The 72,089-nt window shown below is 36.4% G+C and overlaps 5 protein-coding genes and 3 pseudogenes across 5 annotated transcripts; 2 read left to right on the forward strand and 6 right to left on the reverse strand.

The window, feature by feature from the left end:
• The first annotated feature begins 3,606 nt into the window (after nt 1-3,606).
• LOC101687051 lies at nt 3,607-6,537 on the forward strand (annotated as a pseudogene).
• Nucleotides 6,538-13,266: 6,729 nt separating this feature from the next.
• LOC101686765 (olfactory receptor 5I1-like) lies at nt 13,267-14,271 on the forward strand. Its single transcript, XM_004781696.2, has one exon. It carries the CDS (start codon nt 13,267-13,269, stop codon nt 14,269-14,271), a length of 1,005 nt encoding a protein of 334 aa, XP_004781753.2.
• A 3,979-nt stretch (nt 14,272-18,250) lies between these two features.
• On the reverse strand, nt 18,251-19,189 carry LOC101686479 (olfactory receptor 5W2-like). The gene has a single exon (XM_004781695.1). It carries the CDS (start codon nt 19,187-19,189, stop codon nt 18,251-18,253), a length of 939 nt encoding a protein of 312 aa, XP_004781752.1.
• A 10,277-nt stretch (nt 19,190-29,466) lies between these two features.
• LOC101686200 lies at nt 29,467-30,001 on the reverse strand (annotated as a pseudogene).
• A 5,118-nt stretch (nt 30,002-35,119) lies between these two features.
• On the reverse strand, nt 35,120-36,052 carry LOC101679786 (annotated as a pseudogene).
• Nucleotides 36,053-43,387: 7,335 nt separating this feature from the next.
• On the reverse strand, nt 43,388-44,323 carry LOC101685905 (olfactory receptor 5W2-like). Its single transcript, XM_004781694.3, has one exon. The coding sequence runs from the start codon at nt 44,318-44,320 to the stop codon at nt 43,388-43,390; it is 933 nt and encodes a 310-aa protein (XP_004781751.1). The 5' UTR covers nt 44,321-44,323.
• A 9,844-nt stretch (nt 44,324-54,167) lies between these two features.
• On the reverse strand, nt 54,168-55,103 carry LOC101679488 (olfactory receptor-like protein OLF2). The gene has a single exon (XM_004781676.2). The coding sequence runs from the start codon at nt 55,101-55,103 to the stop codon at nt 54,168-54,170; it is 936 nt and encodes a 311-aa protein (XP_004781733.2).
• Nucleotides 55,104-67,197: 12,094 nt separating this feature from the next.
• On the reverse strand, nt 67,198-68,129 carry LOC101679191 (olfactory receptor 5W2-like). Its single transcript, XM_004781675.2, is given in 2 exon segments — nt 67,198-67,844; nt 67,847-68,129. Coding segments are annotated over 2 exon segments (930 nt in total).
• Nucleotides 68,130-72,089: the final 3,960 nt, after the last annotated feature.

The following is a 72,089-nucleotide window of genomic DNA, read 5'->3' on the forward strand; positions in this document are numbered from 1 at the left end:
GATTCTGAGAACCTACTGAGGCAGTCTCCTGGTGATGGACAGTCTTTTCAATAAATGGAAATGAGCAACTGGTTAGTCATATGCAAAAAAGATAAATTTCAACTTACCTCACAGCATGCACAGACATTAGCTCAAAACAGACCATAGACTTAAATTTGGGAATAAAAAGTGCAAGTTCTATGGCTGAGAAAGGATGTGTGCCCATAATATATAAAAAACACTTACTAATGGAACATAGAAAACCAAGTAAGGCAAATATTTAGCAAATATTTAGAAAACCAAGTAAGGCAAATATTTAACTTCTACAACTTGGTAGAAGTTGTAACCTGAAACAGAAATTGTGTAAAATGGAAAAAGGAAGAGATGCATGCCATGAGTTTCAGGTGCCCTGAATGAGGAACTAAAATATGAAAAATGGCCTTAAGAGCACCAATAATCACAGCTCTTTCTTTTGGCCCATGGATTTCCACTCATGGGGCAACACAAAAAAGATAGTTGGTGAGAATTTGTCTTCTGTTTTGTTGATTATGAGAGGTGATTTGGGAATGGAGAACCAAAGGAATGTCTCCTCCAACTTGGGTGTTATCCTTGGCACAGTGATTTTAGGACTATATTATGTGGTAGTTGAGAGTGTGCAAATTTATTTACTCGAGATTATTTGTTGACCACATATGCCTTAAAAATGTATGTGTACAGCCAGTGATACACACAAACAAATAGAATCCTGTGGCCTAGAATGATATTATAAAGTCAGAAGAAGAACACATCTAGAAGAGAGAATTGATGTAGTCCCTTCAGTGGCTTCCAGCACTGGACATGCTCTGAAAACAAAACAAAACAAAACAAAACAAAACCAAAAACGCAACCTCAGAAATTTCTCTGGTTTCTTCTTTTTTCCATACATTCCTATGACTGGAAAAACCAGAGGGCTGTAATTGCTTTTATTGGCCATTTATTTTGAGGTGATCCAAGAAGCCACTGTCTGTATCTCAATCCTCTTCTTTGTAAGATAGGCATGAAACCCAGAACTGTTTCCTGGATGGTTACTAGGACACTAACAGGAATTAATACTTGCATAATATTTAGAATAGTTTCCAACATCTAGCAAAGACTCAATAAGTGTGATCTAGAGTTTTCTGACCAGCAGCATCTTTAATTTTATGGTATTTTAAGGAATTCTGATATGATATTTGTCACTATGCCTTACAGAAAGAAACTAATGGATTCTATCATGATATTAGAAAGGAAGAAATACTCATGCGATTTCCTTATGGCCTTATAGCTGTGTTCCACACATATGACACTTCGATATAATATCACATAACACCATGAAGGCTGGGAGGGGGCATATTTGGCTTTAAACAGTCGTTTCCCAAGTTGGGATAATTTAAAAAATAGATTTCCTGATGATATGTCATAAAGATTAATTATTAGGTAGGTTACACGAAACATACTCTCACTTTAAGTTTTATATATTTTGTTATACCATAGGGATCAGTAATTGTTTGGGGGCCTAAAGAGCCCAATTCCTGGGAGCTTAAATTACAGGATAAGTCTCAGTCTGCTCTACATGTCTTAACATCTTCTGCACCAGGGAGAAAATGTCTATTACTCGGGTCTGTAAGCTAGAGCTAGATTCTGGTTACTTGAAAATAAACGTGAATTTATGTTCCCTGTCAACAATTATTTTAAACATGTATCGAACTCATCTATCTTTTAATTAGATAATAATAAGATTCCTGTGCAATTACTATTTGAAAGGCTTTTTGTGTTTTAGTATTTAGAAACACTTAATGGTGAATTTAGAACAATTTTCTTTGTAACATCAAAATGTGTATGAAAGAATACAATGAGCAAATGGTAATCCTCTTCGTTCATTCTCTTTCTGTTTCTTGTTAACATTTTTTTTTTTTTCAGACCAGTTTCTGTGATGAAATCAAGCATTTGTGATCATGGAGAGCCTCCTTCATTGTCATGCTACTGCTGAGGGTTGCAGTCACCTACCCACCACACTGTCCACAGACAGTCAAGACCTGGGAACTCACTCTGCTCAGAAAATGAGATGAATTCTTTTGGAGTTGTTTAGAAGTTGACATGAAATAGTTTCTTATCAACAGCCTAGAACATTCAGAAATAAATTTAACAAGCTGGCTTTCCTGTTTAACTGGGAAGCCCGCAAATAACTCAGGTACTTTGTTTTGTTTTGTTTTGGTTTTGGTTTATCTCTGTTCTTGGCTGGATAATGAAAAAGACATGACTTCAGGAAAGTGATATGCTTCTACTTCTTTAAAGAGTTCACTATATGGAGAAAATACCAAGTTATTCTTCTAGTCCAGAACGTCTTCACTCAATTTTTATTACACTTGCGTGCAGAGGTCACACGTATCCTCCTCCTGCCCTTTAGAAGGGAGGGCAGAGAATAGAGTCCCTCTCTGTCTATTGGCCTTTTCTTTAAAGAAAGTTCTCAGTGTTAGATCCCACTGTATTGAGTAGACTAAGTAACCACTTTTCCCAGCCAACTGCTTAGAGAACTTGAGAGGGTTTTCAGGCACCTCTCTTTGGTGTGGGTAAAAGATGAATATTTCAGTATGACCAAATCATAGGTATTGGTAACAGACCTATCTGATGTATTCATACCTCTCTATATACATCTTTATATACATCTATATATGCACACCAAGTAGACTATTTGGTATCTCATTTCTTTAAAAAAAAAATTAACCACCAGCATGAAAATTTTCTCTCCTAGATATGACCCATTATAATTTAATAATTGCTCTATTATTGATAATTAACATTTTCCATTTTAATATTATTAACAATACTGAAATGTAGAGTTTGATTAGTTTTTCATAATTTTACTAAGGTGATGAAATATTTCTCTAACTCATTAAGAATGAAATCTCTCATAAAAATATATAGTTTTTTAGGATTAAGTTCTTTTATCAGGATTAAGACTTTATTGTTGTAGATTATTGCTGTGATAATTGATTAAAACACTCTGTTGTTTGGTGTAAAATTTTCATTTTTAGTCTATATTTTAAATCTCTTGGCTCATAATTTGAAATTTATAAGTGTTTTGTGAGCTGCAGAACTCAAAAAATTTATCATACTCCCTAAAGATGGAATTTAAAAAAAAAAACTTTGCTTCAAATATATGTTCCTGAAAGACTCAATGAAAAAAAAAAGTATATGTTTTACAGAGTCACACTAGGTGCTACTGTGCTGCCCAAGCTTCTTAAGGGTTTTCAGAGAACAGAGGAACATTTCTGTGTGGCTTTGAAAATCATTGACTCTATTTTAAACTTGATCAAATAATCAAACTTAGTTAATCATCTTGATGTATTATGGTAAATGTTGGAATCGTTTAAGTTTTTTTAATAGTTTTTTTTTTTAAATGCTTTTGTTGATGCTAGAATCAGTTTTGATCAGTGGGATCTACTGAGACATTTAACATTTTGAAGTATTTGACAACACTGTTTTTGTTGATTCTTATAAGTACAATATTTGCTATCAATGCTATATTTTTCTAATTATTATTAATCTGTTTTTACTCCCTTTTTAGAAGAAACACAAATTTAATGTTTGTTATCCTAAGGCTGAGACATGGCAGAAATTAAGGAGGAGAACTGCACCTCCATGACAGAGTTCATCCTTCTTGGATTAACAGATGCCCCTGAGCTGAACGTCTTCCTCTTCCTGCTGTTCCTTCTCATCTATGGAGTCACAGTTTTGGGGAAATCTAGGCATGATTGCAGTGATTCAGGTCAGCTCTCAACTTCACACTCCCATGTACTTTTTCCTCAGCCACTTGTCCTTTGTGGATTTTTGCTACTCCACGATCATCGTGCCAAAGATGCTGTCCAATATCTTACACAGGGACAAAGCCATCTCCTTCCTAGGATGCATGGTGCAATTCTATTTATTTTGTTCCTTTGCAATCACTGAGGTCTTCCTGCTGGCTGTGATGGCCTATGACCGCTTTGTGGCCATCTGCAACCCACTGCTGTACACTGTCACTATGTCCCAGAATCTCTGTATGGAGCTGGTTTCCTGCTGCTACCTCTGGGGGATGGTGTGTTCTCTGACCCACTTGTGTTTAGCTCTTGAGATCCCATCCTATAGATCAAATGTGATTAATCACTTCTTTTGTGATCTACCCCCTCTCTTATCACTTGCTTGCTCTGATGTCTCTGTTAATGAACTCACGGTGTTCATTGTGGCCACTGCCAATGAGATCATCACCATTGTGATCATCTTCACCTCCTACTTGCTGATTCTCCTCACCATCCTGAGGATGCGCTCTGCAGAGGGAAGGCACAAAGCCTTTTCCACCTGTGCCTCCCACCTCACAGCCATCCTTGTCTTCCATGGAACTATTCTTTTCATTTATTGCCGGCCCAGTTCTGGCAACAGTGTGGATACGGACAAGGTGGCCACGGTGTTCTACACCATAGTGATTCCCATGCTGAACCCCCTCATCTACAGCTTGAGGAACAAGGATGTGAAAGCAGCTTTCAAGAAAGTACTGGGATTTAGATTACCTTTTAAAAAATTATTTTCTTAACTAGACTCAGAGTTTGATCAGAGACTTTTAATGAGTGGCTGATTTTGAGTGGATGTGAACAAAAAGTAAAGTAGGGAAGGATTTTATGACCTGGGGGCCTAAGCATGCTGCTTGCTTTCCAGTTGCTTATCTTATTAAACCATATGTTATCTCTTATGGATAATTCAAATGCACTTGTTGCATTTTCTGCTCTTCTTCAATGTCTAATTACTTTGAATTGGTTGGTGTGGTATTGTTAGACTCGATATCTTACTTTGAGAAAACCATTACATTTCTCACAAAGTACACATCAATAGACATGTTTTTTCATCATCATTAGAGCATGTAACCTTTTTTAACTTAATTAATTTCATTTTTTTACATTGAATGAATGTACATCTGTCTGATATCCTATGTTTTTTAATAAAAAGTGAGTAATTTTATGTGTATTTTTATCCACTCTTTAGTTATTTTTACCTTTGCAACATTATAAGTTTAAGACTTTTAAAACTTCTTTCAGAGGGATTAAGAAGCACAAACTTCTAGTTATAAAATAAATAAGTCACAGGGATGAAAAGTACAGCAAAGGAAATATAGATAATAACGTTGTAATAATGTTGTATGGTGACAGATGATAACCACACTTCCCAAGGTGAACACTGTGTAATGCACAGGAATTGTCAAATAATGACATTGTACCCCTAAAATTAATATAACATTGTATGTTGAGTATACTTCAATAAAAAAATAAATAACAAAAAAAAACCTTTTGGTCTACAAGTAAACCTTTTGGTTTACTCTAATTTTCTAATGAGATTTGCATGAAAATTAAATGATGTATCTTAAATTCTTGCCACTATATATGGTATATTATAAGTGATTAATAATGTATTTGCTGATCTTACTATTACTACTCTTAGTTTTACCTTTTGTTCTCTATTCTATCTTATTTTTTTTTTTTTTTTAAGATTTTTATTTATTTATTTGACAGGGAGAGATCACAAGTAGACAGAGAGGCAGGCAGAGAGAGAGAGAGAGGGAAGCAGGCTCCCTGCTGAGCAGAGAGCCTGATGTGGGCCTCGATCCCAGGACCCTGAGATCATGACCTGAGCCGAAGGCAGCGGCTTAACCCACTGAGCCACCCAGGCGCCACTCTATCTTATTTCTTAATAAATGAGTAGATCATGTATTTGATGGTTTACTTTTCTTAAATTTATGGGGTTTTGTTAATTATTTTTGTTTTGTTTTGCCTGATACTATTTTAGTCATTTACTATATTTTTAAGCCTATTGTATTCTAAACCTATTGATTGCATTAATTTCCTATGGCTTCTAAAAAAAATACTATGCATTTGTTGGCTTACTACAATAGACTTTATGCTCTTACAGTTCTAAGGGCAGAAATTTGAAATCAGTGTCACTGGGCCAAAATGAAGGTGTCAGCTGAGCCATACTCCCACAGGAGGTTGTCAGGGACAACACTTGCCCTTATCTCTTGCAGTTTGTGGAGACCACAGGCATTCTTTGACTTGTGGCTGTATTATTTCAGTCTTCAAGACTGGCATCTTCAAACTTCTCTACTCTTCATCTTTCCTACCTTTCTTGCACATACACCCACGCGCACGTGTGTGTGTGTATGTGTGTATGTGTGTGTGTGTGGAATAGCCTCCTTTGTACTTTTTTTTTTTTTTCAGATTTTATTTACTTATTTGACAGAGAGAGAGAACAATAGGGGGAATGGCAGAAGGAGAGGAAGAAAGAGGCTCCCTACTGGGCAAGGAGCCAGACATGAGGCTCCATACCTGGACCCTGGGATCATGACCTGAGCCAAAGGCAGACACTTAATTGACTGAGTCACCAAGGTGCCCCTAGTCTCCTTCTCTTGTATAAGATCATCTGTGAAGGCATATACAGCACCCAGATAATCTAAAATAATCTCCCTATATCCAGATCCTTACCCTAATCACATGTAAACACCCTTCCTCCAAATAAGGTGGCATTTACAGGTTCCATGTATTAGAACTTGATATATATATAAAGATCCATTTTCAAACAACACACCCACCAAAGTATGGTCTTTTAAAGACCAAAGTATGATTTATTTTTCCTGTATCCTTGCAATGTTAACACTTCGTTTTCTTACTTTCTTAGGATTTCATTTTATATTTGTTATTGTTTATATTTTTATTGGGATGGGTTATTTAAAGTAACATAGGTCCTTGATGCTTTAATGAAGTATGATGGACATTGGATTTTTAAATAGCTGGGTTCCAGGCTCAGAGCTTAAAGAGTGATTTTGAGGAAGATAGTTAAACTAGCTTAACCTCGAGTCTCTTAAATATAAACTGGAGATAAGCTGCCAGCTTCAGAGTTATCACTGAACTTAAACACAATAACAAAATAACTGCAAAACCTGGCTTATGAAATTCATTCTCCCTAATGTTTCTTTAAAAAACATTTTGAGGAGCGCGTGGGTGGCTCAAGAAGTTAATTAAGCCTCTGCCTTCGGCTCAGGTCATGATCTCAGTGTCCTGGGATCAAGCCCTGAAACAGGTTCTCTGCTCAGCAGGGAGCTGCTTCCCTCCTCTCTCTGTCTGCCTCTCTGCCTGCTTGTGATCCCTGTCTGTCAAATAAATAAATAAAATCTTTCAAAAGAAAGAAAGACATGTTTGATATGGTCATTGAGGAGGGTATGTGCTATGCTGAGTGCTGTGAATTGTGTGAGACAGATGATTCACAGACATTTACCCCCTGGGAAAAAAAATTATATGTTAATTTATTAAAAGGAAAAAAAGACATCTTTGAGGGCAAGAGTTATTTAAAAATATTCCAACAAAGACAGCTACTCATTATTTATTTTAATAAATGAATAAATATTGACAAATAGAGTAGAACTACATTGTGAGTTTGATGAAAATATGGCTCTGTATTGCTTTTCAAATGTTCTAAGTGGAGTAAATTTCCCACATCACACAAGGGACTTTGAATTTTAAGATGAAGGTAAAGTAAACATCTTTCTCCTTTGGTCCTCCAACTGGAATAGAGTTTCTCCACCTTGGCACTCTTAGTGAAGGTATACCAAACACACACACACACACACACCTCTCGCTCTTATCTCTCTTCAGGAGGCAACACATTTTCTCTAAATTTCATTTTCAGGTCTGCCATTATGCCACACACTTTCCAATCTTTATGCAATTGTTTATGTTATTTCTTTTACCTTCTCTCATTCACTATTCTGTACCTGACAAACTTCTTAAATGTGTAGTGCAAATTATCCTCTTTTCTGTTTTGCCATCTGGCATACAAATTCACAGAGTATATGTACTTTTTTAAGTTTATTTATTTAAGGAATCTCTACTCCCAACATGGGGCTCAAACTCATGACCGTGAGATGAAGAGTTGCATGTTCTTCAACTGAGCCAAGTCAGTTGTACCTAATAGATGTATTTGTTAAAGAAATATTCTCTGATCTATGCTGGCCTTGGATGGCCAGAATTCCATGTGTAACAGAACCACACATAGCACATATCAAGTGATTAACTTCATTCATACTTGGTTTTCCACTGACGTTTGATTTTCAAGGTCTTCTAATTCTCAACAGCCAGATAGATATATTTTTGCTTCTTTCTAGTTATTCTATTATCCTATCACATAGAATACTACTCTGATAGTTTGATAAATTGCTCTAAGCTGGTTAAATCAAATTAGACAACAAATAATACAATTTTGTTTTGTATATAATAAGCTACCATTTCAAAACTAAAAATAGATTTTTCTTTGAGACATCCTCAAGATGTATAAAAACATATTGTATTGTTTCATTTTGTTTTAATCAGTTCCTCATAGAACTGTTTAATTGCTCATGTATCTTTTCCCACTGGGATTTTCATATCAGATTGTGAGTTCACGGGATCCTAGGTGAGCTCTGGAAGCTAACCTCAAAAGACTCTAGGCAAATATAAAAGGTCCCACATTATCTTGAGGAACCACTACCTTCCTAAGGGAGGCACAGGTTTCTTTTATGAAAACAAAAGAACTGCCCAAATGGATTATGTAAAATGTTGCGATGGGTTAATTTTTTAAATATTTAGCGTCAACACTGAGTTTTTCAAGTGAAAAATGAATTGATGCGGACAACAGTCTCTTAAGAAGGTAAATGAAAGATAGTAATCTGGTAAATGCTCTTCACATAATCCTGGGATCTCAGAGTTGGGCAAGATTTTAAGTGCTCATTCTATAGTTATTTATTTTACATGCAGGAAACTGATGTTTTGAGAATACATGTGCCCAGCAGAACACAGGTTTTAATTCTCAAGGCATATGCAACAAACACACCACCACCAACAAAAAAACACATTTAATGGATGATAGTTTTAAGACAATCTTTAGTATTATTGGACTCAGATTAGAAATCTATCTATAAACACAGGGTTCATTGCCTATTTTTTTTTTTTTTAAGTAAAGCAGACTGGGATATAAAATAAAGGCTCACCCAATTTGTGTATCATATCATTTATCCTGTGTGTTGATATGAACAGTTATCAATACAGAGGTGAGAGGACTGGGGTAGGATTAAGGGAGTGGATTTGAAGGAACAGAAAAAAAAATGGTTTACAAAGGTAGGGACTAGGGCTTACTATAGAGAAGTGACTACAGGAATAGATGATTTTTCTAAACACTTTTGGAGTTCATTCTCATTCTCACCTGCCAGTTACATAGAAGAACAGATATATTTGACTCCTCTTCGGACTCTTCTTAATTTTTTATCTTGTATTCCTTTCCTCTTCTATTGTTCCCTTGACTTTCACATTTCATGTTTCAATTCTGAAAACCTTTTTTGGTCTTAAAGCATAGGACATCTTTGAAAGATTAATACAAGTAAATATTCTCTATATAAATGGATTTTTTCAGTACCTCCACTTCTATGATTAGAGATTAAGGATTTGGGATGTCTGGTTGACTCAGTCGGTTAAGTGGCTGCCTTCCGCTCAGGTCATGATCCCAAGTCCTAGGATCGAGTCCAACATCAGGATCCTTGCCCAACAGGGAGCCTGCTTCTCCCTCTCCCTGCTCTGCCTGTTCTGCCTGCAGCTCTCTGTGCTTCTGTTTTTTCTCTCTCTCTGACAAACAAATAAATAAAATCTTTAAAAGAAAAAAAAAAAAAAAAACAAGAAAAGTAGAAACTAAAGATTTGGTAGAAAATAACTTCAACAAAAAAGTGGTTGTTCTCTATGGCTCAGAACCCAAGCTTATTTAAGGATTATCCTAAAGGGGAGCCTCTTTCTTTCATGCCTACTTTTTGATAATCATTTTTCATAATTTGCAAAAAAATGAATGGCACAACAAAGAAACATTTTCATCCACCTTTGCCTCTCTAGCCACTGACTCTCTCCTCTCTCTCTCTACACACACACACACACACACACACACACATGTGTATATATATACATATTTTTTTTTCCTTTTGCCTTGCTAGCAGTGGCCATTGTTCCACTTTTAGGTCAATCTACAATTTTGCCTCTCATATTCGTAGACAGGAACAGATGGGCTGTCACTCAATGAGAGATGATATTTTCTAAGGAGGATGCCATATATATTTCAGGAAAGGAGATTTCCAAATAGTTGACTAGTAAATCTGAGATGCTTCTTTCTCCAATTAACACTTTTTTTAAGACAAAGTATTTGGAGTAAGATGGAATATAGGAGATAAAAATGGGAATATATATGAAAACTGAGTGTATTTAAATACTGAGCTTGTAAGGAACAGGGAATAATTTAAGGGTTTAAGAAGAAGGAAATACCTTACAAAATCTGTTTTATACAGGTGACTCTTACAGTAGTTTATGGATACATTTTGGATCATGTTTGGAAATCATATGGGAATTGGAGAGAATGAGGCCAACTGAGAGGTTCGAATTGAGGAAAATGAGGGATGACATTAAATAATGGGATGTGATGACAAGAAGGAGACATTGGATATTTGCCACATTTCACAGATTGAATCAATGGCTCTTGTTTGGTTTTGAGGTAGAGGTTGTTTCTTATTTGGACTAGCAATGGAGGTGATAGAGATGAATACCAAGATAGGGATCATAGAAAAGGCATAAGTTGTAGGAAGCAATAGTAATTAAATTTTGTTTTAAGCATGCTGAAACGTACACATGCTTATTTGATAGTTCACTTTATTTGGACAGATGCTTTGGAATGGGTATATGGAAACTTATCACTGCATACCTAGTATTGTAAGAAAAGGTGCAGAAAATGTAAGGAAAGTATTTATGGTGAGGAGAGAAGCAGGTTGAGAATGAAGCCCTAGGAAAGTGCCACGATGTATGAAGGAGGCTGAGTAGGGGTATATCGACATTAGTACTGAAATCAAGAGAGGTATATAGAAGCCATAAGTGAATGGGGTTTTGAGAAGAAAGGAGAGGTCAAAGCTCTTACATGGAGTAGAGAAATAAAGTTCACGACCTAACAAAAAAATCTTTGGATTTGACAGTGAGGGTGTAGTTTGGGATTGAAACAAAAAGGGTTTTAAGTTGTTGGCATAAAAATCCTGTATCAGTAGGCTGAAGTGAGAAAGTGGAAATCAGTGTAGATGTCTGTAAGAAAATTTTGGCATAAAATAAAAGAGAATAAATAGAAATAGATACAGAGTAATATTTTTAATGGTGAGATTGACTTCAATGGTACATGCTGCAAGTTTATGAAGGAGACATTAGTAGTAATAGTATAAATGTATTAGCTGATATAGATAGTCAGAATTAGGTGCATAGTTGCAAGGATTAACCTCGTGGCACCTGGGTGGGTCAGTAGCTTAAGCCTCTGCATTTGGCTTAGGTTATGATCTCAGGGTCCTGGGATCGAGCCCCACATCGAGCTCTCTGCTCAGCGGGGAGCCTGATTTCCCCTTTCTTTCTGCCTGTCTCTCTGCCTACTTGTGCGCAATCTCACTCTCTCTCTCTCTCTCTCTCTCTGTGTCAAATAAATAAATAAAATCTTAAAAAAAAAAAAAAAGAAAGGATTAACTTCATAGAGGAGGGGATGGAAAGGAAGGGAGAGAGGAGGTCACTGATGAGCCTAAATGTCTATATGATGACTTGATGAGAAAGTTGAACACATACTTATTTGTTACCTGTTATTTTTCTCCATGAGACAGAAGTCTTCTAGCAGTGAGAAGAAGGTTGCAGAATGATACCTAGGATGAATTATGAAGGTTTATAATAGTGATTAAAGGAGAAAAATAGTTGTGTGTGATATGCAATAGTAAAGAACAATTTATTCAACCATATATACAATATATATGTCTAACTTTTAAACAAAATAAGATGAAACCATGTCAGTGATTTTACTTCATTTATTCATTAATTCATTCAACTGTTCCAACTGGTACAAAAGATAATCCAAAGAATTATAGAACAAGAATTCACAAATAAATATGCAAATAGATAGAAAATTGGCTTTTTCCACAGGAGGGAGGGGAATCAATTATCTCACTGGATTAAGTGTGCATACTTGTAGACACGTACCACTAGTGTTGCTATTGGTTGTCCAACAACTTTCTAAACTAGAGCAAAGACAACGAAAGGCAGAAAGGTAAAGTAGGTAGATGAGGCTTTTTCAACACCTTTTACAATTTTTCACTGCGGAGGGTATGGAAACATTCCTGGATATCATCTTCTCATTGCCTGGATTGAATTTAACACATTTGTGGGCATGAGGATTTCTCCAGTTTTAATCCATAGCTTGAATACCAGAAAAATAAAACAGATGTCTGGATTGACTCAGAATTGCTGTGCTGCCAGCTTTAGAACCACAAAAGGACAAGATGGTGAGGAGATTGAATCTGTAGGACATTCATTTAACACTTGCATTTTGATGGGAAAGGTACTAACACTCTCATAGATGACGGACTGAAACTCAGTGGTTCTTTGGCCTGACTGAGGTCTCACAACTTCTGAGCAACAGAGCTGGGATTCAGTGACTTTTATAACTAATGCAGAACCTTTCTCCTTTCTCTTTTGTCAGTGGATTTCGAACAACTCATAGGAGTTCTTTGGTTCCTCAGAGGTGAAACCACATCTCAAGGTGAGAAATGTATAACTTCTGCTCCTCTACCTAAATGGGAGTTCACCTGGACCAGTAATGCTGTCTCTTGTGAAAATAAAAACAACACAAGTGGGGATAGAGGCTATTTATTCAGTTTGTTATATAACCATGTGGCTAACCAACATTACTTGACATTGGTGGAAGATTAGGAAGTTGATAAAAGTGGAGTTTAACAACTCATTTGATGGTGGTGTCTCTATGGAAAACAATAGTTTAAAGCAACACAACTGATGCATTGTCAATTTAATAAAAAGTTGAAAATCTGGGGTACTTGGGTGACTCAGTCAATTGAGCATCTGCTTTTGGCTCAGGTCCTGATCCCAGTGTCCTAGAATTGAGCCCTGCCTTCGGTTCCCTGCTCAATAGGGAGTCTGCTTTCCCTCTTTCCCTCTGCTTCTTCCTGCTGCTCATGCTCTCTCTCATTATCCCTTTCTCTCTCTTTCTCTCTCTTAAATAATTAAAATCTTTTAAAAAATTTAAAATCTGAAAATCTGCAATGTATAATTCTATCCTAGCAGTAGATATGCCTAACTATTTCCAGGATGCCCAAGTGGATGCGGAATTCCTCTTGTATCTATGTTGACTGTTTTAGCTCTTATTTTTTAGTGAATGCTGAGGTGGCTGTTAATATTGCCATCATTGCTGTGCCACAACTTCAGAAGTCCAAAGGCACTGCAGAGGATGGAGATTGGGAACCACACTGTGAAGACTGTTTTTTTCCTCTTGGGATTTAGTGACCATCCAGAACTTTGGAGGATTCTTTTTGCTGTGTTTCTTTTTATCTACTCTGTTACTCTCATGGGGAATTTGGGGATGATGTTATTAATCACAACTAGTTCCCACTTGCACACTCCGATGTACTTTTTCCTCTGTGTATTGTCATTTGTAGATGCATGCTACTCTTCCGTAATTGCCCCCAAATTACTTGTGGACTTGGTTTCTGATAAAAAAACCATTTCTTATAAGGGCTGTGCTGCACAATTATATTTTTTCTGCTCTTTGGTTGACACAGAATCTTTCCTCTTGGCTGTCATGGCTTATGACCGGTACATAGCAATCTGCAACCCACTGCTTTATACAGTTATTATGTCCCAGAAGATTTGCTGCCAGCTTGCCCTTGGAGCATTTTTGGGAGGTACCATGAGCTCAATTATTCACACTACTAATACCTTTCATCTGTCTTTCTGCTCCAAAGAAATTAACCATTTCTTCTGTGATATCTCCCCACTCTTCTCTCTGTCCTGCACTGATACCTACATGCATGACATTATTCTGGTAGTCTTCGCTGGTTTGGTGGAGGCTATCTGTCTTCTAGCAGTCCTTCTCTCTTATGTCTGCATCATAGCAGCTATTCTTAAAACAGGTTCTGCTGAAGGAAGAAGAAAAGGGTTTTCCACTTGTGCCTCCCATCTGACCATAGTCACGATCTACCATGGCACTCTCATTTTTATTTATTTGCGCCCCAGCACTGGTCATTCACTGGATATTGACAAAGTGACCTCTGTGTTCTACACATTGATTATACCTATGTTGAATCCCCTAATTTACAGTCTAAGGAACAAAGATGTCAAAAAAGCCTTAAGGAAAATGATCAGCCGAAAATTGTTTTCTTAAGGAAGAATGAAACTGAGCCTGACAACTTTTCAGTAATGTCAGGAAAAGTCAGTTTAAAATGATTGTTCCCCAAATCTGTGGCTAACGAAGTCTCAACTACAGAATGACATCAGAGTCTGTCACATTACCTGTATTATGTCTATCTCTTTATTATTTTAAAGTTGACATTTTTAATATATATTCCAAGAATAGATTTACCCTTTGCCTAATGTCTATATTTCATATTTTTATTCCTTTTCTCTCCCATCCTAAATGTATTGTAAATATTCTCAATATTGACTAAGCCATTAAAATACCACAACTCTTTTTTTTTATGAAAGAAAATAAATGCAATTTACTGAAAACATTTTTCAATTAATTTTTATTTCCATATAAATATGTGTGCACTGTACCTTGGCAGTCTAATTATATTCTCTCTAAAAAATTCTTCCTCAAATTTTAATTACCATATGATTTTTTATACCAATTCAATTCAATTATAAATGGTAAGTTACATCCCAAACCTCACTAGAATCTTAAGTGTGCTACTTTTAAGACTCTTAGAATTTTCTATCTAATCTTGTAGTTGTATATGTCTGTGTTTTGTCCCTCTACTAGACCTTTCATTAATTATTGTCCCTCATTTGATGCATTGCCTCTTTATCACAGGATTTTCTCCAGTGTAGATACTGAGTAAATTTTTATGAAGTAAACATTAGTATATTTGTTATTGATTGTTTTTAATTTAGATTATATACTTATAACTATTTCTCTTGCAGTTTTTTGTTTGTTTCTTTCTTTCTCTAGAATGGTACTGTATATACATGTGACTACTGCAAAATATTGTCAGTATGACGACTTATTTAAAAACAATTTGTAAAATCACCAAAATTAAAGTCTGGCTAATAAACTAGTCCCTCAAGAATAGGTTCAGTTTGAGATCTCTTAATTGGTCAGCAAACTTTCTTGGGAGGTTATCCTCTGACAGCAAGAGATGGGATCAGAAGCCAACTGATGGTGGGATCACAGGTGGGCTGCTAGGACATGAGCCAGCAGACAAGGTGTGGCAGAAAGCCTAAAGAAAGGGCTAAACTAAAGGTAAGATTGGATAGTGGGACAGAGTAAATTAGAGAGAAAATCCATCTGTCAGTGAAAATGCAGGCTGTGTTATAAACCAAAATCATAATTCTATTCACTGCAGTGGAAATTATCTTTAAAAGTAGGTTTTTGTCCATACAGCTCAGTACTGAGTTACGGCTCTGGTCAACGGGGCTGTCAATAGGGAAGAGTAGAATGGCAGCTTGATGTCAATGAGAAGCAAGTGTTTCATCTTAAATACTGAGGAGAAAACGTTTGCCACAGTGAATGGGTTCATCACAACAGATGGATATTTGTTCCTTTGTTGTTAAGTGTAAGTTGTTTCAGAACATCACCCACACACCCACCTCACAGAGGCTGAGGAGAGATGGAAGAAAGAGGCAGACCCCTTCAGATTGGTAGGTGGCAGGTGTAATGAACTTACATATGAAGTTTATCTTGGACAGTCATTAAATGAGCAGATCTTCACTCCAGAATCCTAGAAGTTTATACAGAGGCTCAACTGGGGTTCAGTCATGTATATCATCTAGGTCCTCTCAACAGCACATTGATCTCTCAAGGCTATGCCTTTTGAACACTTCAAACTGTGGGACTGGTGGGCAGAATGTACATTCCAAGGACAGGGGATGGGTGAGGATCCTCTGATTCCTTGGCTCCAGCTTACAGGTCGACCAGTGATCACATTCTTTCCACGACCTCCTCCAACAACATTCTGTTTCAGCTGTCGTCCTTGGGATACGGACACAGAGGTAACACATAGGTATTCTGAGATTAATTATCTAAACTTATTTATTGGTAATGTGGGCTCAGAGACAGATCAGAAGTACAGTTTCAGGTATCTAGACTGGACATGGGAAGGGTGCGGGCCAGCATGGGTAGCAATGAAGAAGTCTTTGCTCAGCTCCAACCAGGAGTAAAGGAAGCATCAGGTAAAACAAGTCCCAGTGTGGCTGGGCAAAGAGCTCCAAGAGGACCCGAGGTTACAATGTACAACTGGAATCTGAATGAATGGGCTCTAAAGTGAATGACAATGGATCCTGGAGATACCATTTCATGACAGGATGCCATAAATATGCCATATTTTCTTTCAGGACCAGAGTTTAGTTCCTGAGAGGGAGTTGGTTGGCTCTGAATGATGTTAGAATGTTAGAAACTCCATTATCATTCCTCAGACAAATAGATATATACCCAATTATTTTTATATATATATTATATATATATATAATATATATATAAAATATATATATTAAAGTCATGTTAAAGAGATGAGGACTAGTAATCTATGGTCATGTAGCTAACAAGTAAATGATAGTATATAGATGTGAACCATTTCTATCTCCCTTTGAATTCCTGTTCTTATCTTAAATTTTCTCTCATCTTTACTGTTTTTTAAAAATGAAAATAAAGCACAAACAAAAACAAAACAAAACAAAATCCTGGTTTCCTGATCATGTGTAAAGGCTATTAAATTAAAATCTTTAAAAGAAACTATAAAGATGAACAAATATCTACTGTTCTTACACATATATGAAAGCTGGCCAGTGAATCCAATTTTCTATAACATGGATAGGTTTAATCTTTACAGATAGGAATATATTTAATACAATTTCAATAAAGTACAATGTGATAGGAAGGGATTTGGACAGTGATGGAGAGGTCCTAATAAATGGTATAGTCTATGAACAACAAATAAATTGTAAAGTAAAATACTCAATAGGTAATGATATACTTTGATTTGTCTTAAAATTCTGTTCAATTAGTCAGGAAGACTAATAACTTGCTGAATATTACACCATTTAAATGTGTTATTTAATTCTTAGGATATTCTGAAGTACACTCAGCCCATTTTTACACTAAAGGAGTGTATAAAAATAGGGAAGAAGATTTAAATGAAAAACCTTGTACTACCATTGCTCTCTGCCCCTGGAACCAGAAAAAAAAAAAAAAATGCCCTTCTTGACAATGACTTAAAATAAAAAGAATACTCTTGAGAATTTTTTGTTATGTTTTTCATAAATGGATTAGTTGTTAGTTAATGGCTGTGCAAACAACACATGCAATTAAGTTTATGGAAAAAAATACAAGATTACCTAACATCCAGCTACTCAGTGATGACCATTATTAAAATTGTGTTTATTTCACAGATGCTCACAGATCCAATTATTACAAATAAAATTCTACATAAATATTACTTTGTTCTTTGCTTTTTTTATTGAACATTTTATAGAGTTAATTAATTTTCCTTTCAACTTAAACTGTATAAATTAGGCAACTTTTTAAAATTTTATTCATGTATTGCTATGAACACATCAAGGGAGACTAAGTCGTCTTTCCAGTGGCCTTCATTCAAGGTGCAGGTCCCAACTTTCTCTGTGCAACATCTGTACAGTTGTCAACACCACGATATCTGTTCTCCAGAGTGAGGTCAGAAGGGAAATCCACAGGCTGGCATGCACTCTGGGATGGAGTATAAGTCTAGAGCAATTGTTAATTTGCAAAGGCTCCCTTGCATCAGTTTTGTAGGGGACACTCATACCTTTATTTAATAAACATTTTAAATGACATTTGGACCCGAGCTTTGTATATCATAAAGTAGAAATATTAGTGAACAATACTGGAAAGGGCATTGCGTTATGGAAACTTGAACAGAGAAGACAAGTATAAAAAAGATGTTTTTCTGCAAACCAGCAACCTGATATTGAACCTGGTATTACTTTTTCTTAGCTGGAACACAAGACCAAGATCAATAATGACTCTTCTCACACTCAATTTAGGTACAATGATAAATAGTTGCAAACATCTAGAAAATTGTGTTGGTGAAACTACAGGAAAATGTGTCAAAAGACTTCGGGTTTAGTTCACAAAATCTTTAAATAATTACCATTGGGTGAAAAATACATCTTCATACAGAACATAATTTGGTGCTGATTGCTTTTTTCAGGGCACCTTTCACATCCTTATTCCTTAAACTGTAGATGAGTGGGTTTAACATAGGAATGACCACCGTGTAGAAGACAGAGGACATTTTGTCTGTGTCCATTGAGTAACTGGAGCTGGGTCGGAAATACATGAACAGGAGTGTGCCATGAAATATAGCCACTGCGGTCAAGTGGGAGGCGCATGTAGAGAAGGCTTTGCGTCTCCCCTCAGCTGAGTTCATTCTAAGGATGGTAGCAATGATGTAGCTGTAGGAGAGGAGAACAGTAATGATGCTGCACCCCACCACACAACCAATGAAAGTGAACATCACTATCTCGTTGATGGATGTATCTGAAGAGGAGAGGGCTAGCAAGGGTGGGATGTCACAGAAAAAGTGGTTGATGATATTGGAATTGCAGAATGACAGTCGGAATGTGCAGCAGGTGTGGATTGCTGAATCCACTAAGCCCACAAAGTAAGCAAGGGACACGAGCTGGATGCAGATTTTCCTGGACATGGCGATTGTGTAAAGAAGTGGATTACAAATGGCGACATACCGGTCATAAGCCATGACAGCCAACATGAGACATTCCACATCTGCAAAGAACCCAAAAAAATACATCTGAATTGCACATAAATTATATGGAATCCTCTTTTGCTCAGATAAGAAGTCAACCAGCATCTTGGGAGAGACAGTGGAAGAGTAGCAGACATCACAGAAAGACAGATTGCTCAGGAAATAATACATGGGCGTATGGAGCCTGGTGTCAAGCTTGATCAGCAGGATCATCCCTAAATTGGCAATTATGGTTATCCCATAAACCAGCAGAAAGAGTACAAAGAGCCCCTGTTGCACATCCTTTCTGCTAGAGAGTCCTAGGAGTAGGAAGTCAGTAATCACGGTGCAGTTCTCAACAGCCATCTCTCAGATCTGGAAATCCCTGCTTGTGAGAGAGGGAAACGGAACCAAGATTAACATCATCTTACTATCTGGGTAGTTAAACTGCTGGTTCTCTCTGTTTTTCTACATTTAGGAAGAGAGACAAGCAATGTCAGGGCTGTTTAGGTGAACCAGACTGTCCTGGAAATACACCCAAATCAATATAACTGATTTGATAATAGTATTACCTATGTCTGTACACCATTGTACAAAATTTGTAGCACAATTTCATCCAAATTAAAGCATGTTATTTGGGGCACCTGGGTGGCTCAGTGGGTTAAAGCCTTTGCCTTCAGCTCGGGTCATGATCCCAGGGTCCTGGGATCGAGCCCCACATCGGGCTCTCTGCTCATCAGGAAGTCTGCTTCCTCCCCTCTCTCTCTGCCTGCCTCTCTGCCTACTTGTGATCTGTATCTGTCAAATAAATAAATAAAATATTTAAAAAATTTAAAGCATGCTATTTACATACCAACATATGTTGCATTTATGATAAATTTTGCTAATTATTTCTTCTGTAAGGAAATTAATGTCTTCATTGTTTAAGGCCGTAGTTCTTACAATTATTAGGCCAGGTTACCATGTGTTCAGCAAGGCTTTTTTTTTTTTTTCATATAATAGAAATATTGTTATATTCTATAATAGAGAGGCATAACTGAGAAGCACTCAGTTATGAATATATTGAATAGGCATTCAGTAATAAATATATTCTTTTGTTTTCCCTCCAAAATCCAAAATAGTGGGCCATATAATGAATTCCTTCAGACAATATGCTTCCACTTCCCCACTCACCCCATGTCCTTTCCAGTCTCAGTAAACTAGGGATAAAGCCAGTCTGAGGTTCAGGACCCACTGAAGCAGGGAGGGTGTGGTTGCGGAGAAGCAAGTTGGAGGGTGTCCAGAAGCCACACTCTAAAATGGGCAGACAGGAAATTTCCAGGTCTAACCATGCTCCCTTCGGACACCTGCTCTTGCTCGGGGGAGATTATGAAGAACATTTGGGCTCTAATCATAGAGATTCTGATAGCAGGTGACAGAGCAGCAAACAAGAGAGTGTGGTTTACTGTGTGAGTCTCTCTACCCCAATTTACTAGGATTTTGATGGTCTATTCACCAATAGCTCAGATCTACAAGAGGCATGTTAGAAGTACTCTTGTCCACAACCCTAAACTCCAGAGAGATTCAAATTTGAACTGTACCTTTTCCAAATTCCCAGACTTTTAATATTGTTTTATTTTATCCCATCTTCTTTTAAATATCTTTGAAATCTGCCTCCCTTTGCTTAACAAAAATGGTCACTTGAATTATATGTTCAACTATTTCATTTTACCCAAACCAATATATTTTATGTAATATCATACAAATCCTCCTCTGTTTGTGAGAATTTAGGAAATGTGGAGATGAAGTTATATGAAGAAGAGATTAAAAGAAATTCTGAATAATGATCTAGTGATCAATGGACCGGTCTCCAAACCCTTAGCTTAAACTCATTTAAATTAAATATCAGTCTCTGTAGAAACATATTTTTTAAAATATTTCCTTAAAAATTTAAGAAAAAAAATTTAAGAATATATGAAAATACAAGACATGAAAAATAATAAAAATAGGTGACATCTGTGCAATCCATACTTGTTTTCTTTGTTTTCCCTGCTTTCTACGTGTATATTTATTTTAAATAAGTAGATTCATAAAAGTAATTGAAAAGAAAGTTTGTATAATATCTCAGACACTTCCTTGGTTTTATATCGTGCTTTCAGTTAAAAAAGGGTTAAAAAAAATCTGGGGTATAAATGAGAGAAAGAGCAAAAAATGTTACATTTAGTTAGTTAGTACCAGAATTACTGACCTCTGTCCCACGCAGTTCTGTCTGTAAGAGGCTTCAGCATTGTCTCCTGACTGACCTGGATTATATAATCATCTCTGAGTCTGGTCCCTGGTGCTCAACATTGGTTCTCATAGGAATAAGCGAGATAGCTTATACCGTGGTGGTTTGTTTTCTGATATTTCATAGGGGTAAGGTGATTGAATAAGAAATACAGACCATTAAAAAAATATGTCCTTCTCTACCTTACCACTTAAAATTATACCTATTTTAGGAATAGCAAAATGAGCCCATTCAACAAGCATTCCTTATTTCTAATTCCCCAATCCCTATACTCTACTAGAATTGATATTTGTGATAACAAATACACACAAATACATACCCATTCATGTCCAGGTACTTACACAGATACACAAACTTGTTCCCATTAAATTGATTCACCATGTAGATTTTTGTGGAAACAGCAAAAAAACACTGACTGATATCACATTGCCTATTGATAACTGCATTTTGCTGTCTGTGTTACTGAATTTTTATTTTTTAAATAAGTGATGTCATGATATAAACATCATATATATAAATAAATATGATGAATACAGGCCATGGATTCCATTGTATTAATGCACATTACTTTATTCTATATATCCTCTGTCAAATGACCACTTGTAATTCTACATATCATAAAAACTTTGATATGAATAAAATTATGCAAATATAATTTATCATATCTATATATTCTTATTTTTTTAAGGATTTTCTTTATTTATTTAAGAGCTAGCATATGGAGGGTAGAGGGAGAAGGAGAAACTGACCCCTCATTGAGCAGAGAGCCTGATGCATGCGGGGCTAGATCCCAGGACCTTGGGTTTGTGACCTGAGCTGAAGGCAGACACTTAACCTACTGAACCACACAGACACCACCATACCCACATATATATATATATATTTTTAAAGATTTTATTTATTTGACAGAGAGATATCACAAGTAGAGAGAGAGAGAGAGAGAGGAGGAAGCAGGCTCCCTGTCTAGCAAAGAGCCTGATGTGGGACTCGATCCCAGGACCCTGAGATCATGACCTGAGCTGAAGGCAGAGGCTTAACCCACTGAGCTATCCAGGCAGCCCCCACATATATTATTTTAAAGATTTTTAAAAATTTTTTTTAATTTTTTTAAAGATTTTATTTATTTATTTGACAGACAGAGATCACAAGTAGGCAGAGAAGCAGGCAGAGAGAGAGGGGGAAGCAGAAGCAGGTTCCTTATTGAGCAGACAGCCCTATGCGGGACTTGATTCCAAGACCTCAGGATCATGACCTGAGCCAAAGGCACTGAGCCACTGAGCCACCCAGGCGCCCCATACATCCACATATTTTTAAAAATAAATTCTGTGAATGATTTTTAAGAGCACAGAGATTGACCTTAAATAAAGGCACTCTTGGCCTTTTTAACCATAGTCAGAAGTTTTATGTTGTCTAATTATAGGCACATTGCATTATGATGCATTTCATATGTACCACATGTCCTGGCTTGTCTCTAACCACATCATAACATGATACAGAAATTGAAATGAGAAGTACTAAGTCAGGCTCTAGAGTCTCACTAAATTTCATGGAATCTACAGAAAATGTTCACAAGAGATTCCTGCATATATTTCAGTGAAACAAATTTTGTCTTAAAAAGCTAGCACTCCAAAACCCCCAGCAGAATGTGATAGTGTGTTTGTGTTGAAGTGACATTCAAAAATTCACAAATTTCCCAAAGACTCCCCCGATTTTTAATAGATGAGAGACGACTCAGTCCCACTTCACCAAGGTGGGAACCCAATGACAGTGGAGGGCAGAAGTGTTACCACATGGGAGGTAATCCAATTAATTATATTAGCTGGGTACTTGAACATTATTAATGCTGGTGTGAAGAAAAAGTGATTTGAAAGCTCCCTGTGTTGCATAATTCCATGAACCAAATAGGAAAGAAATTTTATTTCCTAGCATTTATGCAACCTCAAAGTTCAGGGGGATAATCCCAGTGTTGTCTGTTTCCAGAGTCATAATTTGTCACGTGTGGGAATCATTGCTACGCACTTACAAGCACACATTGCTATGTATTCTTTAAATGCCTACTCTTCTTTTTTTTTTAAGATTTTATTTATTTGAAGACAAAGATCACAAGTAGGCATAGAGGCAGGCGGAAACAGAAGCAGGCTCCCTGCTGAACAGAGAGCCCAATGCAGAGCTTGATCCCAGGACCTCAGTATCATGACCTAAGCCGAAGGCAGAGGCTTTAACCCACTGAGCCATCCAGGAGCCCCTTAAGTGTCTACTCTTGATTCATGTTACCAAAAAAGTTAAAAATGTCACATATAGTAAATTTTGAGGCAGGTAATTTAATCGCCCCAAACCTAACTGCAAAATTTGTGTAGGCAAAACTCAAAAAAAGTAGGGTTCATGGGGCATCTACCAGCTTATGCATCCCAATGCTTCAGATATTTTCATATTTCTCCTGAAACCTCACCTGGAGTCAATAGACATAGGTTTTGCACTTTTTTTTTTTTTTTTCGCTCTTCGTCTCTGTTGTTACAGAATTTCCTGTACTTTCTATAAAACTAGATTTCCCTTCAAGCAAAAGTCAAAGAGATGACTACACTTTGAACTTTTGGAAAAGTGATTTTCGTGGCAATGGTTAATGTATTTTTCCTAAATGTATTGTTATTCTTTGTGTGATAATCAAAATGTCAAATACCAAATGTACTCCTCTAGGAAAAATTGCTAAGACTACTCTCAAAGCTCCTAAATAGTGGCCAGTAACTTGCCATCAGATGAACTCATGTGATGTGAGCTTTCCTACTGCTCTCTCTCTCTCTTATTTGGAGGAGGAGCAGTCATCCTCTATCAACTTCTGATTCCTTTCCCTACTCATTTTTTTTTCCCCCCGCAGGTGCTTCTCTGCCTGCAGGGAGGTCGAATCTCCTCAGGCTACCCTCAGTTCACAGAAGAGCCAGACTTGAACATCATAAACATGGTTGCCCTCCAGACAATCGTGGTCTCATCCTGGTCCCCATTAGATCTGGAGCGTGTGTGGTAATACACTGCACAAAATTGGATAACCTAAATTAATTCCCAAAGGGGTTTGTTTGTTAATAGAGAAAAGCTTTCTTTAATTATGAGGAGAAAGGCTAAAGGTAAAATTTAAGAAGTGAGAGACTTAACTAAGTCCTTAACTAAGGAACTCCCTTGGTGCCACTGGCATCCCTAAACATAGCACCACATAGGAACTGTCTACTTACAAATGCCTTCCCTGAGGTGCCTGGGTGGCTCAGTCAATAAGCATTTGCCTTTGGCTCAGGTCATGGTCTCGGGGTTCTGGAATCAAGTCCTGTACTGGGCTCCCTGCTCGGCCGAAGCCTGCTTCTCCCTCTCCCAGTCCCCCTGCTTGTTTTCCTTCCCTCACTGTCTCTCTCTGCCAAATAAATAAGTAAAAGCTCAAAAGAAAAAAAAAAAAAGTCTTCCTTCAGGGGCACCTGGGTCGTTCAGTCATTTGAACATTGGACCCTTGATTTTAGCTCAGGTCATGATCTTGTGGTCATGAGATCGAGCCCCACTTAGAGCTCTGTGCTGGGCATGCAGCCTACTTAAGATCTCTCTCTCTCCCTCTGCCACTCCCCTCCCGTGTGTGTCCTCTCTCTCAAAAACAAAACAAAACAAAAAACCTTCCTTCAGATAATAGTTTTCTGGCCCTGAGTCTTGGGCTGTTTTGAATAAGTTCTCTGCATGATACTGGTACCAAGTTCACTAAGTCTTTCTGTTATAGGAAACAAGAAAATCAGGAGTGGTGCATTGCTAGTATCTCTATTTTATAAGCAAGCAGACCATTTTTAGTAACATATAAGGTGATTAATGACGTATTTCTAACAGTTAGAAATGGCTTTATTAATTTTACAGAACTATCTTGAAAACATTCTATAAAATAAACGAGATTTTAAAAATTTCTGTAGCTGTCTACAGCTACAGCTGTCTTTTTTCCTGTCTGCAATTATGTAGCTGTCTATAGTCTGATAGTAAATATCTTTAATTTTATAATTAATTTTGAAGTTGTGTATGTGTGTATTATTAAAAAAAAAAAAACTAGTGATTTTCAGGAATAAAAATATCTCTGCACACATGACCTAAAACAAAACACAAACATGAGAGCATTTCAGAGACTATGAGCCCTAACACAAACTGATGATGTCCAGTATGATAGTTCAGTATGTTTCTTTAATATATTGAAGTGAAATCATTTGGTTTGTAACCTTGTACGTCTTATAGTCCTTGTTATGCATATGATTCCCTTATGTTGTTGTACCTGATGGTAACTTACTAACTTTCTTCACTGTGTGGTATCTCAATGGACAACCATATCCTTTGCTACTGTCCATTTCCAAATAATTCTACTACCATCATTTTTGTACAAGGTTTGGATGTCCATAGTCACTCATTTGTATTGGATGTAGAGGTAGGGAAGGAATTTTGGGACCACCTATCCTGCCACACAGTTTTCCAAGTTTGTGGCTCAGTTCTGATTTCTGCTATCAGTGTGTGAGAGGAAAAATTGTCCCACCTCTACACAAGTACTCGATGTTAATATCATGAATCATTTTCATTTTGGCTCTTCTTTAGGTGGGTCAAAGTACAGGCCTGAGATTTTAATTTTTATCTACCTGAATACTAATAATGTTGTACCACAATTTCCGTGAAGTGTCTGTTAGATCCTCAAAGTGGATATGAGGTCAGGAAAGAAGCTGTGTTTACAAGGACTCAGACTTCTACAGCTTCTAGCCAGTATCATACCATTAGGTCCAATCAGCTTCGAGACACAACGCCATTCTTTTGTATGAAGAGGAAGCCCTTTGTTTGGTTTGTTTGCTTACCTTTATTTTAACATTTCCAATACTGGGGATACATTTACCCAGGCATAGGGCAATGGATTATGGCAAGTGGAAAGGGTCTTAGAGATAATCTAGTGAGGGATCCTCTTTACAGAGTGGGTGTGAGTTCTAATGAGGAAGGGCAAGTTGTTAAACACCGCAGTGATTTCAAGTTGTATTCAGTGCCAGGCTCACAGCATATTTCTGGAGAGGATTGTCCAAAGAGTCTTAAAATTGCTGCCTCTGGCTTTCACACAGGTTTGGGTTATTGAGTTTTTACCTCTGTTGTATTCTAAAACATGGTGCTAGACAGACTATCATTAGTATGCATCTATCTGCTCACTAGGTGGTACAAATGCCCAAATCTACCATCAGTATTTCATTTTTATCCTTAGGGATTTCAGTGCAAGGCTGAAGGAAAGAAGTCCAGGTACAGAAACATGCCTATTATATCCATAGTCACTTATAACATAATACTGGATAATAATTCACTGTCCCTGGTGACTTTGTGAGAACCCTGTGATGTAGCCACACAGAGAATGGAAGGGAACTGGTAAGGAAGGAAGTAAATGAGCCAGAATAAACCAAAGCCTTTTAATGTTTTTTTTTTCTTTTTTTCCTATTTCTGTAGAATCCCATATGGAAGGGTTAGTTCAGGCCATCTGCCCCAAGTTCCTATTTAAGTCACGAGTCTACTAGTCAACATTCCTAGTGAGTGATTTTTTACTCTCTAATTACATAAATCAGAGAGATGAAGCCTACAGTTAATTAAATTGGTTTCTTCCATTTTTAGACATACATTCGTTGAGCCTAAGATATCTCATTTAATTGGTTTATGATTTCCTTCTCGTCAGTCCAGACTCATTAGATGTGATTCAAGAGGCCAATATGCAGATCAGATCAGTCTTTACATGATATTACTCTCATTTGTCATATGGAAGGATGATAGCATATTTATAACTCCTGAATTAGAAGCCTCTGATCCACTGGCTGGTTTACACTTCAATACATTTCAAAAAGAATGGCTTTTGCTATGTTGCTACTCATAAGAAAGAATAACAAAAGAGTATTGATAAATTGGGAAAATATGGTACAAGTGGAAACCCTTAAAACATTTTTCCCCCCAAAGACAACTTCCCATAGATTTTTTTTCATCACATTTTTCCCGTAATCTGTCATAGTTTTCCACATATGTCACCTTTAAAAGCAGAGGAGCCTTTTGAGGTTTGATTCTGAAATTCTTTCTGAAATTCTTTCAGCAAGGACAATTATAATTACTTAAGGGGTACTATCTGATAGATACTTAAGAATGTCATTGAGTCTTCCATGGTACATATCCATGTTTTCTCAAAAAGCTGCTTCTAGTGGTTGACATCAGAAAATTGAGCAAAGCCAAATGAAGATGAGCCAGAAAGTATACAGATGATTTTTTTTTTACTTCCCATGTAATTAATATAAGTATATTTTTAAGTTTATTACTTTAGTATCTACAACCCTTTTTATGCATTTTCTTTTTTTTTTTTTTTTAAAGATTTTATTTATTTATTTGACAGAAATCACAAGTAGTCGGAGAGGCAGGCAGAGAGAGAGAGAGAGGGGGAAGCAGGCTCCCCGCTGAGCAGAGAGCCCGATGCGGGACTCGATCCCAGGACCCTGAGATCATGACCTGAGCCGAAGGCAGCGGCTTAACCCACTGAGCCACCCAGGCGCCCCTATGCATTTTCTTATAAGCTTTTAAATACATATATACAAGGCACACATTATACCTTGATTTAATTACGTTTTAACAAATATCTAATGAATATTCAAAAATGTTATCAAGGGTGTAGCTTTTATTATTTATGTGTTTTTACACTTTGTGCCCCAGACATGATAAAGAAACGGGATTGATAAGAATGATACTCAACTTGCTGCAAAGAACATTCATTCATTTTATATTGGAGACAATGGTCAAATCAACTGAACCACAAGTACAGTGATGCCTTAAACCACAAAGAGGCGCATTTAACCAGGATGGAGAAGACAGAGGGAAGGAAGAGCCAAGTGGGAATGACTGAGTTGAATTTTAGCACAAAGATGTATTTTATCAGGACTTTCCACATTGCACTTTTATCCTTCTCTTGTTGGATTTTGAAGGGGGGGCAAAATACACCACCCCAAAAGATACCACTTTGGCTATTGATCTTTTTTTTAAGATTTTTCTTTTTATGTAAGAGAGAGAATGTGTGTGCATAAAGGGAGTGGTGGGTGTATGGACAGATGGAGAGGGAGAGAAGCAGACTCCCTGCTGAGCATGGAACTGGCTTGGAGCTTGATCTCATGACCCTGAGATCATGGCCTGAGTGGAAAGCAAGAGTCAGATGCTTAACAAACTGACCCAGCCAGGTGCAACAGCCACTGATTATTTTAAGTGAAAGTTTCTTAAGGAATAGCAGGTGTAAGAAGGACACTCTGAGCCTCTTTTGTCTTTCAGGAAATAAATTCTCTATGTGAGATGTACTCCCTTTGGACCAGGAGAGAGACTTCCTCATCACCAGAGAGGGAACTGATGGCTGAGAAGTCTACATAGACAAACTCTGTTACTTCTTTACTAATTTACTACATGGAAACCAAACTTCTTTGTCATATCAATTCTTCACAAATGTATTGTTTCTTTTTCTAAAAATTGTAACAGATACCTTATTTGGCCACGTCTTGTTTTTATATTTTTATTTTTATGAGATCCTGCACACACAAAGTTGATTTTTTTTCTCCTGTTAATCTATCTTATATCAATTTAATTATTAAATCAGCCAAGAACCAGGAAGGAAGAAAGGGAAAATTTTGTTTCCTTACAATTACATCACCTCTAGGAAGACATTGTCCTATCCACCTCAGGATCTGTAATTCCAGCCTCTTTATCTGGATTCCTTTTTTTCTCCCCACCCCCACTTGTACCCTCTTCACCATTTAGATCTGAAACAGAATTTCAAGGAATCGTTTCTTCTCCACACTCTACAGGTAGGCATTTTGTTTGAACTTAGAGTTTCTTACCTTTTCACTTCAGGGAGATTTAGAGGTTATCATGATATTTGCAAGACTATTTAATTTTATTTAATTAATTTTATTTATTTTTAATTAATTTTATTTATTTATATTACATTATTGAATTCACTGGAATATAAACGATGTAATAAACACTTATAGTTCTTATAATAATTAAAATAATGCATAAAATAAACAATAAATGCAAAATTAGCACACTAAGATGATGACAGAAAAGTGTTCCAAATATTAAGTGAGAATTATTTTAAATAGAGATGTACAGTAAAATATGCCATATTTAGGAAACTCCAAATATTGGTATCATAGTGACATAGTAAAATACTTCTGTATTTTTTTAATTATTTTTATTTTTCTGTAATTAATTTATTTATGACAACTTAATAGCATAGCATAATATAGTGAAATAATACAATATATGAAATCAGAAGAGTATGTTTATGTGTATATGTTTACAAATATATATTTTATACTATATAACTACTTACTTAAAATCAGATTTTATTTTTCAGTTTTTCCATCATCTCTTTCACATTCTTGTTCCACAGGCTGTGAATGAAAGAATTTAACACAGGACTCACAGGAGTATAAAAGAAAGAGTTCATTTTGTCTTAATCTAAGGAGAAGGAAGAATTTGGCCGGGAATATATGAAAAGCATAGCTCCCCAGAAGATTGCCACAACTCCTAGGTGGGAGGTGTAGGTGGAGAAGCTTTGAATCTTCTCTCAGCAGAGTGGATCTTCAAGACGGACAAGATAGAGTCAAGAACGCCTAAAATGGTGCTCAGTTCAATGAAGACAAAAATGTAAAAACAAAAAAATGAAATCCTTGACCTGTGTATCTAAGCGAGACAACAATAAGAGATGAGAGCTATCACAGAAGAAAAGATGAATCACACAACATATGGAAACATAAGTGGGATGTTAATGTCAGGGGTATCAAAGCATCTGACATTCCTACCATGTAAATCCGGGCCATGAGCAGGGAGCACAAGGTGCGGCCAATGACTTTGTACCAGTCAAAGACCATCACCACAGCAGTAGACACTTAGAATCTGCAGGTACAGAAGGTGAAGAATTGCAGAGCACAGCCAGTGATGGAAATTGATTTGATGTTAGCAAATGAGGGGTACCACAGTGGCATTGTATGGTGACAGATGGTAGCTACCCTTATGGTGAACATAGCATTAAAATATGGACTTGTTGAATCACCAGGTTGTACACCTGAAACTAATGTACTATTGTGTCAACTATACTAAAAAAAAAAAAAAAAGTATTGTAGATGGCCCTAAAGTTGGGCAATGTGGCAATGTTGGTGGGTACAGACTGTAGGAGCCATGTTCTGTGTGATACTTTCCAACATGTGAATCACTGCAGGATGCTAACATAAGGGCCATGGCTGGCCACCCCAAATATGCCACTATGGCATATTGATTAGTTATTTAAGAGACAGTCTGTGCAAGGAGAATATTCTGACTCTCCTCTGTCCCCTGAAAACAGGAACTAAATTTCCCATGCAAAAGGTGCCCTCCGTGTATCAGGAGGTGCAAACAAATCCTTATCACCAGTTATAACAAATTCAGAGCCTAGAAGGCTGCATAAACAGCCTCGTTATATCTTACTAATTTACTACCATAGACCAAATCCTGTCTAGAATTTCTTACTTTATTAAAGCTTGCAAAGTTCAGTTTTCTTTGTCTTGCCAAATCTTTTTTTTAATTTACATTTTTTTCAGTGTTCCAAAATTCATTGTTTATACACCATACCCAGTGCTCCATGCAATACATGCACTCCATAATACCCACAACCAGGCTCATCTAACCCCCTACCTCCTTCCCCTCCAAAACCCTCAGTTGCCTTAGTCATTTCCTTAGATCTCAATTTCATTACTGGGCCATATTGAGCATATAATAAAATTTTGTTGTTGTTGTTGTTGTTTTTAACTCCTATTAATCTGCTATGTCAATTTCACTCTTAATTAAGTGGGAAGATTTTGAATATTTCCTTTCATTCAAATTTAATTTTCTCAGAGTCCACAGTCTCTCGTGCTTTGCCTCCCCCTCATCTATGTGTCATTTCTGTTGACTAGACCATCTAATCCAACCTCCTGTTAAACTTTTCCATTAAAATCTGAACCTTAGCAATTATATAATTATTAAAAATTGAATAATTAACATCTCAAAGGATTTATTTTTAATTGAAGATGAGTTTCTTAAATAATGAAAGAAAATGACTTCATTGCAATAAGACACCAGAGACAAGCAAGTGAGAAAAGAAACTGTATCTAAATGGCTTCCCTGATGCCATTGCAATCAATGTAGGTAACTACTTCAAATATCCCTCCCTCAGAATGTAGTTGCGTAGTTGAGTGAGGAGCCTTTGGGAATAAGTTCAGTGAATGACAATGATACCAAGGAACACTAGGTGTCCTAAGTCTCCTTATTGCTGAAAACAATATTAGAGGTTATAGGTTAAATAAGACACACTTGTTCTATTAAAAATACAGCAATTTTTAATAAGAAAAGTCATAGTTGTTCATTGAAATAGTCTATGAAACTTATGCCATGGATCTTATAAAATATATTTTGAATTTTATTGTCTATGTGACCTTAATGGGGATAAAAGTTTATAATAATAAAATTCTGAAGTCTCCTACAATCTAATAGTGAAGGGACTCTGCTTTTGGAAAACTCTTTGATGTCTAAAACATGTATAGAAAATACTTAAATAATTAGTATACTATTGGATAAACGAAAACAAAACAAAATAAAAAACCTGTAGTCAGGACACTGACCAAGAAACAAAACATGACCAGAATGACCAAAGTCTTCCACTTGCTACTTCCTAAGTTACTAGTTTCTTATCCACAAGGAGTATTTACTTTCTTACCTTTTATCACAACACATTAGTTTGATATTTTTTGAGCCATGCATAAGTAGATGCCTGCTTCATGTACTGTGTTACTCAACAACATGACTGTGTAACCCAGTACATTCATTCTCAATGTTGTATAGTATACTTCTATACAGATATAGTATCCAATTGATATGTTTACTTTAACGTGGATAGGCAGTTATCTTCTCTTTTTTTATTTCCAATAACATTGATGTGAACATTCTTGCATATGTCTTCTAGTAGAGATATACATTTACTTATCTTGGGTATAAACCAAGAATAGGAAGAGTGTGTGTGTGTGTGTGTGTGTGTGTAAAATTTAGTTTTATCTAATTTTACCACACAATTTTCCAAAGCAGTATGCCAACTTATGCTTCCACTATCCCATTATCAATGAGTGAATCCTGTGTGCATTTCACATAATATTGTCTGCCATTTTAATTTTAGCTATTCTGTAAACTTGACTAAGAAAGTTGGATATTCACTATATCATCTCATAAAAGTCTCTTAAAGTCAAAATGAAGAACTGAAAGTTAGTTGAATGGGTCTACTTTATGGTATGAGAGATCTTGGAATCAGAGCTATCTGTCTGTCATCCTTGCCAATTATAGTTCACGTAAAAATTGGCCCAGCATTGTAATGTAGTCCCACCCATATGCTATATTTTAAATCTCCCCAAAGATAGAAGTGACTTTATGCATTATCCATTTATAGAATCATATCAGTATGGGTACTGAGTATGGTATCTGGAATGTACAATAAGGATTATTCAGTTTAAAACCCTTTTTTGATAAAATGGAAATTGAGGCCCAAAGAAGAAAAATGATTTATTGAAGGTCACAATTACTGTGACTTGACCCTAGAGATTCAGACCCAATTTTGCTGTCATTGTTTTTCCAGTCAGAGCATGTTTGCACAGTTCAAACAAAAGTTGCTTCCTCTTAAGAAAGAGCTACACAATAACCAATTTGTGAGAATTATTGCTGTTTTGATTTAACAAGTTCTCCTAACCAGCTTTTCCACTGTATGTAGCTCAATGCTTTCCTAATCGTTTGTCACTGTAACATTAATGTTTAGGGATGCCAGTGCCTGGTCAGAATAAGAAAGTCTTAAGAAGAAACAGACCTATAATATTGACTCATTACATACAGGCATTGATAATGTCTTACTTGAACTATAGTTGCCACCATTTGGGTAAACTATGAGAAGCATATGAATTATGGATAAAGAAATTCTAAGAAATGGTTAGGATTGGATTAGATAATATGAATCAGATTAAAATACTTTGATACTACAACTCCCTGACTTTCTATGAAAAACAAAGATATAAATTTCCTGCAGGTCATTAGCCCAAGCTCCTACTTCAATCATTAATTCCCTAAAGTTTATGTTAAGTGATTATTCATCCTCTGCTATTACAAATTTAGGCATAGGGTTCTCATAGATTTTACAAATCAGTCAAATTCCTTTTTAGGCACTCTTTTATTGAACTTAAAATATGTCATTTAATAAATATAAAATTTATTTCTCTAATTCACACATTAGACTTAGATTTGCTTATAGGAACCAAGATGCAGATTGAATACATTGCCATGGTCCACGGGAGAGGAGTGTGCTAGTCGATGGCATCTTGATGCTTCTGAGGCTGACACCCATCTATGCTTGGGCATTAGTCTTCATTCAAATGCACGTCAGCCATACTGCTCTTCAAGATAATTCCCAATTCATAGATAATATTTGAAAAAAAATGGGGCATTTGAGGAGACATTGTAACTGAAAAATAGCATCTTCTGTTTTTTTTTTTTGTTTGTTTGTTTGTTTGTTTGCTTTATCTTTATACCTCCCCTTATCATGCCTCAGAATCCCAGAAAAAAATACCATTGGCAACAGAAGGACTCTCATTGTCCTAGGTGGGCTTTACTGGCAATCTGAAAGGTTTTCACCAAAGGCTTTAACAATGGCACTTAGGTAGCCTTAGACATTGAATGATTTTTAGTTTGTGTAATTGTAGCAAAGTTTTAAGAGTGTCCCTGATCCCTGTATGGTTCTTCAAATCCCTGTCTTAGTCCCTGCTTACTCAACAAATCACTGCAGTGATTTGACCATCAGCAAGCAGAGCAGAGAGCCAGGGTAAGTTGCAAATAGGCTGTAAACACCTGGATAAGAGATCTTTGGTTTAATTATTTTCCAAATAATTTATATGTCTTTAACTTTCCCTTATGTTAGCATCCACAACCATTTTATGTGCTTATGTATATGATGCAAAAATGTATTTAAGGAACATACTTGACCTGTGATTTTTTTTCTTTTGCCTCCTATAAATAAACCTTTGATAAAAATTAACTTTTTTCAGTATCTTTCTTCTTTTCTTAACCCAGATGCTATGGCGGTGCTTGAGTAAACAGACAAAAATGCACAGTCCTTAAACTCTGCATATTTATTTCCCCACATTGAAGGGAATGATTTAGGAAACAGTTATGGATTCAACAATGCTCCCGGACAAGGTGATGTGTGAACCAAGTGTAACCAGTGTTGGAGGGAAGGAAAATCAACGGAGGAAGTGAATGAGTGGTGAACTGCAGAACTATAATGCAACCACACTGGTTATCTTTAAAATCCACAGAAATGATATGGTCTCATCCCCCTGAGGACTCCCTAGTTGCTGATCCATGAGCATAGAATGCTTTCTCTACATACAGGTATCTCTCAACTGATCCCTACTTATCTGTTAATCTCAGATTATCTCCAGTACCAGAAGCACTTTCCAACATTCTTCACTGTATTTGAATATTGTGCATTATTTTACAGTGTTCAGTCTTTTTACTTTATGGAATAATTTCTTTCATTATAAATAATTTGAATGATTAATTAATATTTGCCACTTCCATTTGATGACAAGATTCATTAGTGTAAAACTACCAGATTTGCTATAAAATATAGAGTGGATGCAATAGGTACTGAGGAAACTCTCAATAACATTTAGAAACTTCATTTCATGCACAAATGAAAGATCGAAGAAACAATTATTAGGCAAACTAGAAGTCCAGAAATTTTCAAATTAAAGAGTAACAATACAAAGTCAAGACATAAAATGAACCAGAGAGTACTTAGGGAATGATACATTTGGGTATGGTTGAAACAGTTTATAAATATACCCATTTCTTGGATCACATCACATCACATTAGTCAAAACAATTTTAATTTTTATAAATTTTACTGTAAGATTGGAAGGAAGATACACACATAAAAGTTTTCAATAAAACCACTTTTTATTTTTAAAGTGCTTCAGGGGATCTTTCACATCCTTATTCCATAGGCTATAAATCAGAGGGTTTAGCATGGGAATCACAAGGGTGTAAAACAATGAGGTCATTTTGTCCTGATCAAGAGAGTAGGAAGAACTTGGCCGGAAATACATAAAGAGCAGAGTTCCCTGGAAAATCGCAACAGCAGTTAAGTGGGAGGTGAGGTGGAGAAAGCTTTGAACCTCCCCTCCACAGAGTTGATCTTTATCACTGTTAGGATGATATAGCAGTAAAACACAAACAGCCCTGAAAAAGTAATCAGTTCAATGAATCCAAAAATGGTGAATATCACTAACTCATTAACCTGTATGTCTGAGCAGACAACACGAGGAGAGGTAGGACATCACAGAAGAAATGGTTAATCACATTAGATTCACAGAAACATAGCCAGAATGTGAGTATGGTATTTACTGAAGCATCCACAATTGCCACCATGTAAACCCCAGCCATGAGCAGGGAGCACAGTCTGCTGGACATGCTGACCGTGTAGAGCAAGGGGTTGCTAATGGCTTTGTACCAGTCAAAGGCCATCACTGCCAGCAGCAGACACTCAGAATCTACAAAGGTCAGAACACCAACCATTGCAGAGCACAGCCATGGAAGGGAATTGACTTGTTCTTGGCAATGAAACCTACCAGCATCCTGGGTCCAACTGATGTAGAATAACAGAGGTCACTGAAGGAGAGGTGGCTGAGGAAGAAATACATGGGTGTGTGAAGGTGAGAATCCATTCTAATTAAAATGATCATCCCCAGGTTTGCAACAAGAATGATTAGATAGACAATAAGAAATGTGATAAACAGAGTCATTTTAACTCCAGAGTTATTGCTAATTCCCAAGAGAAAGAATTCATTCACAGAAGTGCAATATTTTCCATCCATTCTTCTTAATTCTTACAAGATGCTACAGAAATGATGAAGGCATGGTATATCAAGATGTTAATTCTTGTTAACATTCACTAAAATATAATCTATAGGTCAGAAAGTATTTATTTCAGAAAATAGCCTGGACAAATTTCACTGCCATATTGTTGACAAAGTTAAAGTGTTTGGAATAGAATTTAGAGAGAGTTTGATTCTAAATTTGGAGATCACCTATAAGATCTATAACTTGGGTGTTTCCTTCCCTGCTTTATCTCAGTGGTCAATCACAAATAAAGGGCAGAGCAGATCAAATATAATATGAAAGTCATAGCTAAATTAAAGACAAGGTTGAATATACATTCTTGTATCTGAAAAATAAATATTGAATTGAGTACAAAAGAGATTACTCTTACTGAGTTCCTCATCAAGATTTGTTTGAGACTCTGTTTAATTTAGAAATAGTACACATATCTCTGATTTAAAAAGACGGAGCAATACGATGATTTTTACTGCTTTGCCACACTATTGTTTCTTACACTCAGGAGAGGTCTGGTGCCAAAAGTTATGTCTCTTGACCAGCAAAGGAAAAAGGCTAAAAACAAACAAAAACAACTTAACATACACAACTCCATCTCTTTGGATGTTAAATCTGAGTTTTTCATCAAAAATAAGAGATGGAAGGTATGCCTTGGTAGTGCCATTGGTTAGGCATTTGAATCTTGGTTTCAGCTCAGGTCATGATCTCAGGGTGATGGAATCTAGCCCCAAAGCAGGCTTTGCACTCAGCAGAGATTCTGCTTAAGATTCTCTCCCCCTTCCCTTTACCCTTCCACCTGCTCTCTCTCAAATAAATTAACAATTTTTCTAAAAAATAAAGATGGCTATAAGAAATAGATATTTTTGATATATATAGGCTTCTATTTGTGTATATATGTACATATATGCGTGCACCTGTCTTTCTGTTGATAGATGACAATAGGAATATAAGTGATGGCCTCAGTTTGTTTTGGATGGGCATAAATATGGTATGTGTTCATATGGGGCTGAATTTATACAAATTGGTATTTGTATAGTGATATCTCAATTTTTATTGGTTTAAAAATAGAAAAAAATCTTAAATTTACATATACCCTTTCTCATGATTAAATAATGTTTTTCTTTTTTACTTTGGTTTAGGTATAAGAAATACTATAAATTTCCTAATGAAAATTACTCCAAAACACCCTGTTTTATAAGAAATATATATTTTGCCACTAATTTTAGATTAATAATTTTAGATTATTACCCAAAGGAAATAAGTAAAAAAAATACTCATTTATAGTTTCTGAATATTTGATTCCTCAGTTTTCCAATAGAAAGTTTTTTATTCATTATTCTTTAAATTTGGTGACTTGGAAACCTGCCTGTGATGAGCAAGTCTTTCTATGCTTGCCCCTGGTAGCTGACACCACAAACAGACTGCATTTTGTTTTTATTTAGTGTCCTTTGGGACTGAAGTCTCTCATGCCTTTGCCCTCACACTTCTGTATACAAACATGTGATTAATCAGATTTCTAGTTCTGTATTTTCCCCTGTGACTGTTGCAACAATTTTAGCAAAGGCTGAATTTGAATTCTTCGCACTTGCATCACACGGATCATCTGTAGGAAGGTAAAATTATATCACAGTATGATTCGTTGCTATCCTGAGTCTATGGCATCTTCCTCCAGACATCTAATGAAATTTAAGTAGACCCTTTATTTCATTGTTTTTATCTCAATTATTTATTTTAATTTATTAAATTCATACATTTATTAAATAAGTATTTGTTAATCATTATTTATTATTAATTCTTTCTATACTGGTTCTTTCACTTCCAAAACAACCTCTTCCCCTTTCCCACTTAGAAGTAGAACCATTCCTTAACAGTTATATTTAATACTTTGTTTTCATGAAGCACATTTGATGTCATTCTTGCAACCATGTTATCCAGTAGGATTTGAATTAATTTATGATTATAACACCCATATACTTAGCACCCTTTTTCCTTGAATATTTTTATTTCATTCAGATATGTGTCTTTTACTACACCATAAGCTTTTTAGAAATAATAGCTGGCCTTGGCTAAGTTCTGTGTAACCTGCAGCCCTAGCACCAAGACTGGCAGAAGTAATGTCTAATTTAATATCAGTTGGTAACTATTTTAAGTGATTGGATGAATTGGTGGCAGAGAAGAGGAAATAAAGAGGTTTTGCAAACTATTTCAACTCATATAGCTCATACATGCATTTGTCCATGAAGGAGGCTTTAGGGAAAACCCTGGTTCTATTTTTCTTTCAGTAAGTTTGTTTTTATTCATTTAAACTTTTACAAAGTTAAGAAGTATTGGAGTGTAATTTTGTGTCCTCTCTAAATATTGTCAAAATAGCCATCTTACTGAAAACGATCTACATATTCAATGCAATTCCTATCAAAATTCCAATGATGACTATCACTGTAATAGGAAAAACCACCTTAAAGTTTGTATGAACAAACAAAGGAAGACCTTAAAAAGCCAAAGCAATCTTGAGAAAACAGAAAAAAACTGGAGAACAAAACACTTCCTGATTTCCAACTGACAATTCTTTCAGTGTATGAGCATGGAATATCTTTCCATTCATTTGTGTCTTCTTCACTTCTTTTATCAACATCTTATAGTTTTTAGTGTACAGTTTTCACCTCCTTAACTAAATTTGTACTTAATTATTTTATTTTTTCATGTTACTGTTAATGGCATTTTTTAAAAAATTTGTCTAACAGATCCTTGTTAGTATATAAAAAAGCAAGCAATTTTTTGTTTGTCGATTTTATACCCAGCAACTTTACTGATTTTTTTTATTGGTTCTGTTTTTTTCCTGGAGTCTTTAGGATCCTGTATATATAATATCATGTCATCTTCAAATGGAGACAATTGGATTTCTTCCTTTCCAATTTGGACACTTTTGTTTCTTAATTGTTGTGGTTAGGATTTTCACTATTATTTTGAATAAAAGTGGTAAGGGTGGGTGTCTTGTTCTTGTTCTTCATGTGAAAGGATAAGTTTCACCTTTGCAGTGTGGAGTATTATGTTAGCTGTGGTCTTGTTATATGGGATCTTTGTTCATGTTGAGGTAATTTCCCTCTACCTGGTCTACGGAAAATTTTATCACAAAAGGATATTGAATTTCGTCAATTGTGTTTGCTGCATCCATTGAGATGATCATATGATTTTTATCTCTTGTTTTGTTAATGTGCTATGTAACATATTGACAGATTTAAGAATGTTGGACCATCCTTACATCCCCAGACTAAATCATACTTGATTATGGATTAGGACTCTTTTTGTTCACTATTGAGTTTGGCTTGTGATTATACTGTGGAAACTTTTGCCTCTATGCCCATCAGGGACATTGGCCTTTAATTTTCTTGTAGTGTCCTTGTTTGTTGCTGATTTTAGGGTAGTTATGGCCTTATAAAATGAGTTTGGAAATATTACTTCTTCTAATTTCTGGAAGAGTTTGAAAAGAACTATTTATTACATCTTAAAGTGTTTGGTGGAATTCACCAATGAAGACATCTTGGTCCTGAATTTTTAGATTACTGATTTTATCTCCTTAATAGCAATTGGTCTATTCAGATTTTCTATTTTTGCATGATTCAGTCTTGGTGAGTTTTATGTCCTAGAAACTTACTTGTTTCTTCCAGGATGTCCAAATTGTTGATATATAATTATAATTTTTCATGGTAAGCTGTTATGATTCTTTATATTTGTGGGCTATTGATTGAAGTGTACGTTCTTTCAGTTATAATAATATTTATTTGAGTTTTCTCTCTTTTTGTCTTGTTAAATCTAGCTAAATATTTGTTTGTTTTATTTATCTTTCCAGGAAACCAGCTCTTAGTTTGATTGAACTTATTTATTTTCTTTGTAATGTCTCTTTCACTTCTTTAAATTCGGATTTTTGTTAGTTCCTTCCTTGTACTAATGTTGGACTTTGTTTTTCTTCCCCAGTTCCTTGACATGTAAAGTTAAGCTGTTTATTTAAGATCTTTTGGGGTTTTTTTTTTTCTTAATGTTAGCATTTATTACTATAATTTCCCACTCAGTACAATTTTTGCTTCGTTTCCTAATTTTTGATATGTTGTGTTTCCATTTTTGTCTCAGGACACTTTTTGAGGTCTTTCTTGGTTTCCTCTTTAACCTGTTTATTCAAGAACATGTTGTTTAACCTTCATACATGTGTGAATTTTCCATTTTTTGTCTTCTTTTTGATTTCTAGTTTCATACCATTATGGTTGGCATAGATAATGTAAATGATTTTAAAATTCTTTGGCATTGGTGAACGGAAACACTTTTGACTTCAGAATCAGGTGGTCTGGGAACACATTCCTCAGGTGGCAATTGCAAAATTGGGTGCAGACATGTGTATAAACTCTTTTTTTTTTTTTAATGTGATATGGGTGACTTCAGGTCAGCAGGAGGGAAAGAGTGGGGGCATGTCCATAGGCTTCTCTGGTGTATAGGGAGGATCCCAATCACTTCCTACTAGCATGCAAAACCAGAAGCCTGACCCACAGGCTTTTCAATTGTACAAATAGACCTTCTTCGGGGAAAGACTGAAAGATGGGCATTCTGTTATCCCTGCTCTGAGCCCCCGTATGATGGCTGCAGCTCCCATTTTATTTGCTGTAGTCTTATGAATGTTGTGTTGTTAAGGCCCATTGGTCTTTGGAGCGAGGGAATTTGGAAGTCTACCCTTTTAGTGGGACTATTAAGTGTTGGGAGACTAGATGTGGGCCATAAACTATAAGCCAGGGGATCTCTCCCAACTGTATGCCCCTGTGTCAAGGGTGGGGTTTATGGCAAAGTTGTGTCTTAGCTTTTTGTCTGATTTAATGTGGGTATTTTCTCATTTGCTCAATGTGTAATAGTTACTGAGATATTTTCTTGATTTCTTTTAGAGGGAATTGTACTATCTGTAGCTGTTAATTTGGGGTATCCATGGGAGGAGGGGAATTCGAGGCCTCTTGTATCATCACTTCGAAGACCTCCTCTTTACTCCTAAAAGTCTCATGTAGACAATAATATTTACGATCTGTCATTGGGTGTATGCAAGAGGATGTGATACAGAGATTCCAGAGGGAAGAGAACGATGAGGATTGACATAGGCTGAAATACATCAAAACCTTTTGATACGATGTTCCCTATCTAGGTAAAAGTAACAAGATAAAAGAGACATTGCAGACTATCTACAAGTTTCTATCTGAGTTACAAATCCCCTAAAAATTGTCCCCTATAATGTGTTATGAAACCTCTCAAAATCCAGGCAAAGGAAGTCCACAATTAATAAATTAGTTAATTCTAAAACTTTATTTCTTCTAGTTCAAACCTACTAGATCTGATAAAATGGTCAATATGTAGATCAAATCAGGTTTTAGATGATGTTAATGTATAATTGTTGGCGGGGAGAGTGATGGGTTAGCTAGATAACATATTTACATTTCCTGAATTACCAGCAATCTACTTCACCCAATTTTTTATGGACAATATATTTCAAACAGTATTTTCTACTAAGCTGCTTCTCCTAAGTTACAATTTCAAAAAGAGTATGTATTAATTGAGAACATATATTTCAGGTGGAAACACTTAAAGCCTTGTATTTAAAAAAAAAAAATGTTACATAGATTTTTGTTGTTGTTGTTCCAACAAGATATGGTATGACAGGAAAAGGTTCCACAAATGCCCCTTTGAAAATTAAAGAATCTTCTTCGGTTTGTCTTTTCTGAAATGTTTTCATAGAAATGTATTTCAAAATAGTTAACTAGAAAATTTAAGACATTCAATGGCTTTTTAGAAAAATATTTATTTATGTGAAGAGAGAGAGTGCCCATGAGTGGAGGCAGGTTTATCGGGAGAAAATCTTCAAGCAGACTCCCCACTGTGTACGGAACCCAAAAGGGGTTCTTTCTCACAACCCATGAGATCATGACCTGAGCCAAAACCAAGAGTTGGTTGTCCAAACAACTGAGAAGCCCAGGCACCCCTACATTCATTGGCTTGTAATTTCTATAATTGTAATTGATAATTAAGAATGTCCTTGCATCTTATATGTTCCTTCAAGGATATGCCATTCTCATGATGTCACAGAAAGCTAATTTAGCACTTTAACCATCAGAAAGTAGAGCATAGACAGATGAAATTGACAGATACCCAGCATGTACATGGAAAAATGCTCTTTACTTCTGGCATAATTAATCTGTAACTTCGTAGAGATCCATTACTTTAGTAACCACAACCATTTTATGTACTTTCTGAAGAATTATAAAATTATTCAAGCCACATACCATACCTTCAGTTAATTGTTTTGCAATTTCTTGTCTTTGGCACAATACAGGGATGGATTGAGTACAGGGATAACAGGGTCCTTGAACAAAGAAGGCTTACCATCTTATTTTGGAGGCAGTGATTTAATAAACCAAGCAATATTGAAACAATACTTAAAGAAGATGGTTATCTGTGAATATAAAATGGGACATTTAATCAAAGCTGAGAAGAGGGAAAGATGGGAAGGAAATCTTCTTTGACAAAGTGATGCAAGAATTCTTAATAATCTCAGCACAATGATATAATTGACCCAGGCACTTTGCATTGCTTTTTATAATTTCTAAGGGACAGAACTGCTCACCTCAAGACCTTTGCAACTTTCAGACCCTCGGCCTAGAATCTTTTACTTTTCCCATCTTACCTTTTTTTTTTTTTTTTTACTTTAATATCTGGGACTCTATCATCATCTAGGTAAGCTTTTCTTTGCACACTAGTTTTTAAATTTTTTTTCTATATTTTTTCATTTCTTCTTGATGTTTTTCATTTTTCTATATTGTTAACCCCTAGTTTTTACTTCATGAAACTTTTAAGACTTATTATGAACTATTTGAGTGCTTAGTTAATGTTTGTTTATTCTTATAGATTATAAGATTCATTAGTTTGGAAACCCCTGGATTTATCATGAAATGCAATGTACTTAAATGAACAAAAAGTACTTAGTGAGTACTCAATAATAAATCCAAGTATACTTGTAATAATGCTTAAATGAAAAATAAGCAAGTAAATATTTGGCAAAATATATGGCCGGGATGTTTTGCACAAAGAAATAGTTTCATAAATAAATTAAAGAACATAGTAAAATGTAACAGATTAGAGGAACTGTAGCTTTTTCTTATGGTTGAATTTTAGTACAGATACTTATTTAAGTATTTGAGGAAATTATATTTTTCATAGATCATATTAAGTAATTTTATTAAAATAATAATCACTTTCTGTGTGCAAGTGTATGTGCTCATGTGGAATATAAATACTTAAAGCCATATTTTATTTTTCAATTTTTCTAGGGCCCCTTTCACGTCCTTATTCCGCAGGCTATAAATCAGTGGGTTTAACATGGGAATCACAAGGGTGTAGAACAATGAAGTAATTTTGTCTTGATCAAGGGAGTAGGAAGAACTCGGCCGGAAATACATAAAGAGCATGGTTCCCTGGAAAACTGCAACAGCAGTTAAGTGGGAGGTGCAGGTGGAGAAAGCTTTGAACCTCCCCTCAGCAGAGTGGATCTTCAAGACTGATAAGATTATATAACAATAAGAGACAAGCACTCCTGAAATGGTACTCAGTTCAATGAATCCAAAAATGGTGAATATCGCTAACTCATTGACCTGTGTATCTGAGCAAGACAGCAATAGGAGAGGAGGCACATCACAGAAGAAATGATTAATCTCATTCGATCCACAGAAACATAAGCGGAATGTTAAAGTCGTGTGTAACAAGGCATCTGCTGTTCCCAGCATGTAAACTGCAGCCATGAGCAGGGAGCACAGTCTATTGGACATGCTGACCGTGTAGAGCAAGGGGTTGCTAATGGCTTTGTACCGATCAAAGGCCATCACTGCCAGCAGCAGACACTCAGAATCTGCAAAAGTACAGAAGATCAAGAATTGCAGAGCACAGCCCGTGATGGGAATTGATTTGTTTTGGGCGAATAAATCCACTAGCATCTTGGGCCCAATTGCTGTAGAATAACAGAGGTCACAGAAGGAGAGATGGCTTAGAAAAAAGTACATGGGTGTGTTCAGCTGGGAATCCATTCTAATTAGAATAATCATTCCAAGATTTGCCAGGAGATTAATGAGGTAAATAACCAAAATGGTGGTGAAAAGAGTCACTTTCATCCCAGGATTATTGGTAATTCCTAAGAAAATGAATCCAGTCACGGAAGAACAATTTCCTTTGTCCATTCTTCTTTGTGCTTGTTCTAAACTGTTTCATAAATGATCAGACAAGTGATAGATCAGGATTTGACTTTACTGGATACCCAAAACACTATCTCTAAGACGAAACATGGCCTTATATTACCTTCTTTACCCTCAGGAAAGAACCCGATGAGTGTCACTTTTAAAGAAACATTGTTGTGTTATGAAAAATCTAAAAAAATGTGTCTGGGATAGAAAGTTAATAACGATGGATTCTAACTACATATGTCACTCCTGAGACGGATTACTTGTCTTGGGTTTTGTCGTCCAGCGTCAAGTAGAAGATCTGAATAAACTGAAAGTTCACTCTATATCTAAAATAATATGAAGGAAACTACAGAATTGTTGAAAAAATGTCAGAAGATACTGAACGATATGTGTTAGGCAAAAAAAAAAGACAAAAGGGGGGAAGGGGGGTTGAGAAAGAGAAAGAGAGAAAGAGAGGAAGGAAGGAATTAAGAAACAGATGAAAATTATTACATTATAGTGTTTGGTGTATGCTGACTTTAGTGTTTACCGAATTATGAATAATTTCTAGAGATTATTTATGTGAGAGAGAGAGAGAGAGTGCTGAAAGGGAGAGTAAGAGAGAGAAGCAGACTCTCCACTGAGTAGACAGCCCCATGTGGGGTTCCATCTTAGGACCAAGGGATCATACCAGCGCTGAAGGCAGATGCTTAACTGACAGAGCCCCCCAGGAGCCCCTCAACATGTTTTGTACAATATTCTATCATGCTCACCGATGTGCCACAGCATTTAGAATCCATTTGTATTGTTGACCTTTGCAATAGGACAAACCTTGAAAGACAAAGAGAGGCCATAAAAAGAAGGGAAACAACAAACTAACAGGTATAAATTTGCATATCTTTGGGTTTTAAGTTGTCTTTTCCATTAAAATTTAAAAAATGGAGAAGAGGGATGCCTGGGTGGCTCAGTTGAGCAGCTGCCTTCACCTCAGATCACAGTTCTGGAGTCCCAGGATTGGGTTCCACAGGGACTTTCTGCTCAACAGGAAGTCTTGTTCTCCCTCTGACCCTCTCCCTTCTCGTGTTCTCTCTCTCTCTATCTCTCAAATAAATAAATAAAATCTTTTTTAAAAAAAGGAAGAAATAAAATAAATGTTTCTGAGATACATGGGTCTCCTTTCTTGTGTTTATATACACATTTTGTACAAATGTGTCTATTGATACATGAAAACTATAGCATCGGGTGGTCTAATTTTTATTTTTCTAGACTTAAATACTACAATATGTGGTTTATATGGACTGGTATTTATTTGTAACATGTTATCTCTTTTATTGTTTATACAACTAGAATCAATCTTAAGTTTACATGTCCAATATCACCTGCACCATGATACAAAGTGATGGTGTACCTACTGACCTTGGTTAAAATATAAATAAGTAAAACCTTTACTATCCTTATGATGAGGGAGCAGGAGGCTGGCTGAGGACAGAGCAGAAGCTGGCGCCTTGCACCCCCTCTCCACCTGCTCCCCTCCGTAATATGTGTAGCATTCCTCAGGCACCCCTGACTGCCATGAACGATAAACAGATAGTTAACTTGCAGAGATCCCAATCCTGCAAGACAGGAATCTCCCTTGCTCTGCAAATGTCCTGGAGATCTACAAACAGGGAGGTTACCTTATCAATAGCACAAATTTCCAGAGGCAAATAACTCTTAGTTCCTCATGCCCTAATGTCTCCCTCCCCATCATAAATGAAACTGGAGGAGGCTGAGGTAGAAGGGAATGTAAATGATAGCAGGATCATAACACCCCACCAAGAATCTCCCAACTATCTTGATGTTAATGGCTGACCTAAGATGACATTGATCAAGCCACAAGGCCTCCTCCAGGCACTTTGTAGGCCCTCTTTAGCATATGAAAACTCCATTGAAACCTCCCTTCCCCTCACCTTCCCCCAACTGCAGAGTACATAACCTGCCATCCCTCACAACCCGGGGCAGCAGCTCTTCCTGCCCACACGTCCTGTCCCTGTGCTTTAATAAGCCATCATTTTGCACCAAAGATGTCTCAAGAATTCTTTCTTGATCATCGGCTCTGGACCTCAGCCCACTGAACCTCATCTAGGTTCTAGAACTTCATCACTTAAAGAAATGACAAATGAGGTCAAATCCACACAGGTCTAATAAAGAAATATGATTGTTTGGATGATGGGTTGCATAATTTATTTAACTTAGTTAAGCAGGTATAAAATGAATCATTTATAAATTTCTTAATATTGGATTCCTCATTTTTGCCTCCCCCCCAAAAAGGAAAGTGTCTTCGACTTATATATTTCTTTAATTTAGTTGTTTAGAAACTCACCTGAAATGAGCACCTTTCTGTTCTTATTTCTGGCACAGGGACAGTAAACAGCATTTTATTTCTACCTGGTGACTGTTGGGACTTTGATCTCTAAAGACCCTGCCTTCACTCCTCTGGGTTATGGGAATGTGATTAATTAGACTTCTGCTTCTATATTTTCCCCCATGACTGTTACATTAAATGCTAACCTTTCAATTCTTCACTCTGCCCATACCAAACTGATCAATGTCAGCAATTGACGAGAACTTATCCTAAGGCTATGCTCATGGCCATGAATCTACACACTCTTCCAGTGAAACCAGATGCCCAATTAAATTCAAATAGATGTTCTACTTCATCATCTTATTGCCTTCTCATTGTTCACTCTGTTTCTTCCATTTCTGAAACATCCCCTTTACCTCCCATTGAGAAATATGATAATCTGACATACTGCTTTTTTCATTAGTCATTGTTCGTTTCCTTTCTCTCAAGGACATGTCAACCATTTCAATGTGTTTTTTTTTCACTGTATAGAGGTGCAAAACTTTTCCCTTCTTGTAGGTTCTTTCAGCAGCCTCATAATTACATTGACATAAGACAGATTAATAGGAGAAAACAAATTTCATTTCATACATATGTGAGCCCATAAAAAAATATGAGACTCAAAGAAGTGACCAAATCAGTCAGCTTTTATACCTTTTAGACAGGAAATGATGGATTTGTGAAGAACTGACAAGACAAAGAGGTTTGTCCTTGGGGCAGTAAATTAGTGAGGAATTAATAAGGTTTTTATTTACACAGGCTTCTTGGCCCTAAATTTCCTCTCTCTGGTCATAAGGATGCCACTTCCTGTTATAGAGACGGACTTTTCACCTGGGAGACTAATTTTCTGCTTTCAGAAGTATATACCACTCTCTTTCCACTGTAAAACATCTATACCTAGTATATTCTTTACCAAATTATTTGTCTTACCTATGTATATTCGTGTCTTTCTACACTCCTACAATCCATAGTAAAGGATATGCATGAGGGATGACTCAGTAAATGTGTGGTATTAAATATTTTCCTGTTGTTAGTAGATGTTCAACAAAGGGGAGAAATAAACCACCTTTCTACTTCTATAGTTCACATGTATAAGGATGAACTTCTGTTTATTTTTTTTAAGATTTTATTTATTTATTTGACAAAGAGAGAGCATGAGTGGGGGAGGAGCAGAAGGAGCAGGGCAAGCAGACTCTCTGTTGAACTGGGATTCCCCAATGGGGCTCCATATCAGGGCCCCGGGGTCATGACCTGAGCCAAAGTCAGATGCTTAACTGATTGAGGCACCCAAGCACCCCATGGGATGAACTTTTATTAAAAAGAAAGGTAACAATGCTTTTAAAACAAAGTCAACTTCTGTTTATTTAAAAAGAAGTTTTGTGTGCTATTATTTGTGGCACCACTTTGAGAACTGAGAGATACTGAAGTGTGAATTTGGTGTCTACCCAAATCCCTCCTGTACAGATATTAATGTAATGCTCCACCTTCTTGTCTCCTGGTTACCTTTGTTGGGTCACTGACTCATTTGGACTTCTTCATTGGGATTGAGAGCTAAATCCTATGTTGCCATTATTCTGCCCTATAAAATGTCTCTATTCTGTTTTCTATAAATGTGCCTTTAAGCACCTCTCTATTTGCCAATAGGTTGGTGATGCATCAAGTACAGAGATCTGGGGTTTTCATATATTATTTAACTTATCCAAATATACCATCATATATTTCTAATATTATTTTGTGTTTCCTGAGCTGTCTTTGCCAACCTCATTACACAGATACTGAAAGTGCAATCCAGATGTAATCAGTAAAATTCTGGACTTTCATAGCATTATGTTCTTAAGACTTATAGAACTTGCCCATAGTAGTTTCCTGACTAGTGTAATGAACTGCAGGTCATTATGTTAAGTGAGCTGAGCCAGACTGAAAAAGAGAGACACCCATATGATATGACTTACATGTCTAATCCAAAAAAGCCAGGCTCACAGAAACCTGTAGAGTGTAGAATGGTGGTTACCAGGGCAAGAATTGGGTGGGGAAATTGGGAGATGTTCGTCAAAGGGTACACACTTGCAGTTATAAGACAACTAAATTCTTGGGGTGCCTGGGTTGCTCAGTCATTAAGTGTCTGCCTTCAGCTCAGGTCATGATCTCAGGGTCCTGGGATGGAGCCCCTCATCAGGTTCCCTGCTCAGTGGGGAGTCTGCTTCTCCCTCTCCCTCTGCTGCTTCCACGCTAATGTTCTCTCTCTCTCTCTTTCTGTCAAATAAATAAATAAAATCTTTAAAAAGATAAGGGACTAAATTCTGAAGACCTAATGCACAATATTGTGTTTATAGTTACAATACTGTATGCGATACTGCAGAGTTGCTAAAGAGACTAGATCTCAAATGGCTCAGCTGGTTAGGCAAGAGGCTCTTGATTTCTGCTCAGGTTGTGGTCTCAGAGTCATTATCTCAGCATCCTGAGATTGACCCCCATCTCCAGCTCTGCCCTCACTGGGGAGTCTGCTGGAGTTTCCCTATACCACTCTCTCTACTCTCTCCATCTGCACGCTCACTTTCTCTCTTTCTGAAAATAAATATAATAAATCTTTTTTTAAACCACACACTTGGCAAAGTAGTGAGTATTAGTGCTGTGTTAGCAAATTTTGCTAACCAGCTTTCCACAGTATAGAATTAATTGCTTGCATCATTATGCATATAACCTACTCTGGATTCACTGTCTATGCCTATGTTTGAAGATGTCAGTGCCTCTGCAGAGGTAACGAACTAAGATGAAAGCATGGACCTATATTATTGACTCATTACATGCAGACATTGATAATGTCTTACTGGGACAGTTATATCTGCCACCAACTGGTAGCAGGTACACTATGAGAAGCGTGTGAGTTACGGATATAGATGGTAAAAGGAATGAGGGGGATTGGATTATCTAAATTAACATAATTTATTTTTATTTACCTTTCCCTGAATTTCTCTGGAAAGTCAAGAGATATTTCTGTAGTCAACTTCTGCAGGTCACTAGCCCAACCTCCTATTTCGGTCTTGAATTCCCTAGTTTCCAGAAGTGGTTACCTGTCTTCCACTCTCACAAACATAGGCACAGGGATTTCACAAATTTTAAAGATCAGTCTATTCCATTTTTGACACTCTCTTATTGAACTTAAAATGCCTCATTTAATACACTTCATCTCCTTCTTTTTAGTTCACACATTACACTAAGACTTGCTTATAGGAGCGAAGACACAGATCAAATCTGAGCTTAAATGCATTCCAGCTGTCTTAGGGAAAAGCAATGTGCTAGAAGCTGGACTTCTTTACGCTTCTGACATTGACATCCAACTGTACTTCAACTTCAGTCTGGTTAAATTATGTTCCTGCCATGTTGTTCTTTATGACAGCACCTAATTTATAGGTAAAATGTCCAAATATGGGACACCTGGGTGGCTCAGTCTGTTAAGTATATGCCTTTGGATCAGGTTATGATCCTGGGGTCCTGGGATTGAGCCCCACTTTGGGCTCCATGCTCAGTGGGGAGCCTGCTCTCTCTCTCTCCCACCCCCCCCCTTTCTAGAGCTCTCTCTCTCTCTCTCTCTCTGTCAAATAAATAAAAAATTTTTTAAAAGTCCAGATACTATTAGCTAATTGAGAGGCTATTTTGACAAAAGGAAACAGAAACATCCCCCATTTATTTGTTTCTTTGTTTTTCTACTTCTATACCACCTACTACTATGTCTCAGAATTGCTGAAAGAATTTCAGCCTGGACAACAGAGGAGTCTCATTGTCCCACTTGGGCTTTACTGGCAATCTGAAAGATTTTCACCAAAACATTCTACAATGGCACCTAAGTAGCCTTATACATTGGATGAATTTTAGCTTGTACAATTGTAGCAACCATTTAAGAGTGCCCCGTATTCCTTTTATTTTTTTTTTAAGTTTTATTTATCCATTTTCGGGTGGGGGGGATGCTGAGGGAGAGGAAGAGAGTGAATCCCAAGCAACTCTGTGCTGATCATGGGCCAGATGTTGGGCTCAATCCTGTGACCCAAGAGATCACAACCTAAGCTGAAACCAAGAGTCATGCTTAACTGACTGAGCCAGCTAGGTATCCCAAAAGTGCCCCCTATTTTTGTATGGTCCTCCAAATGCAAGCCCTTATCCCTGTTTACTAAACAAGACACTTCAGTGAGTTTGATGCAGGTAGGCTGCCTCCAAGCCCCTGGAATGTCCAGCAGGATCAGCCAAGGGAGTCCTTGGTTTCACACAGGATAGAAACCAAACCTGAGCCAGGAGGCGGTAAAAGCAGACTTTATTGAAGATATATATAGAGAGAGATACAGATGGAGCATCCATCCAGACTTGGAAAAGGAAAAAGGGAGCCTTGTCTTCGGGGTGTGGGGTTTTTACTGGAGATTGTGGTCTGGTGCCCGTATCTTTTCAGGCAACAGGAACTGGTCAGAAGGATGGAGTCGAGGGTGTTTTACCTACGTCAGTCATCCCCTGAAGCCAGGGGTCTTGGCCTTGAGAAAGGGACAGTGGTCTGGAATAGGCACATGATGGCTCTGCTCAGTCATTCATTATATATCATCTACTGTGCTGGCAGACTCCAGTGACATCTCTACATCTGTGTCCCTTACAAGGAGGACATATGCTATTCATATTATCAGGCATGTGGAGAGTGGGGTGGGTTGTAGGGGCTAGAAGAATAGAAGTCAGGAGAAAAAAAAACAACGAAAAGATGTCCAGCTTTTTCTCTTACCAGGTCCCTTCAGATTCCCCTGTTTCAATTTGATCATCAGCAAACTGGAGCAGAGCCAAGTTAAGTTGTCAAATACCTCGTAAACACCCAAATAAGAGCTCTTTGGTAACATTATTTTCCAAATTATTTGTATGTCGTTCACCTTCCCTTACACATAGCACCCACAACTAACTTTATATGCTTACATATATGATACAAAAATATATTTGAGGCACATACCTGAACGCAGTGTTTTATTTTGCCTCCATGAATTTAATAAAAATTAACTTTTTTTTTTTTTAAAATTTTCCTTTCTTTCTTTACCCGGATGGTATGGTGATGTAGAGTAATGAGATAAAAATGCACAGTCATTAAACTCTGAGTATTCATCACCCGACATTGAGGGGAATGATTTAGGAAACAGTCATGGATTCGACAATGACAATGCTCTCAGGCACAGGGTGATATGAGAACCAAGCTTAGTAAGTGCTGGAGGGAAGGAACGCCTGTTGAGTGTGTGAGCTGTGAATTGCAGCACTATAATCCAGCCACACTGTTTGTCTTTGAATTCCACAGAGTAAATGGTCCTGCCTCCCTCACGACCCTCTAATTGCTGATCCATCAGCATAGAATGCTTTCTCTACCTACCTGCATCCATCTGGCTATTCCCTACTTATCTTTTAGATGCCATATTAATTGTCTGCATTTGCAAGAAGTTCTTTTTAACTTCTCTTTTGTTTTGGGAGGCATATTAATTCTCAGAGTCTTAGTTTGTCTTTGCTAGCAATGTATTTAACACAAGTTCACCTTGGGAACTTTCCTAGCCTATAGCACATACAACAGTGTCTTTTAATAAGACGATAAAGGAATTACATTCTCCAGTCAATGATAGAGTAATTGCACTATGGCTCCAGGCAGGGGAGGGAATGAAGTCCAGATTTAGTCAAAGTAGACTTTTATAGGAGTTGGTACCCAGGAGAGATAGCTTAGTGAACCCAGAGCTGATGTCCAGCTCCCAGGGCAAAAATAAAAGCCCCCTACTGTAGAGGGTGTTGCTAGGGAGCGACAAAATCAGCTGATGAGCAGGATGATCTTCACAAGCTGCTACCACCACTGCCAGTAGAAGAGTCACCTTTACCAGGCAGGAGCTAAATGTTCCAAGGTCACTGGAGAGCTAAGTATAGTCGACATGCAATTTACATTAGGCTCAGGTGTGCAACAGAGTGATCCCACACATTACTCAGGGATCACCAGAAGTGTGTTCCTCATCTGTTGCCAACAGTGTTGCTATATTATTGACTATATTATCTATACTGTACTTTTCAATCTCTGTGACATAGTTTATAACTGAAAGTTTGTGCCTCTTAATCCCCTTCACCAGTGTTGCCCACCTCCTCAACCCACAACCCCTTTGGGAAACAGTAGTTTGTTTTGTGTATTTCTGCTTTTTGTTTGCTTATTTATTCATTTGGGGGTTTTTTGTTTGTTTGTTTGTTTGTTTTGTTTTGTTTTGTTTTTTAGATTCCACGTGTAAGTGCATTCATATGGTATTTGTCTTTCTCTGTCTGACTTATTTCACTTAGCATAAAATCCTCTAGGTCTGTCCATGTCTGCAAATAGCAAGATGTCATTCTGTGTTATGATTGGATAATATTCCTCTTCATGTATCTATATCCATCCCACACCTTCTTTATCCCTTCGTCTATTAATGGATGCCGGCTTGCTTTCATATCTTGTTTATTGTAAATGGCACAGCAGTAGACATAGAGGTACACATTGTAGCCTTGCCCAGACAGTACACTCCAGGGAGTCCTCCCAAGTCTCAGTACTTATCGTCTAAGTGCCCCTTTGCCAAATTTGATTCTTCATGTGTTTTTAGTAACAAGTCCCCTGAACAGTTGAGTTACTGAGTTATTATAAATGAAAACAGATGAGGTAACAAAATCCTAGAAGACATAGTTCATTCTTGCATGAAAACAGCATTACTCTTTACTTTTTTATGATTTTTTTTTTTTTAATTTGGGTGAGACAGAGCTCTTGTATGAGGGGCAAAAGGAGAAGGAGAGAAACTCAAGCAGACTCTGTGCTGACCACAGAGCCCAATGAGGAGCTCAACCTCACCATCCTGAGATCACGATCTGAGCTAAAACTCAGGAGTCAGATGCCCAACAGAATAAGACACCTAGGTATCCCCAGCTTTGCTCTAAAAAACAATTTTATTTTTTCATAAACAAGTAAATTTGTCAACTCAAACAACAATTTCTTTCACTGGATTTGAACAATATCCTTTGGATTTATACTGTGTAGTAAATTTTTTTTTTTTTTTTACATTATGGGTAATTATAGTTCATTATAAACCATTTAATGTTACTTAATTAAATTATAACTTACATTAGGCAATAATATTTATTAGTAAATAAACTGCCAGATTCATCATGAAATTCAGAACACGTAAAGATACATAGAAAATAGTCAAGAACATTTAGAAAATCCAGTTCATGCACAAATGAAAGATTGAGGAAAAGAAATTTTGCAAAGTAGGAGTCTAGAAATTTCCCACAAATAAGGAGTACCAAATATAAATTCAAGACATAAAATGAATCATGGAGTACTTAGGGAATGATATATTACGGCATGACTGGTAAATGTATAAATACTCATTGAATCACACCTCAGTAGTCAAAACGATTTTGATTTCCATGAATTATAGTGTAAGATTGGGAGAAAAAATACATACATGTATGTTTTCAATGAAACCACTTTTTACTTTTAAGGTGCTTCAGGGCATCTTTCACATCCTTGTTCCGTAGGCTATAAATCAGAGGGTTTAGCATGGGAATCACGAGGGAGTAAAACAATGAAATAATTTTGTCTTGATCAAGAGAGTAGGAAGAACTCGGCCGGAAATACATAAAGAGCAGAGTTCCCTGGAAAATCGCAACAGCAGTTAAGTGGGAGGTGCAGGTGGAGAAAGCTTTGAACCTCCCCTCCACAGAGTTGATCTTTATCACTGCTAGAATGATATAGCAGTAAGATACAAACAGCCCTGAAAGAGTAATCAGTTCAATGAAGCCAAAAATGGTGAATATCACTAACTCATTAACCTGTATGTCTGAGCAAGACAACACGAGGAGAGGTAGGACATCACAGAAGAAATGGTTAATCACATTAGACCCACAGAAACATAGCTGGAATGTGAGTATGGTATTTACTGAAGCGTCCACAATTGCCACCATGTAAACCCCAGCAATAAGCAGGGAGCGCAGTCTGCTGGACATGCTGACCGTGTAGAGCAAGGGGTTGCTAATGGCTTTGTACCGGTCAAAGGCCATCACTGCCAGCAGCAGACACTCAGAATCTACAAAGGTACAGAACACTAACCATTGCAGAGCACAGCCATGGAAGGAAATTGACTTGTTCTTGGCAATGAAGTCTACCAGCATCCTGGGTCCAACTGCTGTAGAGTAACAGAGGTCACTGAAGGAGAGGTGGCTGAGGAAGAAATACATGGGTGTGTGAAGGTGAGAATCCATTCTAATTAAAATGATCATCCCCAGGTTTGCAACAAGAATGATTAGATAGACAATAAGAAATGTGATAAACAGAGTCATTTTAACTCCAGGGTTATTGCTAATTCCCAAGAGAAGGAATTCCTTCACAGAAGAGCAATTTTTTCCATCCATTTTCCTTAATTCTTCCAAAATGCTACAGAAGTGATCAAGAAATGGTAGACCGAAGTTCTAAGTCTTCTTGACACTCAGAAAATTATCATCTGTAAAGCGGAAAGGATTTATTTCAGTATATTATATTCTTTATGGTCTTATTCTTCAGACAGTCCAACTAGTTTCACTCTTCGGTTGCTAACAAAAGTTACAGTAATTTGGGATAGGACTTAGAGAAAGTCTGATTCCAAATTTGGAGATCATCCATAGGTATATAATCTGGGTGCACCTGCATATGCATAGCTTTATCCCAGTGGACAGTCATGAATGAAAGGTCATTACAAGTCAAATATTGCATGAAAGGAATACCTCAATTAAAAACAAGTTTGGAGGGGCGCCTGGGTGGCTCAGTGGGTTAGTGGGTTAATCCTAGGGTTCTGCCCCGCATCTGGCTCTCTGCTCAGCGGGGAGCCTGCTTCCTCCTCTCTCTCTGCCTGCCTCTCTGCCCACTTGTGATTTCTGTCAAATAAATAAATAAAATCTTAAAAAAAAAGTTTGGAATATGCATTCTTATATTTTAAAAATAAATATCTATTTGACCATAAAGTGATTATATTTACTGAGTTCTTCAAGAATCATGATCTGTTTAAGCCTCTGTATTAAGTTCAGAAACAATAAACATCTCTCTGATCTAAGGATAATGAGTGAAATATGTTGGTGACAGTTCCCATCCACACTGTTTTTAATATTTTTTGAGACATTAGATATATTTTAATAAGCTTTTCTCTAGTAATATGTTACTACTTTGCCATGTTTTTATTGCTTACATTCAGGAGTGACCTGATGCCAAAGGATGTTTTTCTTGGTCAGTTAAAAAAAAAAAAAAAAGAATACTAAAAACAAGTGAGAACTATAGTATTTAACACATACACTTCTGATTTCTTTGGATTTTAAACCTGACTTGTTTATTAAAAATAGAGGTAGGAACAGAACTAATAAACGTATCTTTTATAGCCTTCTGTGTGTGTGTGTGTGTGTGTGTGTGTGTGTTTGCATGGACCTGTCTTTCTGTTGGTGAAAACTGGAATATGGGCGATCTGATTTTGTTTCGGATTTGAATAAATACAATATGTGGTTCCTAGGGGGTTGAATTTATACAAATTAGCATTTGTGTTTTGATACCTCCACTATCACAGGTAAACAAAAATAGAAAAAAAAAAGCTTAACTTTCCATATATCCTTTTGCAATCATTGAAAAACCCAGTATTTTTCTTTTTTAAATATGATTAAGATATAAATAAGTAAAATTATTTATTTGCTAATCAAAATGAATCTGATTCACCCTACTTATATGAGAAATATCTCCCTTTTTGCCATTAGATTACAGACTATTAACCAAAGGAAATAAATTTTAAAAAATCTTTTTTTAAATATTTGATTCCTCATTTTTCCAAACATAAACATTTTTTTTCTTGACTCTTTAAATTTACTGATTCAGGGGTACCTGGGTGGCTCAGTGGGTTAAAGCCTCTGCCTTCGGCTCAGGTCATGATCCCAGGGTCCTGGGAGATCAAGCCCCACATCTGGCTCTCTGCTCAGCAGGGAGCCTGCTTCCCCTTCTCTCTCTGCCTGCTTCTCTGCCTACTTGTGATCTCTGTCAAATAAATAAATAAAAATTAAAAAAAAAATAAATTTACTGATTCAGAAACCTACCTGTGATGGACAAATCCTTCTGTGCTTACCCATAGCAGCTAATACAGACAGGTTGCATTTTATTTTCACTCAGTGTCATTTGGGACTAAAGTCTCTCATGCCTTTGCCCTCACAATCTGTACTATACAAATCTGATTAATTAGATGTCTAGTTCTGTGTTTTCCCTCATGAACATTGCAACAATTTCAGCAAAGGCTGAATTTCAATTCTTTGCACTTGCACCGAATGGATCATCTTTAGGAAGATGAAATGATTTTTATAGTATGATTCATTGCTACACTGAGTCCATACGATCTTCTTCCAGTCAGAGCAGACTTCCAATGAAACTCACATAGACTTTCTACTTAACTATTTTATCTGGTAACTATTATCTATTCTGTTAAATTTATTCTATTAATAAGTCTATTAAATAAAATGATTATTTCCTGTTAATTACTGTGTGTGTGTGTGTGTGTATACAAATACCCTTATTTGTATCCTATTTTCTTTCTTTCTGAAACAAATTATTTCACCTTTTTACTTAGAAACATAACAATTCTTCAGTGGTTATATTAATACATTTTTTTCATTAAGTATTGTGATTCCATTCCTTCAACCACGTCATCTAACTGGATTTCAATTATTTATGACTATCATATCCACCGTGCATGGCACTTTCTCTTGCATTATCTTTCTTTTATTTAGATATGTGTCTACATTGTAAGTTCTTAGTAGTACTAGCTGCACTGAGCTAATTTCTGTATATCCTGCAGCCCTAGCAACAGCAGCGGTACAATTAATGTCTAATTGATTCTTTATTCTGAAGTCTCTTAGGTAGATAGGCTCATGAGTGATGGACAAATATTCGAAATAAAGAAGTTTTGCACATTGTTTCAACTAATATAGATCACATATGTGTGCATGGAAGAGGGTTTAAGAAAAAACAAGGTGCTATTCATTTTTTAAAATTTTTCTTTGCTATTATTTCAATTTTTACAAAGTTGAGAAGTATTGGAGTATAATTTTGTGTCCTCTCCAAATCCCTTCCAACAGTTATAATGTAACATTCAATGATCTCTGAGCCTTCTCCTGTCCTTTCAGTCCCTGGGACCATTGATGACCATCAGCAGTAACCAGAGCTAACCCATTCTTCCCACTGACCTGACTAGTATAAACTTTCGTCTACCCTTCCTTTCTGTAATGTGAAAAATCAAGTATCTCTTCAATCAGTGCATTTTGTTCTGTGTGTGCTTGCAAGGAATAAGAAAAATTCATTCACACATACCTATGAATTTAATTTAAATATATGAAAAGCTAATAGCAAAAGAATGGGAAAATGAGAATTTTCAAGGTTCTCCTACTGACTGATGATAGTTGTGTCTAATTAAAGATAGTTTCAAATTCTCTGACATTTCTTCCATGATGTCTTTCCCTTATCCCCCATTTCCATTAAATTGGGATGCCCTTTGACTGCTTTGATGAATAAAGTACAGAAAAAATAATGATCTTTCAGGGAATAGCTTTCAAGAGGCATATAGTTCTTTACAATTACATTTTTTAACAAAGTTAATAGTAATCAAATTAGAAACAAAGAGATGCTCCTGAATAGGGGAATAAATAAATGGATTAACATAGTTTCATGGTGTGGAAAGTTATGTAATCATTAAAAAGGAATACATTAGAGTCCTTTATACTGGTGCAGAAGAATTTGCAAAAGACTACAGTTAGTTGGGAAGTTTAACGTGTGATGAATTATATATACACTATTTTTTGAAAAGCTAATGATGATCATATATTTACTAATGAAGGGGCATGATGAAAAATAAAAGAAAAATAACAAGCCGTTTTCATAGGTCGTGGGATTTTTGAGGTGTGATTAGGAAAAAAAAAGATGTAACATACTGGAGAGGAATGTATGGAATCTAGTAATGAGGGGATAGATTATCACTAAGAAAATAAAATTCAAAAGTCTATAAGATAATCTCATTTAAAAAATTGTGTTGTGTGTGTGTGTTGTGTGTGTGTGTGTGTGCGTGTGTCTTTTCATTTATGTATTTCCATGAGTGTATTGTTTCCTAGTTTTACTGAGATACAAGTGACATGTAACATTGTACAGGTTTCTTCCACTTTTTGAAAGTTTGTGTCATACAACATCCTTTTTACAAAAGACCTACATTTGTACCTGCGTTTGCTAACTTCTCTGATGTGTGGGAGTCACTCAGTTTCTTGATCTCTTTCAGAGGGAACTGTACCATGTGTAGCTATTCCTTTGGTGTGTCTGTGGGAAGAGAGGTGTGGGAGCTTTCTGTGGTACCCTATTTAAAGACTTCCCCTTGGCCCTGATAATATTGTCTTTGGAAATAGCTTTTTGCCATTGGTTCCTGGGGATAGGTGAGAAGGATGTGATGTAGAGTGACTAAGAAGGCAAAGGAATGATGCGGACTGAAGTTCACAAGTGAGAATACATAAAGCCTTTTGATACAGTGTCCTCTATTTATGTAAAATACCGAGATAGTCATTATAGACCATCTGCCCCAGCTTCTATTTGAGTCATGATTCCCTAAAAAATATTTTCCATAATACGTTATTCAATTTCACAAATTCACAGAGAGGAGGCCCACAACTAATTGAATGAGTCAATTCTACTTTTGTAATTCCATTTATAGGGCTTCAAATGTCCTATTCTCTAGTTTAAAACCACTAGATTTGATAAAACAGCCAATACATCAATCCATTTTTAGATGCTGTGATATATAGTTTTCATAAGGCAGAGAGATGAGCTAATCATAGCTCATAATACACACTCTTAATTAGTAGTAATCCACTGACAACACATATTTCTGGGGCAATAAATTCAAACATTGTCTACCATGCTGCTACTGATAAGTAATTGCTCTGAAAGAAGATGTGTTAATTGGAAAAGGTCATAGAGGTGGAAACCTTATAGCATTTTATTAAAAAAAATAATAAAATTGGCCATAGGTTTTTTTGTTGTTATTGTTGTTGTTTTTCCATCATGATACTTTGTGAAAATTCAGAGCATCCTACAAATACTCCTTTGAAAGTCAAAGAATCTTCTTGGGCTTTGCTTCCATTCTGAAATGTTTTCACACAAAGGCATTTTGCAACAGCAACTAGAAAATTGAAGACATTCATTGACTTGTAACTTCTGCAATGGTAATGGTTAGTTAAGCATGTCTTTTTTAAAAATATTTTATTTATTTTACAAGTAGGCAGAGAGAGAGAGAGGAGGAAGCAGGCTCCCTGCTGAGCAGAGAGCCCAATGTGGGACTTGATCCCAGGGCTCCAAGATCATGACCTGAGCCAAAGGCAGAGTCTTTAACCCACTGAGCTACCCAGGCACCCCAATTAAGAATGTCTTTGAACCTTACATGGTCCTTCAAATACATGCCATATAATATGTTTCTCAACAGGTTGATGCAGTACTTTGATTATCAGAAACTAGGACAGAGACAGATGAAATCAATAAATAGCAAGAATGCACTTGGTACTTGGTAACTGACTTACAGATGTATCTATTAGAATATTCTTTCTATTCTCCTTAATAGCATGGCTGGGTTACAGACATGGGGGAAGGTATATGCTATGGTGAGTGCTGTGAATTGTGTAAAACGGATGATTCACAGACCTGTACCCCTGAAGTAAAGAATACATTATATGTTAATAAAAAATAATTAATTAAAATTAAAATTTAAAAATGATAATAATTGACAGGGATAGTGTTTACCATTATTTCTCTCTCTCACACACACACAGGCAGATATATATCTGTATCTACATCTATTTATATCAATCTATCTAAATCTATCTCATTCTATATATAGATATCTATATATACATCTGAATTCAAATCAAATATCTTTTGGCCATATTTAACAAACAATGATTGTGTTTAAAATTTGTAAACATGCATTAAATATGGTAATACCATAAAACCTTTATTTTGAGTTCATGTCTTTATTATAAAAATAATATGGGTCTGTGTTTAAATGGAGAAAAGTCAGCCTGAATAAAAATGACAGATTTTTGAAACTGAATGAAGAGAGTATACCATTTTTGTTCAACAACACTTAGGACTTACATCTTTAAAGTCTATCTTAATTCACTATGTCATAAAAATATGTAGCTAAGATTTTCTTCACCATATATGAGACATTTGTTCCTTTATGTGAACTGAACATTTTTATTTTTATGAAAAAGGAAAATAACTAAAGAAAAATTAAATAATAAAACCACAAAAATATATTAATATTTACAACTGAACTAATGATGCTTTTCTTAGATGCACGAAGGACACACTAATGTTCCTTTTCCCTCCTGAAAGCAGGAACTAAATTTCCCATGTGGCAATTGTCTTCCTCTGTACTAGAAAGGAGAGAGACATCTTTAGAGCCAGAGAAATTCAGATTTGAAAAGGATATATAAACAACATTGTTACTTCTTTACTAGTTTACTACCCTAGTCAGAACATCTTTACATTGCTTCTTTGTATAGAATATATAAAAGTTGTCTGCTTTGGTCACTGAGTCTTCTATTTCTGTAAGTACTGGAGCATACACAATTAAATTTGTTTTTCTCCTGTTAATCTGTTCTATGCTAATTTAATTATTAGACTGGCCAGAGAACCTGGAAGGGAAGAAAGGAAAAAATCTACCTTTTCTATAATATACAATTCTTTATATTATACATAACTTGAAATGAGTGAAAGTATGCATATATGATTCATCATGTGCTGTATTTCTTTATGGAAATGGACTTAAGAGAAAAAAGAGACCGATTTTGGGGAGTTGCTTTCAAACGCTAGGAGTTTTCATGAATTATTTCTCTCCTTATTATAAAATATCATATATTTATGATGTTATCTCATCTATTCCAACTGGTTATTAATAACCTCCTCATACAGATGCGGACATTGGCATCTAGAGTTGGTTTTTCTGCCTGCAAAGCTTTTGCTCTCATAGATTCCTGATAACAGCATCATGAAATAAATCCTTCTTAGGCAATAATTCTCTCGGCTAATCTCATGGAGGGCTCGCATGTGTTTACCTTAAAGTCTCCTTTGAAAACTAACAAACCAGTGATGACAGCTTCTCAGGGTTCTAAGCGACTGGGAGCTCCTCTAAGTGTGCTCCATAATGCAGCAGCGTTTCAGCCTGCGTGACTGATGACTGAGGGAAGCATGGAAGGAGGGTCATCAGATGGAGACATGGTCTGTGCTTACATTACAACTGAACTCTTGAACATCACTTGCATTGGTGTGAAGAGAACATAATGCAGAGGGGGCTGCGTTGCAGAATTCCAGAGACTAAAGAGAAAATAAGAATATTGGTGACCCTGATGCTGTGCACCATGGCAGCTCCAGGAGATAATCTCCGGACTGGCCACATTATGAGTGACATTTTACAATATGTTAACCAGGACACTACACCTGCCATCACAGATTGCTACTGTTGGTAGATATGTCCATATAATGTGTAATAATTATGTGTACCAGCTATGTTTTCTGAGTCTTAATGGAGTTAATTATAATTGCTACCAAAGCAGTGAATGCATATCCTGAGAAAGAAAGTGAACCGTGTGAGGCATATACATGAGTTTCTTCTCTTTAAGATTTTTTTTTTTTTTGACAGAGATTGAGATCACAAGTAGGCCTAGAGGCAGAGAGAGGGGGGCAAGCAGAGAGCTTGACACAGGGCTCGATCCTGGGACCCTAAGATCATGACCTGAGACAAGGCAGAGGCTTAAACCACTGAGCCACCCAGGTGCCCCACGTTTTTTTTTTTTTTTTTTTTTTTTTTTCTTGAGTCCTTGGGATACTCTCCTATTTATTCAGAAACTTTACCTGGGAGTTAGCAGGGGGTCGGGATTGCTTTTGTTTGTTTTCTGTCCTTTAATAGTGTGTTGTTTTGTTCCTTGTTTTCTATAAAGCTAGAATAATCCCCAACGAAATTAGTACCCTTTTAAATTTGGGAAGTGTGATGGTCCTGATACTAAGATACCAAAGTATTGGTGAGGGAGATATTATGGATGCAAGGCAAAACCATGTAACCAATTGCTACTAATTGCCCATGGGTTCAACTCAAGAAACTGATGTTTTTGTTACCCAAGACATTTTCTACTATTGTTTACTTCTTCGGTACCTATTTAGAGAATGTGGAATTGTCCTTGGTTCTTCCATTGATTCCTTTCAAATTAATTGTTCCTTCAGGCACTCCCCTGTGTCCTGGGACCTGAAAATCCCTCAGGCTCCATTTTGTTCAACCAGGACCTAACCTTAGTCTCTTAAACAGGGCTTTGCCTCAAGATCATGCAAACTAATTTCCCTTCAAATACCCCTTCCCATGATTTACCCCTGAGTTTGTGTGACTAGATTATTATTACATGTTAGGTAACCTAACTTAATTCTTGATGGATCTCAGTTTTCATTAACAACAGAGATTGAGAATGGAATTTCATTCCATTCCAAATGAGAATTTCATTAAGAATGGAATTGAAAAAGAATGTTTTTAGGAGACATTTTATACATGAGTTACAAGCAACTGAGAAAAACAATTATCTCTAACTACAGGTTTCTGGATAACCCTTGTGATACCAAACAATCCTATATGTAGGCGACCATCCACCCAGAAGATCACACTCTTTAGAATATAATTATCTGTCCCTGAAACATTGAGTATCATGACAAAGAGTTCCTGGCATGATGTTGGTACCAAAGTTTACTAAGTTTTCCTGCTGCCGGAGGAAAGAGTAGAAGGGCCTGCAGGTGGATAAAGGCATTATTCTGGAAGCAAGTCAGAATTTTTAATAACATGAAGAACGTACACTGAGATATTCTATGACATATGTGCATTACATCAATTTTATGGACATATTGTGAACACTTACTGTGTTCAAGGGACACAAGATTTAAGAAAATCCCTGTGGTTGGGGCACCTGGGTGGCTCAGTCATTAAGCGTCTGCCCTCTGCTCAGGTCATGATCCAAATGTCCTGGGATCAAGCCCCGCATCAGGCTCTCTGCTCAGTGGGAAGCCTGCTTCTCCCTCTCCCACTTCCCCTACTTGTGTTCCCTCTCTCACTGTGACTCTCTCTGTCAAATAAATAAAATATTTAAAAGAAAAATGAAGAACTGAGGTTTAGAAAAACAAATTATTAAAAAAAAAAAAAGACAATCCCTGTGGTTGCTTACAATCTGATAGAAAATGTATTTTGTTTTAGAAACTATATTTGCAGTACATATTTTATTTGAGCAACTATACTGTTAATTTTTCAGAAACAAAGATTCCTTTCACTCAGAACCAGGCCAAAAAAAGAATATTGCTAACATCTTTAGAAATCATCCCGAGAACCACTGCAAAGTGATGTCTAGTGCGATAGGTCAATTTGTAAGTTGTTTTTTTTTAAATTTCACAAGTCAGTGGTTACTTTATTTCTTAATGTTTCAAGATTTTATTTAAATTCTAGTCGGTTAACATATAGTGTAATATTAGTTTCAGGAATAGAATTAAGTGATTTTTTTCACTTCCATGTAACACCCAGAGCTCATCCCAAGGACTCTCCTTAACATCCATTATCCATTTAGCCCATCCCCCACCTAATTCCCTCCAGTAGCCCTCAGTTTGTTCTCGGTAGTTAACAGTCTCTTTTATAGTTTGCCTTCTTTTTTTTTTTCTTTTTTCTATGTTCATCTGTTTGTTTCTTAAATTCCACCCATAAGTGAAATCATATGGTATTTGAGTTTCTCTGACTCACCTTACACTTAGCAAAACACTATCTAGCTCCTCCCATGTCTTGGCAAATGGCAAGATTTCATTCTTTTTTGATGGCTGAATAATATTCCATTATATAAATGTATAATATTCCATCATGTTAGGGTGTGTATGTGTGTATATGCATATATAATCTCACTATAGGTGGAATTTAAGAAACAAAACAAGTGAGCAAATGAAAAAAAGGAGAGCAAAAAAGAGTGACAAACCAAGAAACAGACTTTTAACTCTATATGGATATATCTTAGCTGTTTTCAGCCTAATACTATGATAAATAATGCAATGATGAATATTTTTGTACATGTCTTTGGGCAGACATTCACTTATTTCACTTCAGTATAAATTTGGGAATAGAATTTTTTGTCACAAGACATTTATATGTTTAGCATAGATAAGCATAGAGCTTTACAAAGTAAAATGCTAGTTCTCTTCTCTATTTTCAACATGTAAGAGCCATGATTGTTCCACATCTTCATCAATACTCAGCATTCCCACTGTTTACCCATTTTGCAATTCTATAAGTGAGCCATAATATACTACATTTAAGAATTCATTTTTATTCCTTGAATACCAAGAAAGTTGAATATCCACTCTAGAAATGTCTATGAAATTCTGAATTTTCATAAGTGTTCACTAAAATGTCTCAAATTTACAAGTACTTGGTCTTTGGAAATTTATATTACCTGCCTTTACATTTAGGGAGAGGAAGTCAACAATTAATTGAATCAGTTAGTTCTATTTTTGGAATTCCATTTCTAGCGTTTAAAAGTTTCTATTTTTTAGTTCAAACCCAGTAGATCTGATAAAACAGTCAATATGTCGATCAAATCAATCTTTAGATGTTGCAAAATATGATTGTCACAAGATAGCAAGTCTGGTTAATTAGATTACATATTAAAATACTCCAAGTTTAAACAACAGTCCCCCTACACTCTATTTTTCTTGGACTTGTATATTTAAAACATTTTTTTCTTCCATGCTGCAGCTCATAAGTAACAATTTCAAATGTATATCTGTCCATTGAGAAAATATGGTACAGATGGAAATCTTGTTATTAAAAAAATAAATTTCTTCACAGTTTTTTGTTTTGTTTTGTTTTGTTTTTTCCCCAAGCATGATACCTAGTGACAGGTCATAGTCTTCCACAAGTGCCCCCTTTAAAAAAACAGAGAAACCATTTCTTCCACTCTGAAATGTTTCTGCACAAAAGTACTTAAAAATAGCAGCTACAAAATCTGAGAAATTCAATGGCTTTTAGCTTCTATAATTGTAATGGATAATTGAGTGTGATGGATAATGGTTCTTCCAACATAACAATATTTCCATGTTATTTCAACAAGCTGCCTTTTGCTTTAACCACTGGAAACTAGACTAAAGAAAGATGAAATAGAGCAATATTAAGAACACACACACGAATGCTCCTTACTTCTAGGGGAGTTAATATGTAGGTCTTTATTGATCTATTATTTTAGTATTCACAACCATTTTATGCACTTTCTTAAAAGTTGTAACATATATAACACAATAGAATGTATAATATGTGTATTCCAGCCACATGACTTACAATCATATAATTGCATTACTAACTTATAATAAATTCTCAAAAATGTTATCTGGTGTTTTTAATTTATTATTTATTTGTTTTTCCATTTGGTGCCCCAGCGTATAGGCAGGTGCTTTGGCAAACAGGGATGAAATGTTCAATCCTTCACAAAGAATGTTCCTGGTCTCCTACTAGGAAAGGGATTTCATAAACAGAATGATATTAAAACAGTGCTTAAAGGAGATGTTTTACTGGCATTACAAAAATGGACATTCAACGAGGACTAAGAAGGGGCAGAGAAGGGAGGAAATTTCCCTGAAGCTTTGATAGAGGAGTTAATTTTTGATAATTATAGCACAATGAAGTAATTTACCAAAACCTCTTCCTCTACTCTTTATAACCTAACTATTTTGACATCTTTTCTTCTTTTTTATTCCCCCTCCAGCTTTCTTAGAATAGAATTGAATATAGCATTGGGCCTTTTTAAGGTGTACAATGCATGTTTTGATATACATATAATTTGTGAAATCATCACTGCTGGTAAGGTTAATAAAAAATTCATCACCTCACTTAGTTACTAATTTTTTGTTGTGTTGAGAACATTTAAGAGCAAATTCTTAGCAAATTTCAGTTACACAATACAGTATCATTAACTATAGTCACCATGTTGTACATTACATTCCCAAAACTTATTCCTCTTTAAACAAAATGTTTGTATTATTTGACCAACAGCTTCCCATTTCCCCGACACCCCAAACCCCTGGTAAACTCCATTCCACTCTTTGCTTTTATGAGTTCAACTTGTTTAGATTCTGCATGTAAGTGAGATCATACAGTATTTGTCTTTCTCTGACTTACTTCAGTTAGCATAACATCCGTCGTCAAGGTCCACCATGTTTTGGCAATCACACTTCTTTACTTCTCAAGAGTCATGACTTGTCCACCTGAAGATGTCTCTAACCGTCAAATAGTCTGCCTGCTATCTTTACTTCTCCCAACTTGCATATTTTGAGATCTGAGACTCTGTATCTCGAGCCAGTGAACAACCACCACAATGCGTGTGTGTTTGTGTGTGTGTGTGATATAAATATTTAAAACCACTTTTTAATTTTCAGCTTTTTCAGGGCCTCTTTCACATCCTTGTTCCGCAGGCTATACACCAGTGGGTTTAGCATGGGAATCACAAGGGTGTAAAACAATGAGGTCATTTTATCTTGATCAAGGGAGTAGGAAGAACTCGGCCGGAAATACATGAAGAGTATAGTTCCTTGGAAAATTGCAACAGCAGTTAAGTGGGAGGTGCAGGTGGAGAAAGCTTTGAACCTCCCCTTAGCAGAGTGGATCTTCAAGACTGATAAGATTATATAACAATAAGAGACAAGCACTCCTGAAATGGTACTCAGTTCAATGAATCCAAAAACAGTGAATATCACTAACTCATTGACCTGTGTATCTGAGCAAGACAGCAATAGGAGAGGAGGCATATCACAGAAGAAATGATTAATCTCATTCGATCCACAGAAACATAAGCGGAATGTTAAAGTCGTGTGTAACAAGGCATCTGCTGTTCCCAGCATGTAAACCACAGCCATGAGCAGGGAGCACAGTCTGTTGGACATGCTGGCTGTGTAGAGCAAGGGGTTGCTAATGGCCTTATACCGATCAAAGGCCATCACTGCCAGCAGCAGACACTCAGAATCACCAAACATACAGAAGATCAAAAACTGCAGAGCACACCAAAGAAAGGGATTGATTTTTTTTTGGCTAAAAGGTCTACCAACATTTTGGGCCCAACTGCTGTGGTATAACAAAGGTCACAGAAGGAGAGATGGCTGAGGAAAAAGTACATAGGTGTGTGAAGCTGGGAATCCATTCTAATTAAAGTGATCATTCCAATATTTGCAAAAAGATTAATGAGATAAACAACAAGAAATGTTGTAAATAGGATCACTTTCATCCGACGGTTATCAGTAATTCCCAAGAAAATGAATTCTGTCAAGGATGAGCAATTTCCTTCATCCATTCTTCTATATTCTTGTCTAAACTTTTGAGAAAATGGTCAAGAAAATGATAGATGAACATGCAAGTCTTCTGACCAATGACACAATATCTGTAAAGCAGAATACAATTTCTTTCTGCAATTGTCTTTTATACTCATAAAATTACTTGCTCAGTATCACTCTTTAAAGATGCATTACTATGAAATATGACAGTAATAAAAAATATCTCTGGTAGGTAGTTGAGGAACTTTGATCTAAATCTAGATGTCATTTATAAGGTATGCAACTTTCTACAGCTCTTTTATTTATCCAAGCATTACCTCCATTGTATCAAGGAAGATATTTGAAATGAATTGATACCTTATTACATCTTCTAAGTTAGTTGGAAGAAACCCCAATGTTATAGAGACCAGGCTGTAAGATGTAGGACTAAACATTTTTGTAGGCTTGAAAATAGTCCATGAACACACCCACAAAAAGAGTATATTTATTATATCCTCTACAATATATGATTAGGTTAAGAGATTATTTTGTATTAGTTTTAGAAATAATGATCATGTCACACACGAATAACAATGAAAATAATTATGTTACTTACCCTCATCTGAGTTGTCCTTGTTGTTTGCTAAACCTGAAGTAAGCATTATTGACCTTTCTCTAGAAATGTGCTATTGTTTTGCCACAGTACTCATGACCTATTTGTGGAGAGGTTTGGTGCCCAAGGAGGAGACTTTTATAATCAAAGAAAAGGGCTAATATAAAGTGAAAACAACAGAATTTAATACATACATTTGTCTCTTTGGATTTTGAATGGACTTTTATGTTAAAAAGTGGAAATTAGATGGGGCACCTGGGTGGCTCAGTTGGGTAAGCATTTGACTCTTGATTTCGGCTCAGGTCATGATCACAAGGTCATGAGATTGAGTCCTGTGTAGAGCTCCATGTTCAGCATGGAGTCTGCTTGAGATTCTCTCTTTCCCTCTCCCTCTGCTCTCCCCAACGCTGCTCTCTCTCTCCCCTTAAAAAAAAAAAAAAAAAAAATGAAGTAAGATAATGGCTCTGAGAGATACAAGCTTCTCTTCCTTGTGTGTGTGTTTATGTATGTGTGTGTCCTGTGTTTGCACATGTATATGTCGCTCTTGTACCTGAGAATAGAAAGTGGACAATAGACTTGTTCTTTAGACCAAAGTGAATATGGTATGTGTGGTTCACACGAAGGTACATTTGTGCATGTTACTTATAAAGTGGTGCCTTCATTATTTTTTAAATAAAGCAAAACAGAAAACACTTAAATTCATGTTTATACTTACTTAGTAATGAAAGGAACAGAAGCTTTCCTGTAAACCAACATCAAAATAAAATCATTAAAAAGTCATACCGTGAAAGCTAAGTTCAGATAGATGCTTACAGTTTTAAAAAGAAAATATTTTTGGCCATTAAATTGCAGAGTTCACTTAATTGAGTAAGCAGGCAAAAGATGCTTTATTCAAAAAAACTTTTTTTCCCCTAAAAGGTAAGGTTTTCCCCTATAATCTTTAAATTAAAATTTCGAAGCCTACCTGAGATGAGCAGGTCTTTGATGATCAAACAATAGGAGGGTAGCATTTTATTTCAGGTGGTGCTTTTGGGACTTAACTCTCTGAAGCTACTGCCCTACTACTACTGAGGCTTTGATGTTACACAAACATCCCATTAATTATTTCTGGTTTTGGATAGCCCCCGTGTGAATTCAGAAACAATTTTAGCGAAGGCTGAAATTTACTGCTCACTATTGTCATCCAGTTGATTTGTGCCAGGAAGAAAACCCCAAATTAATTTTATAATTCGGCTTCTCTGAATTTAATCATTCTCTGAATTTAAATCATTCTCCTCTACTCAAAGAGGAAATCTAATGAAACCTAAGTCGACCCCTCATTTAATCATTTCTAGCACCTTTCAATTGTTCATTTTTTTTTTCTGTATTTGAAACACTCTTCTTCACACCCCATTTAAGTATGTCACTGCAGTCTGATAGTACTCCCTTTTTTATTGAAGCATCATTGATTACTGTAAAGTTCACCCTTTCAGAGTATACAGTTTTTTGCTCCTTTTTGTAAATACAAATACAAAAATATACTCTATTTGAGGCTTCAGGAATAAGACCAATATTTAGATTTTGTGTTCTCTAAACTCCTAGTGCAGGTATTTGCAAAAGTGGTTGCTTTCTAAATATCCATTGTTGAGTCTTTCTGGCTATTTGACATGGAAGGCGATGTGCAAAGAATAGCGATATCTTGGATTTGGGGATTTTTTCTAATAATATGTCTCATATGTGCAAGGATAATGTGTTTAAAGAATTTTACCTTGATGCTGATAATTTTGAAAAAGCAGAGAAAAAAAGAGGTGACTGCACTCTTATTTTTCCTAATGGCCCACTAAACAAAAAGTTTGCTTCTAGTTTTTAGAATTTTAGGGGCTGTTGTCTTTGTTTAAAAAAATAGTAATGTCATTTTTCTGCATGTGGCTGTCCAATTTTCCCAGCACCATTTATTGAAGAGGCTGTCTTTTTTCCATTGGACAGTCTTTCCTGCTTTGTCGAAGATTAGTTGACTGTAGAGTTGAGGGTCTATTTCTGGGCTCTCTATTCTGTTCCATTGATCTATGTGTTTACAACAGAGAACTCAAAATGTTTCCATTTACCTAATGCCAAGACTGCTATCTGATCACTATGAGAGACACTTATGCTACTTAGTCAATAGGCAAAAAGGGGTTTCTCTGTCCATTGGGGTGACTGTTTTTGAATATAAAGAGAACAAGTGATCATTACCATAGAGTTAGGGTAGTGGGATGTGTTCCTGGAATGCAAACTTTTTGTAAGTTATAGAATTTAAAAAGCATGTGACTTAGTTAGAAGAACCCTGGACCACCCCATAAGGGTAAAATGGCAAGCAAAACTTTGTGTAGCCTCTTTTTCTTTCAGACGTATGGATGCATGCATGTTAAAAATAAGCATATTTTTGCTGTTGTCTTATTTAGAAGTTGATTGTGATTATAAGACATGTCTCTGAAGAGCATGTGGAAAAGGATGGATTATTTGGGATCCTGATGCCAATGTGGCTATGGCTGGAGGCTGCATTTCCCAGACCTTTCTAGTGTAGTTTCAGGTTGGAATGAGTAAATGAGAAATTTGCAAGAGGTTCAAGAATAAAGCTCCTATTTCCATCATGTTTATAGTGGTTCTGCTTTTATTTTATTTTATTTTATTTTATTTTATTTTATTTTATTTTTTTTAAAGATCTTATTTATTTGACAGACAGAGATCACAAGAAGGCAGAGGGGCAGGCAGAGAGAGAGGGGGAAGCAGGCTCTCTGCTGAGCAGAGTCCTATGTGGGGCTTGATCCCAGGACCCTGAGATCATTATCTGAGCCGATGGCAGAGGCTTAACCCACTGAGCCACCCAGGCGCCCCGAGACATTTCCATTCTAACAATATCCTATGCCTATGAAACAAAGTTCCTACTATGGAATTTCAGGCATTAGAATCGGGTTAATAAGTAGGGTCCCAAATGAAGTATTCATTGGGACTCTGGGACTCCCACAAGACCTGATGCGGGTGCTTGATCCCAGAGTCCTGGGATCATGACCTAAACTGAAGGCAGAGGCTTTAACCCACTGAGCCATCCAGGCTCCCGTGGTTCTGCTTTTATTACGTAAATGATGAGTAAGTAGCTTCAGGAACACAGGGACAACACAAACTTGAGCAAAAACCACAGAGGAAGTCCCACCTAAGTGGGTGACCTCAGAAAGTTCTGACTGTGTTGGGCCTGAACTACAAATTCAGGCCTTGTTGGCTACCAGGAACTCAGGAAGTTAGCAGGTTCCTGGAACCCTCCAGGATGAAATATAGGATGCTTGCCAGTGGGGAAAGCAGTGTGGGCCATCTAGAAATCTCAGCAAATAACAGCAGCCCTTCAAACCTTGAGAAAACACTGATACCCTATATT

The sequence above is a fragment of the Mustela putorius genome, unplaced genomic scaffold (assembly GCF_011764305.1).
Source record: "Mustela putorius furo isolate JIRA1106 unplaced genomic scaffold, ASM1176430v1.1 tig00000127_pilon_pilon_pilon, whole genome shotgun sequence".
NCBI classification, from domain to species: domain Eukaryota; kingdom Metazoa; phylum Chordata; class Mammalia; order Carnivora; family Mustelidae; genus Mustela; species Mustela putorius.

What these genes read in the sequence shown, in the direction of transcription:
- LOC101686765 (XM_004781696.2), top strand. Translation starts at nt 13,267, where the DNA reads ATGCTGAGGTGGCTGTTAATATTGCCATCATTGCTGTGCCACAACTTC.
- LOC101686479 (XM_004781695.1), bottom strand. Translation starts at nt 19,189, where the DNA reads ATGGCTGTTGAGAACTGCACCGTGATTACTGACTTCCTACTCCTAGGA.
- LOC101685905 (XM_004781694.3), bottom strand. Translation starts at nt 44,320, where the DNA reads ATGGACAAAGGAAATTGTTCTTCCGTGACTGGATTCATTTTCTTAGGA.
- LOC101679488 (XM_004781676.2), bottom strand. Translation starts at nt 55,103, where the DNA reads ATGGATGGAAAAAATTGCTCTTCTGTGAAGGAATTCCTTCTCTTGGGA.